This window comes from Schistocerca cancellata, chromosome 9, assembly GCF_023864275.1.
Source record: "Schistocerca cancellata isolate TAMUIC-IGC-003103 chromosome 9, iqSchCanc2.1, whole genome shotgun sequence".
NCBI classification, from domain to species: Eukaryota; Metazoa; Arthropoda; class Insecta; order Orthoptera; family Acrididae; genus Schistocerca; species Schistocerca cancellata.
Genome location: NC_064634.1, coordinates 404,056,831 through 404,128,919, shown reverse-complemented (window position 1 = coordinate 404,128,919; position 72,089 = coordinate 404,056,831). Strand labels below are relative to the sequence as shown.

Sequence of the window (72,089 nt, the reverse complement as noted above, 5' to 3'; positions counted from 1 at the left end):
ATCGTGCATACAAGGTGTAAATGGGCAGTGCATTGGTGGGGCTGCTCTTTGTATTCAGGCGATTCATGTGAAAAGATTTCTGACATGATTATGACCACATCACAGGAATTAACAGACTCTGAATGTGGAATGGTAGTTGGAACTAGACACGAAGTACATCCCATTTCGGAAATCGTTAGGGAATTCAGTATTCCAAGATCCACAGCGTCAAGAGTGTGCCAATAACATCAGCTCTCACCACACGCAACGCAGTGGCTGACAGCCTTAACTTAACGACCAAGAGCAGTGACATTTGCATAGAGTTGTCAGTGCTAACAGGCCAACAGAACTGCATGAAAAAACTGGAGATATCATCGTGGGATGAACTATGAACGTATCAGTTACGCTGAAATTTGGCATTAATGGGCTACGGAAGCAGGTGACCAATAAGAGTGCCTTTGTTAACAACACGACATCGCCTGCAGCGCCTCTCCTGGGCTTGTGACCATATTGGTTAGACTATAGATGACTGGAAAACTGCAACCTGGTCAGATGAGTCCCAAATTCTGTGGTAAGAGCTGATGGTAAGGTTCGAGTGTGGCACAGATCCCACAAAGCCATGGACCTAAGTTGTCAACAAGGCACTGTGCGAGCTGGTGGTGGCTCAATGTTGGTGTGGGTTGTGTTCTCATGAAATGGACTGGATCACCTAGTCCAGCTGAACCAATAATTGGCTGGAAACGGTTATTTCTGGTTTCTTGGAGACCATTTGGAGCCATTCGTGGATTTCATGTTCACAAATAACAATGGAATTTTTATGGATGACCTTGCGCCATGTTACCATGCCACATTTGCTCGTAATTTGTTTGGAGAAGATTTTAGACAATTCGAGTGAACGATTTGCCTGACTAAAATCGCGCAACATGAATCCGATCAAGTATTTATGGAACATAATGGAAAGGTCAGTTTGTACACAAAATCCTGCACTGGCAACACTTTTGCAATTATGAACAGCTACAGAAGTAGCAGGGCTCAATATTTCTGCGGGAGACTTCAAGCGACTTGTTGAATCCACGCCACATGAATGTGGCTGCACTATGCCAGGCAAAAGGAGGTCCAACACGATGTTAAGAGGTATTTTTTGACTTTTGTCATCTCAGTGTATGTAACGAAGCTGTTCAAACTATGTTTCGTCTCGAATATAGTATCTGTTTATTTCTTCATTAGTCTTGTTATGTTTTGCTTTGCCTCTTGCTAATGAGCTAGCCATGGAAGGCCATATCCTCAACACAGGAAAAATAAAAAGTAAGAAAAATGAAGTACTTTTTCCACCAGATGTACTTGGTGGGATCTTCAAAGATTATAAATAAGTGATGTAGGAAGGTAATCTAACAGTATGTTTCACACATTGTTCAAGTGTAAACGATGCCGTTCCTCATTGGGCTGATCACGAAGCTGGTGTTGAGGAAAACGATATACTCTGAAAGGAAGGCAGAATTATTGTAGAAGCAGGGAAATCCGTGTTCCTACAGACAGATACGAAGCTGAGTGTATGCTCGAGCTAGAGCAAGGAAGGCTTAAAGTACGAAAATTCGCATATTTTTCTTTCACAAATCATGTAAGTTGTAGGATTGATTAGTAAGAGAAATTTTGAGCTCAGTGTCAGGAACTATTACAGTTCTGCAGAACGTGACATGCTGTACTTCATCGTCATAGTGTTTTAGATCAAGCACAAAAACAACCAGTTGGCTGACTCTTCCTCGTTCGATCACTTCAAACTACAGTCTGTCTACCTGAAGAATAGAAGAACTGAAATTTTTCGTGAAGAAATGTGGAACACCGACCCACCTTCTAGCATTTAGAAGGCTTACGATGCTTTTCACGAATTCAAACGTATCGCGCAGTTGAGGGGTAACATTAACGTACATCCATTCAGTTTCATTGAAAATAGCCACATCTCCATCATAAACATGTCACATAGCATGAATCTGTTGGCAACACAAAAAACAACAATGAAAGTGTGTGCCATATTCAGTGATAAAATTCCGAAAGATAAACTTGTTTATATAGTCATGTATGGCAAGAAAAAATTGACATATGATGATCAGCATAGAAGCTTGAGTGAAAATATTTAAAATTTCTTTCTCACTTTCCTGTATTTCTACCAGTTTTTGTGTCTGGCCGATAGTAAATGCTATCTAAAGATACATCTACATACTTCAGTTCCACATCACTTTCATATTTGCATAATCTTGATAATAATTTTTGCATTTGCTTATATGTTCATCCCCAGATTTTGAATTTTCATAAAAACAATTAAAATATTAAAATTAATGGCATTTGATATATTTTTTCTTGTTTTGTCACCTGCAGATCGAAGCATAATCGTCAGCATTTTTCGCAGATGGTGATAATTTCTTATGATATTTTCATTAACAGTTCTTGCATTTAACTGTATGTTTGTTCTTAGAGCCCTGCTTGCACAAAGTCTAAATCTCTAAATTTTGGCCACTTTATTCATTAATTTGTTGTTATACTAGATTCAGTTTGTTCATAATTATTCATGGATGTCAATAGTGTTGTGTGTTCATCATTCGAGATAAGTTTTAAAAGTTCCTTGTAATAAGCAGCTGTGACATATTTTCCACATGGGCAAAGCACTCTGCCACCGTTAACATACCTAATTTTGTGATTGTTTCTAGTACATTCTTTTCAAATATGCAAATGCTTATTCTTTGTGTACTTGTATGAATAATGGTCACCAAGTGACTTCTCCACTCTACATTTTTTGCATTCTTTAGTATTAGTTTTCTCCATTTATTTAGAGAAATGTTTCCTATGTAAATGGACCCACAAAGGTTGTTGCAGCTGGTTATGCAAAACCGAGGTGATATAACTTAAAACAACATCATTACATGGCTGAAGGAAGAAAAATTAGAGCACATTTTGAAGAAAAATTTACCGTGGATATACAGGGTGTCTCACCTAACTCTGCCACCTCAAATATCTCTGGAACAATAATAGATATCGAAAAACGCTTTTCACCTGCATGAACGAACGACAAGGGCTTAGGAAACCAAGAAACTGTGAAGCGAAGTTGACATGTGAAACAAACAAAGCGCACAGCTAGATCACATCCTGAGACTCAAGCATGCACCTCACACTGCCAGTAATCGTGATGTGATTGACGTACTACGTCAGTGGAGTGTTAATGTATGGTGTGGAATTGTATGACAACACATCATTGGCCCATATTTCATTGATGGCACTCCTAAAAGGGGATAGTTTATCGCCTTCTTGAGCTGTACCTCTTATAATGTGTCAAATAATGCGGTATCAGAATCATGGATGTCCTGCGCATAATGTTTATTGTTGTGAAATGACAGCTAGAGGCAGAATTAGTAGTAACACACTTGTTTTCACGTTTCTAAACCTCATACGTTCTTAAATATGTGGCTTGTAAAAGATAGCAACGGCATCACAGTTTCTGACGTAATGCGTCGCATGTAGTACTGTGCTCAGGGCAGAGGTTGCCTGCACTGGCGCCTGTATCCTGCCATAAACGTACCAATACCACAACGGCACGCTCTACCTTCAGTGTAAAAGTGTCTCCTAATCTGGTCTGCTGAGCTGCTCTCATACTGTAACCTAATCCACATACGTTGCCACATTAAAACCTGTTTGCTTGTGGCTTGTTACATTTGCTGTCATCTAGTCGATATGCCGGCCTTCAGTAATGAAGAAGAACTTGATATTATTTTAATTTACGGCTAATATCACAGAAATTCAACCGCAGCTGTGACACTGTATGCTGAACGCTACCCAGGTCGCCAGTGTCCGTCATGTCGAACCATTGGCAACATCTGCAAGACACCCTAGGAAACAGGAAGCTGGGCTCCCACAAAACGTCGGCGTACAACGCCAGCGACTGGCAATGGAAACGAAATTGCTGTTCTGGCTGTTGTAGCACACAATCCTCAGGTGGGCGTACGAGAAATTGCACGAGGTGTAGGAATAAGCCACAGTAGTGTGTGCAGAATCTTGCATCTGTATCAGTTTCAACCGTTCCATATCCCACTACACCAAGAACATTACGGGAATGACTTTGAATCCTGCATTGTATTCTGTCGTTTTGCGCTTCAGCAGTTGCAAGGTAATCCAGTATTCCTAAGCAATACGTTGTTTACGGGCGAGGCTTCATTTACAAATCATAGTAATATGAATTTGCGGAGCATGCACTATTGGTCCATGCAAAATCGCCACTGGATTCGCCAAGTTGCTCATCAACGACAGTGGAGTGTCAGTGTTTGGTGCGGTATCATTGCTAACTGTATTGTAGGTCCCTATTTTTACCGTGGAACGTTGAACGGACAGTGATATGTATCACTTCTTCAACACACATTAGCGCTCCTCATGGAGGATCTAGGATTGGAAACTCGTCTATGAATGTTATTCCAACATGATGGATGTCCTGCACACAATGCAAAAGTTGCCAGAGACTTTCTAGATGCGACATTTCCAAATAGGTGGATGGAGTGGGGAGGTACTGTGTGATGGCCAGCATGGTCCCCTGACTTGACGCCATTAGACTTCTTTCTCTGGGGGTGCAGTGATAGAGTGTATCAAGAACCCCCAACGACAGTAGAGGATATGCAACATCGTATTACTGCGGCGTGTGCGGCAATATCTGTAGAAACTCTACAGTCTGTGCAACACTCTCTCGTTACCCATCTGCAAATGTGCATTGATGCAAACGGATGGCATTTTGAACACATGTTTACGTGACAGTTTCATTGGTCAAGATGTGGGTGTATTTTCTATTCTGGATGTAATGCACAACAATACAGTTTCTGTGGGCGACAGGGCCTAGTAAATGTATTTAGCAAAGTGAATTCAAGTGTGTTATCTCTAATTGTAGCACTAGTTGTCATTTCGCTAGAATAAACATACATTTACAATTTGAAAAACGTAATTTTGGGTTGTACGTGTTCATTGTTTATTTTTGTGGATTGTGCATACCTTTCCATTGTGTGAGCCCCTGACACAGGCAGCGTGAGGTACAAGCTTGAGTCTCAGGATGTGCGCTAGCTGTGCACTTCATTTATTTCAAGTGTCGACTTCGCTTCACAATTTCTCAGGATGTAATTGACGTATTGTGATGCAACCAACACCATTATTTTTGTGATCTTTTATGCTATTGATTACATACGAAATAACAGGTGGTGTCCATTTAAAAATACAAAAGTTTGTGTTGAAAATAGCATTTGTTTACATTTTAAAACTTAGCACAGTATTTGGTTTCCTAAGCCTCTGCCGTATGTTCATGCTGGTGTAAAACGTTTTTGAATATCTATTGTTGTTCCAGAGATATGTGAGGTGGCAGAGTTAGGTAGGAGACACTGTATATTAATCACTCATCAGGATAACATTAAATGATATGAAGAACACATTGAATTTTGGGAGGAAGAACATGAGAATTATCTTTGTGGTGGAAAATCTGTCATTGCTTTGGCTGTGTCTTTCCAACTGGAGCAAAATTGTGTAAAATGCAAGAAAAGGTAAAATTTTACAAAATATTGCTGCTTGATCAAGATCTGGGCAAAGAGTGAAAATTATTGTAGAAATTGTTGTTCTTTTTTCCCTTGTGAACCAGGTTTTCCTTCTTTTTCCAAAGAATCACTGTTTTTGGTGAGAATCATGTTTACCCGAAATTTGTCGATTTTTCCTTGATTTTTGCCAGATTTTTGCTTGAATTTGATGAGTCAGGAAAATGTGCACCAGAATCAGCCTTTTACATGCACTATTTTTTTTTTTTTGTAGAATGTGATCTTTAAATTGTGGCTAACTGATGTTCGTTTTCCTTCTTTTGTCTCTTCAGGGTTAGGCGTAGGGCTCTGGGTTTACCATCTCATCCTCAGTCTTCCCACCCTTCTCTTGTCCCTGGTTTATAATCTGCTGCTATTTTAGGAAGTCTTTGTGGTAGTGTATGAAGTACATGTTCTCTCCATTTTTTAATTGGATTGCCTTTTGAATTATTTGTTGTAATTCTAATTGTTCACTAATTACTTTGTTTCTAATTTTGTCTTTCTGAGTGCAGCCTTTCACAGATACTAAAAATTTAATTTCTGATGTTCTGTATCAAACTGTATTGATTTTCATAAATTATAGTATAACATATTGTATTTCTTTAGTAAAATATTTTCAACTTGTTTTGCAGTTTTTGTTCTAACATATATTTTGCCTGCTGGAGATTTGAATGTCACATTATATCACAGTAAGAAAAAAATGTTATTTGAGATGGAAAACAATTATATGAGGGTTTGTCCATATTACTTTTTTATAGGATATAATGGAACTTATCGCCAAAACGACTTCGTTGAAATTAAAGGAAGCTTATACCATTTCAGTATACTACAGAATACTTTATGTAGATTTTTTCTTTTACAAATATTGCACTTTGGTTTGTGTCGTTGTTCTTAACAGTGTGCAATATGAGCCAATCTGTCCTTTCATTCACATTTCTCTGTTATGGAGAACTAGACACAGTACGCCAGAACTAGCCAAACAGCACTCAGTAACCATGAACGCTCCAGCTGTGCTCCTGCCTAGCACTTTGATCGCAGCATCAAGGGACTGAAGGGTGAGGAGGAAGACAAAAAGGCTGCATCGAGATGCAGCTGGAGCAAAGTAGATGCCAAACAGAAAGGTGTGACACTGATGCATCAGGGAACATTGAAGAGTGGGGGGAAGGCAGTAATAGAGCAGAGATGCACAGATGTGAGACTTGCAGGAGAAGAAGAACAGCAGAATTTCTATTTGATGCCAGAATCAAGGGAAGAAGATAACAAAAAAATTTACTTGGAAAAACACTCCTTACCATCAACAGTGCAATCTAACCAAGCAGCATTCAGGCAATAAATTGAAAGGGCTGAATTATTGATAAAATTGTGGACATTTGGAAGTGGTCATTGATGATGATATGGTAGATAATATGATTGTTAGACATTCAAATTATTCACAGCATAAGTTTGCACACCATACTGATTGAACTAAAATACATGCCTTCATAGACCCTTTATACACGGCAGGATATCTTAAAGATGGAAGAATCAATCTTGAACATTTGTGAGACAGAGATGGAGTTGGCATAGAAATTTTTACCCCACAAATCTTCAAGATCGATTCCTTCACCTTCACATGTCTTGCCATGTATAAAAGGCCTATGAAGTAGAGATGGGCAAAACTGTTCTTTTCAGAGATCGGATCAGAACTGTTCACTCCCTGAAATGAGCTAGCTCTTTTTCATGACTCGCCACTCATTCACAATAGAAAATAAATGGAAGGCACATTGCCCTTCAAACTTGGTTTATTCCAGTACTATACCTGTATTTTGATCTTATTTGATCCTATTTTGAAGTAACACAGATAATGAATAAGAATTTTGTATTGTTTATTGAAATTTCCATGATATGACAAAGTTTTTGATTATTGATTTATTTTGCACTATCGTGGTTTTTTGGGTGATCGGAAAATGTTGTAACTTGAGATTTACATTAACAATATATTTGGCTATAATGTATTAAAATTTCATTAACCTCGTACAAATACATAGCAAGCCATATATTTTTAAAGTGAACGTTTCCTTCCGAAGACGCCTAAAATCGCAAAATCCGTACCAGAATAAGAAAAAAAATATATAAATTTGACTGTAAGACTAAAGTGCTGCATATAGCCTTACGCAGAATAAAACAAGGAAAATATTGGTGTATCACATTTTGCGATACGTTTATCGGTTCGCTCGTAATTAAAACGTAAATTCGAGTGTCCATAATAAAAATCCTATCGTAAGAGGAGTCGTCAGGAACCTAATCTGATCAGTTTAAACAAATAAAAATAAAATAAAAAAAATGATGTATACATAACATAATAATGTAATATACACTCCTGGAAATTGAAATAAGAACACCGTGAATGCATTGTCCCAGGAAGGGGAAACTTTATTGACACATTCCTGGGGTCAGATACATCACATGATCACACTGACAGAACCACAGGCACATAGACACAGGCAACAGAGCATGCACAATGTCGGCACTAGTACAGTGTATATCCACCTTTCGCAGCAATGCAGGCTGCTATTCTCCCATGGAGACGATCGTACAGATGCTGGATGTAGTCCTGTGGAACGGCTTGCCATGCCATTTCCACCTGGCGCCTCAGTTGGACCAGCGTTCGTGCTGGACGTGCAGACCGCGTGAGACGACGCTTCATCCAGTCCCAAACATGCTCAATGGGGGACAGATCCGGAGATCTTGTTGGCCAGGGTAGTTGACTAACACCTTCTAGAGCACGTTGGGTGGCGCGGGATACATGCGGACGTGCATTGCCCTGTTGGAACAGCAAGTTCCCTTGCCGGTCTAGGAATGGTAGAACGATGGGTTCGATGACGGTTTGGATGTACCGTGCACTATTCAGTGTCCCCTCGACGATCACCAGTGGTGTACGGCCAGTGTAGGAGATCGCTCCCCACACCATGATGCCGGGTGTTGGCCCTGTGTGCCTCGGTCGTATGCAGTCCTGATTGTGGCGCTCACCTGCACGGCGCCAAACACGCATACGACCATCATTGGCACCAAGGCAGAAGCGACTCTCATCGCTGAAGACGACACGTCTCCATTCGTCCCTCCATTCACGCCTGTCGCGACACCACTGGAGGCGGGCTGCACGATGTTGGGGCGTGAGCGGAAGACGGCCTAACGGTGTGCGGGACCGTAGCCCAGCTTCATGGAGACGGTTGCGAATGGTCCTCGCCGATACCCCAGGAGCAACAGTGTCCCTAATTTACTGGGAAGTGGCAGTGCGGTCCCCTACGGCACTTCGTAGGATCCTACAGTCTTGGCGTGCATCCGTGCGTCGCTGCGGTCCGGTCCCAGGTCGACGGGCACGTGCACCTTCCGCCGACCACTGGTGACAACATCGATGTACTGTGGAGACCTCACGCCCCACGTGTTGAGCAATTCGGAGGTACGTCCACCCGGCCTCCCACATGCCCACTATACGCCCTCGCTCAAAGTCCGTCAACTGCACATATGGTTCACGTCCACGCTGTCGCGGCATGCTACCAGTGTTAAAGACTGCGATGGAGCTCCGTATGCCACGGCAAACTGGCTGACACTGACGGCGGCGGTGCACAAATGCTGCGCAGCTAGCGCCATTCGACGGCCAACACCGTGGTTCCTGGTGTGTCCGCTGTGCCGTGCGTGTGATCATTGCTTGTACAGCCCTCTTGCAGTGTCCGGAGCAAGTATGGTGGGTCTGACACACCGGTGTCAATGTGTTCTTTTTTCCATTTCCAGGAGTGTATATGAGGGTGGTTTGAAAAGTTCTCGGAATCACCACAAGAAGTCAGTGCTAGTGCAATAAGTTGTTCACGTGATTTCATTGGACTGTAGCCTGTAAACATGTGCAACGTCAGTGCTCTTGGAAGAGAGTTGCGGTGGTGATGTGGCTCTGTTGTTGTTCCCGCATAGTGATTTTCGAAAATGGAAAAAAATAGAGATTCGAGCAGTGATTAAGTACTTTGTTATGAAAGGTACGAAAGCCATTCATGACGATTTCCAGAATACACTGGGGGACTCTGCTCCTTCATATTCAACTGTTGCCAAGTGGACAAATGAATTTAAATTTGATCAGGAGAGCTTAGATGATGATCTGCAAGTGGTAGGCCAAGAATGTCACTACTCCAGAAATCATTGCAAAAGTGCACAGAACGGTTATACTTGCCAGATGTAATCTGAAAGTGTATAACACATTTTAACTGAAGAATTAGAAATGAAAAAATTATCTGCACAACACTTGATGCTGGAGAAACGAACAAAATTTTTTGCGCCGGTTTGGTGCACTAATATACCCCAGAGACAAAACAACAGTCAAAGCAGTAGGAAACATGCTGATTCTCCGTCACCAAAGAAAGCAAAGACAATTCCTTCAGTGGTAAAGATCGTGGCATCAGTGTTCTGGGACGCGAAGGGGATTCTGTTTGTAGGTTATTTCCCCACTGGGCAAACAATTACTGGAGAATACTATGCTAACCTCCTGGACAAAGTGCAACAGAAGATATGTGAAAAAAGGCCTGCTTTAGCAAGGAAGAAAATCGTGTCCCATCAAGATAATGTGCACCTGCACACATGTGCCATCGCCATCGCAAAGTTACATGAACTAAGGTATGAATTGTTGCCACACCCATCTTATTCGCCTGATATGGCTCTGTCAGACTTCCATCTCTTTTCAAAACTGGAAATTTTTCTTGGTGGACGAAGATTCACTTCAAATGAGGAATTGATAGCCGGAACTGACAACTATTTTGCAGACCTGGAGGAAACTCGTTTTCGAGATGGGATCAACGCACTGGAACATCGTTAGACCAAGTGCGTTAATCTATAAGGAGACTACATTGAAAAATTTAAAAAAAAGTTTCAGTGATGTAATAACTTTTTTTCTATTCTGTTCCAAGAACTTTTCAGATCAGTCTCATATCACATCATGATCAATTGGACACTTCCATGCGTCCACCATTTTATCAGTATTTTGAGCCTTTCCAGATACACTTGGATGCTGTGCGATTAGACTGTGCTTGGTGGTTTTCCTCTGTTAACTTTAAGGAATTTTTTTCCAAGTGAATGTCTCTATTACCGTCTTTCCTTGCTTCTGATGACATAGAAATTCTGCTTTGGTTTTTTTTTTTCTGAGAGCTCACATGTGTGCTGCTGCTCTACTCTGTTTCTGAGTGTTCCTCCCACTCCTTAATGTTCTCTGATACATCAATGTCACAGTCTTCCTCTTCTAAATCGTAAGAAGTTGCTCGTACTTTATCCTCATCCATACCATCAGACAATATTTGGTGGACTCCTTCTACGTCAGCTGAGCTATTTAAGTCAAAAAATGTTCTTGTAATACCATTCTGAGTCTGTAATGAAAAAAATACTAATAGTTAACTCGTGTTTTGGTAAAATAATTAGAGTAAACGCACATAAATAGAAACAAGAACAAAATTATAGATTCAGCAAATATTCGTACAAATTCGCTGTTATTATATTCGAGAGCGGCACAGGCTTCTGATCATGACGATCTTCAGTTCAAAAGGAAGAAAAATAACAGTAAGTTCGCATGCTACTAAAATAATTATAACCATACCACAATAATACAGTTAAGAACAAAAATATAGACTGGTCAAACATTTTCTGTTGTTATGCCTCAAAGATACAAAAGCCACTGAGAGCAAAAAGATTCACCTAGCAATGGTTGGCACTACACTGTTGTCTGGTGGCACATGGATTAGGAAGATAGGTTGGGGAAGACTACACCCGCTCTGCAGCCACACTTGCGTTATTGTGTATCTCGAGATATGAGGATATTATTCTAGTGTTAAACAGCTCTGTGTGCTGTAATTAATCTAATCTTGTCCTCGTGATTCCTAAGCGAGCAATATGTAGGGTCTTATATTATATTCCCGCAGTGAAATGTAAGTGGTTGTAGTATATTCCTACAGATATTCGGTACATCTGATTCTTGATACTTTGTAAGTATACTTTCTTGGGATGATTTCCATTTATCGTCAAGAATAAGCCAATTCAGTTCTTTCAACATTCCTTCCCACAAGTCAGAGAAACCTGTGACCATGCATACTACCCTTCTCTGTATATGTTGAATATCCCTGTTAGTTCTATTTGATATGGGTCCCATACACTTGAGCAATATTTTAAGATGGGTCATATGAGTGGATTGTAAGAAATTTCCCTTGTAGATTGATAACATTTCCCTAGTATTCCACCAATAAACTTAAGTTTGCTACCTGCTCTCCACATGACTGCGCCTAAGTAATTGTTCTATTTCATCTCCTTACTAAGCATTACACTCAAGTATTTGTATACGTTTACTGATTCCATTGTGAATCACTGATATTATAGTCATAGGATACTACATTTATTCTTTTTGTGAAGTGCAGAATTTTACATTTTTGAATATTTACAGCAAGTTGACAATTTCAGCATCACTTTGAGATCTTATGAAGGTCTGGCAGCAGCTTCATTCACACTGTACTTCATTGTAGTAACTGAACCATCTGGGAAAAATCTGAAGTTAATCTTAATATTGTCTACAACATGAACAGCAAGTGTCCCAAGACACTTCCCTGGAGTACACCCAAAGTCGCTTCTACAGCTGTCGATTACTCTCCGTCCAACGTAACTTGTTGCATATGCCCTACACAAAAATCCTAAACACAGTCACAAATTTCGCTTGATACCCCATATGATTGTACTTTTTATAATAAGTGTAGTTGTGGTACCATGTCAAATGTTTTTCGGAAATCGAGAAAAATTGCAGCTACTTGACAACCTTGACCCATGGCATTCAGTAAGTATGCCATGTGTAAATTCTAACCCTTTTTCCAATGGTCTTTCGTCACAATGATCTTCAAAATTATAATATTCGTTTTCTAATGTGGATAAAATCTGACAATTTAACATTGTTCTAGAATCTAGTTTACATATTCTTTTCACGTTTCTTTAATTTATCGAATGGAACTACAAATAGCTTAAGCAGTTTAGCTAGATGTGCGCTAAAATCTTTTGTTTCATCGCACGTGACTCGAAAATCACGCATGTAATTATTCCACATTTCTTTAACTTGGTGCACGTCACCAGAAGTTCACAAATTTGCTATCAGACTTGCTGCTTTCGCGTCATCCTTTTGTCATTCTGCGTACGATGCCTTTTGTTCACGCAGTGTTGCCTGTGGCACTGCCACATGTTCGCACATAATATCTTCAAGTTCTTATGAAAAAAGCACTGTAGGGATGTTTCATTCTACACAATCATTATGTCCTTCAAGTTTATTAATAATCACTTTATAATCGCCATTTCATGTTCTTATGGAAAGTTTGCCTCTACTATATAACCTTACGGGCATACTTTGAATTTTTCAGTCTTCTTTAATCATGTATTTTCCAATTTCTTATGGCTTGGCACATACCTATAGCAGACGTATTAAGTTTCACCAACAGAGTTCCACTTGGAAACTATTTATTTACAGGGTATGGATTATTCAATAACTAAACGAATTACAAAGAGGTTTTTATATAAAAATTAAGAATATTTTAAAATATCATGGCACAGCAGTTTACTGCAAATCCAGAAACATTTTTCTTGTTATTACAACAGTCATAAATAAAGATATATATAAAAAGTGGCTGGTTGCTATATTTCTACACGTAATTTAATCCACGTAGTTCAACCACCAATATCTTTGATAAGTTAATGTCAAAGTTTTTATATTTCGATGTTAATGGATGTTTCTTATTATAAAAACTTCTTCTAAAATTTTTGCTACACTATATCTTTCTTACAGCTCCGCCTCATTGATGTAGTGGCCCTTAAAGTGTGGTGTTTATGTTATAACTATTTAGTAGCCGTAACTGCAAAATTGTTGTTGCGAAAGAGAATAGTTTTATCTTCGATCTACTTACATATTGTCAGGATTTGGGCGAATGTCCTCAGACGTGTATACCACTTGCATGACATTTGATGCACTATCAAGTAACAAAAAGTTTTCTAGGATCGTATCGATAGATCCCAGAGAATACTGGTCGATCCACAATGTTTACGAAGTACTCTGAAATGTTTCCACCAGGAAATACTCTGCGAATAGGATATGACATGTTGGCAATGATAGAGCGCGCTAAACCAAAGACTGTCAACGCCCTGTATTTGTTTAGGTTGTAACAAGAGTGAGCGTGTGTAAGTGTTGTGATAGTAGTGTTGGTTGATACAAAGTAGTATATTATGTCGAACGAATCAGTGAAAACAGTAAGTCAATCAGTTATAGTGCTTGCATGGCGATAAATTCATTTTTTAGTGGATTTCTGTATACTAATGATTGTATTTCCGTTTTATAGTTCGCAAGTATCGAAACGCCGGGATATGTAGGATTCGCAAATTTGCCAAATCAAGTGCATCGTAAGTCAGTGAAGAAAGGATTTGAATTTACGTTGATGGTGGTAGGTGAATCTGGTTTAGGCAAGTCAACTCTCGTTAACAGTCTGTTTTTGACAGATTTGTATCCAGAACGAATTGTACCAGATGCTGTCGGTGAGTAATTTTCCATCATAAGCAGGAAGGGAGATAGATGACTCCTTTAATGTAAATGTAATACATACATCTTAACTTGATAACACCTTATTTGCGCTTTCAATACCACGAAGAACATATATCTTCCACCAGAAGTTTGTGAAGTTCTGAACTACGGGAGGATTATTAACCGTAACAACCGAAAAAACCAAATCTTTTTTTAAAACTGATTAACACTGTTTTCATTGCAATGAGGGCAACATCAAATGACTTCACTGTCATCAGGTTGAGACCACATTTGAGAGCATGAAACACTTTCCTTAGGGGGATTTATAAAAGCAGTAGTAACAGACAGTATCTCTATTCATTCAAGATATCTGCCATGAAGTACTACAATTTTATAAGTCCATAGAAGAAAATGGTGATTCAGTGGTTTCTTTGGGAACACTGACAGAAACAACTATTGCGCAGTGTGGTTAGTCGCTATCTGACATAGTGCCCTACAAAAAGATAAATAGTGTGCACCACTGAAGTAAAATAAAGTTGTGGTAATTCCCTGATAGGAGTGTGTAGTTGACTTTCATGTATTTTAATCTACCAGTATAATCACAAATGTTAGATAATGAACATGAGTGCCAATTGGGTCCCCTAAATTGCTTTGGTCTTTAGTGAATTGCTCCAGGCTTAGCTGTGATGCATTGGAGGATTTTGTTTTGAACTAATATGATGCTGCAAAACAAATCAAAAAGATGATGTATCCACCAATGTCAGTCGAGTATTGAACCAAAAGTATGAAACTATATAAGCAGAGGGTTCAATATTTAGAAATGTGTTAAGACTGTAGTTACAGCTTTTGTAAGATATTGAACTATATAGGTATGTTGGTATATCATCTATCCATTCATGGTGATAACTGTCATAAAGATATTAGAGGTGCAAATACTGGTCTGCTTATTTCAGTAGTGATAGCTCGAAGTTTCGAGGTTAAATTTTGTAGCTGTTTCTGCCAGTTTTGGTGTTAAAAGACTGGATGCAAGTGCCGTAGTGTGTGCTAAAAGACTCGTAACTTTTTCCTGTCATGTACAGGGGTCGACAGAAGCGTCCGATCCCACGCGTCGGCTTTGACCCGTGACGTAAGGGTGTTGTCGTGTGTGATGTCATGACGGCGCGGAGTTTGGTTTGAGTGTGGCTGTCTCTAGTTCTGTTTTATCTTATTTTATTTACTTTTCTGATCTGTTCTATCTCGTGAGATTTTTTTTTTTTAATTTAAAAACGCTTATTACTTATTTTAATTATCTGTTTCCTCCAATTTCTGTTTTAGTTTATTATATTTATCTTTCTGATCTGTTCGTTCTATCCCGTGAGATTTTTTTTTTTTTTTTAAAGACAAGAAACACTAATCAGTTACTGAAGCATCTTTATCGTCTATGGGTTGCGGGGGTTACGACCCCTGGGGAGGTGGGTGGGTATTCATGCATGGCTGTCTTCACTTACACGTTGTAGCTACGCAAGGCGTCTAAATTTGTTTATATTTAGTTTGCCCCCCCCCACCTAAAACACCCCATTTCCCGCGCTTGTCCCATTAGTGTCATTAGGCTTCTTGTGGAAAGTGTGTGTGTTTGTTTTTGTTTCCGCCATATTTGTGACGTCATGGGTCAAAGCAGACGGGCGGGATCGAACGCTTCCGTATTTCCATGTACAGCAATGTCTTTGTTGCATGCACACTTCAACTTCTGATTTCTGGGTCCCAAGTAGCGCTTAGCTGTAGGCCACAGTGTTTATCGAATGTTTTGTCACTCATTTTTATTTTGATTTCTTCTTTTATGATGTTTTAGAATAAATAATTTAGAAATTACAGATGTCACATCGACTGCAATATGGTGTCTGTGTACTGGAGCTTGCTCTGCTGCTTCTAATTTCTCTGGGTACTGAGAGTGAAAACATCTCTCATTCTCTACACAGTGATGTTCTGTAGTGCATACAGTCTGTCCAACATAAACTTGTCCACAGCCACACAGTATTTTATATACTCCTGGCATTCTGAGGCCTACATGGTCATTCATAGGGCTCACAAGTTGTTGAATAGATGCTGGAGCCCTGAAGTCTGAGTCAGTATTGTGCCTCTTTACGAGCTGGCTAATCTCTCCTGTTACTGAGCCACAGAACGGCAAAAATGTGGGGGCATTCTACTTATGTGTCTTCATAAAGATGGTTTGCAAAATATGGCTGTTGTTGTAGCTGTTTTCTTTGAATTCTCCCCATACATGGCTCAGTTACTTTGGCAGGTTGCAGCATATGAGACAGCTTCACTCAATATGCATGGGTCCTCAGAACAGAACATTTCTGCGGTGGATGGTGGTAGCTGCCAGTGTAGATATGGATGGGATTTTGGTAAACACTGTGGCTGAGATACCCATTTGTTTTACAGCAGACAAGGATCTCGAGGATCAGTAAGGACCATCTGTCTCTCTCTCTCCATTGTGATCTTGAGGGTTGTCATTGATATTGGTGATATGATCCAAGAATTCTCCCAACTTTTCAAGTCCATAAGATCAGACAGTGAATGTGTCATCAGCATAATGATAAAATTAACTATGCTTTGTAGGAGCCTTGTGTAGGGCAATGTCCTCAAAATAGGGTGGCTTTAACAGGAAATACAGAAGTGTCTGATTCCACCTGTCTGCTTTGACACATGATGTCACAAATATGGTGGAAACGACCATACACTAAGACTCCAATATGGCGCCTATGATGTCATTACGTAAACATGACAACAAACATGAAAATACATTGAAAAACCATACACACACATTCCACAAAAAACCTAATGAAACTAACAGGACAAGCGTGGGAAATGGGGGTTTTTGGGTGGGGACAAAGTAAATGTAAACAAATGTAGACACACACCACCATACCAAACCACACAAAATGAGGAGAAAAACCGCCAACACAAAACTCCCGTAAACACAACATCCTCTGGAATCGGACTCTTCCATTGACCTGTATAGTTCAACAGCAACTCCCGATACCGGAACACCCACAACCACACATTGGAAACGAACACTTTCCTTGACCTATATAGCTCAACAGCAATTCCCGATATCAGAACACCCACAGCCACAACCACAAATTGTGATCAAAGAGTTCCCTTCTCCCACATAGGTCAACAGCAACTCCCAATACCAAAAAACCCACAGATATGACCACAACTTGGAATCTAAAACTTCCCTTCAACTACATACCTACAAACCAACATACAATACCAAATCACCAATACAACAAACCACACAACTCAGAACCACCCCACCAGCCACAACACCACACAACAAATACACTAAAAACGAGAAAAATAAAACACACACACACATACACACACCAGTGAAAAAATACACAACCAAAAGAAAGACCCAACCCACCCACACCCCAACCCAACCTCCCCCCAACCCAACCTCCCCCTCACCCCAAACTAAAATACCCATAAACAAAAAACAAATGCAAAATAAAAAATCTCAATCTCACGTTACAACTCAACAAAAATTGCAGCAAAATAGATCCTCCACAACTAAATCACAAACCAACACACTCCCCCTCCCCCTCGCAAACACTACCAACAACTAACCCCCCTCCCTGCGAGCCGCAGCCACCCACCCAAACCACCCTAACTAACCACCTGTACATCTCACTGATAGCCCCCACCCCAAAATAAAAAAAAAATAATAAACCCCTCAGGGACACTCTACCACGAACAGTACTCATTTAAATGAGACTGAAGGTTATAAGAGCACCCCTTCCTCTCCCAAGAACTGACTTAATGGCCGACCACGTCTCCTCTATAGCATTCGTACAAGCCCCCATCTCATAATTTTTAAACTCTAAATATGGGTCACAAGTAAATGATTATACCCCCCTCACACCCAATCCCCTATATGAAGAAAAAGCATCAGAAACTACAGTAGAACTCGGTTCTATAAACTCCTCAATTAACCTCACTAATTCCCTTTTAGTCAGCCCCTTCATAACCCTAAAAACACATTCCGAACACCAACCCCCTGGTACAGCAGCCTCCCACACCCAGAGACCAACCACAGACTTACCCCTCCCATACTTCCTTTTCCCAAACTGTGACTCATCCACCTCCACCACAACCCCAGGCCCACCCAACTCACCCCTGTACTTAATCAACTCAGAACATACTTCACGACAAAACAAAAACCAGTCAAGCACACTCCTCTCACTCACGACAGTCTCATGCGCGCAAAAACTGAGAGAGGATTTATAACAAAAGTAATATGTCAACAACACAATCTCGCACATGCCCAACCTAGACTTCTCGAACCAGGAACCGCAACATATGGAGTGCCATAGGCTATCCCTACGGCACCGCCACATATAACTGTCCCTGGTCCAAGATGGTGGAACTTTTGCCAATGTCATTTTATGCCCACAAACAGTGCACTTCACCACCTCCACAATCAACCCAAACAGCTTCAGAAATTTTATCAACTCCAATGGAGTCGCACCCTTCATAGCATGCAAGCGCACACTATTAATTTTATCCATCATATCCATACCTAACAAGAGCAGCAACAAATTAATTTACTCAAATTAACACACAACCTACAGTGAACAGCACTACAATAACTTTCACACAAAAACACTAAATCGTTAACTCACTGAAACCAATTCCACTCCACACACAGCCAAAACGAGAACCAGCCAGAAGAAGCAGTAACACCAAACTGAACCCAATAGACCACACCACGAAACCCCTAAACACACTACCAGAGGGCACCACAAACAGCAACACGACCTACAAACATGCCGCACTCAGAAACTCCACGCCGTCGTGACATCACACACAACAGCCGTCTTACCTCATGGGTCAACGCCGATGGATGGGATTGGATGCTTTGGTCAACCCCTTTAACAAGAACTAATGGGCTTCCCATCTGATTAAGATATCCTCCATCCCACAAAAAAATATGACAACATTGTCAGAACTTGCTTAAATATATCAACAGAGGTGTCATCAAGTAACTGGGAGAGCAGATCTATAGAATATTTGATGAGAATTCACATGAATAATAGCACTACATCAAAGCTTATGATCATATCTCCTTCTCCAAGATGCAAGCATTTAATTCAGCTGATGAAGTTGGTTGGTTGTATTCATGATGTGGTGCACATAGTGACCAATGTTCAGAATAAGGAGGTTGGCCACATGTTTCGCAAGTCTGTAAGTCAGTAGTCCAATTTTTCTTTCGATGGGCTGTAGGGGTGTTGTTTTCTTGTGAACCTTTGGAAGACCACAAAATGTAGGTGATTGTGGTTCCCAAGAGAAAAGTTTTTTAGTGAGAGTCTCTTCCAGTGAAAACTGCTCGAGAAGTTCCAACATCTTTTTCAACATTCTGGATGTTGGGTCTCTCAATAATTTTTATGTGTCTCTTCCTCCAGCATCAACTGAATCTTTGCATCATAGTTGGCTTGTTCCATAATGATGACTACATTCCCCTTGTCAGCTGGCAGGATTATGACGAGAGGATCATTGCAAAGTTTCTGAAGACCATTAAACCCAGCTCTTGTCACATTTTAGGTTGGCAGCTGGGATTTTGAGAGAAAACGGCTTGTTTCTCAACAAACTTCATGTTCCACACAACTTATTGTGTCAACAAAAGGGATACTCCATAGTTATGGTGTAAAACTGAGTCCATTTCTAAGAGCTGACATGGCACCTGTTTCAATGTTTCTCATTGCGTCCTGTTCTACATTCTGGCACATGCGGTCGCTGCGAAAATTGGCTGAATTTCCCTTTCTGTCTCTCCACGGTTTTGCTCTGTAATGACCTCTTTTTGTGCCACTGTGCCTGCATCATTACAGTCTGAATTCAAAGCGACTCTGTCAGCTGCGGGTGGACAGCCATCAGCCTGCGACCCTTTGTTTCCATCTATTTTCTGGTGTGATGAATCCTCTCTCACAGCAGGGCAAAGCTGGCACCACAAAAAATTCTCCTGGCACCAGCATTGTTGATATGGTGGCTCGTGGCAGCAAAAGGTGGAATCATCATCTCTTCACGCAGTGTAGTAGGAGGGCTAAGGAGATTAATAAATTTGCCTTCTTAACATGCAGCTTCCCTAAATATTTAATGCTGCACCACATTTCATTGCCATGGTGGAAACTAATGGCCTCCCACCTGTGGCTGATGGAGTCACTCTCAGCTTTGGATTGGGAATAGATTGATGCAGCCACAGTAGTACAACAGATATCATTACAGTGTAAAACCACAGAGAGACAGAAAGGGAAATTGGGCCAGCTTTTGCAGTGACAGCATGTAAAACAACAGAGCGCATCATTATCAACATAGCGGTGAGAAATATCAACATGGGTGCCATGTCAGCTCTTAAGAAGGGACTCGCTAATTTTACACCCTAACTATGGAGTAGCCCTTTCGCTGACACAATACATTGTGTGGAACATGCAGTTCGCAAGATGCCCTGCAGATAAAATTTATCAAGAAACAAGCTGCTTTCCCTCGAAATCCAAGCTGCCAGCCTTGAACGTGACTAGAGCTGAGCGCAACGGTCTTCGCAGTTTCCATGATTCTCTCGTCATAGTAAAACCACACTAGATGACAAGGGCAATGCACCGACATCATGGAATGATCTGACTACTATGTGAAGATTCGAATGGTGATAGAGGACGAGACATAACAAAATTATTGATCGACCCACCATCTAGAACACTGAGTAAGTTGTTCGAGCTTCCCAAGCAGCATTCACTGGAAGAGAATGCCATTAAAAATGTTCTCTTTTGGGCATCACAACCATATACATTGTATAGCCTCCCAAAAGTTCACAAGATGAACACAACCCTATTCCCATCGTAAGCACCATTTACCACCAACTTTCAAAGTCATGAAACATGTGGCCAGCCTCCTTACTCCAGACATTTGTCTCTGTGTGCACCACATCAAGAATATGACAGATTTCATCAGTTGAATTAAATGCTTGTGTCATGCAGGTTCCCATCTAAGATTGTATAGATCTGCTCTCTCAGTTACTTGACGAGATGGTTGTGAATTTATTTAAGCACACACAACAGCATCATATATTTTTGTATGGTGGAGAAAATCTGAACCATATGGACGGTGTTGCAATGGGAATCTCAGGAGCTCCTGTTATAACCAACCTGTTTATGAAGTACTTTGGGGACAGTGCCCTGGACATAGCTCCTGCGAAGCCTAGTTGCCTTTATCATTATGTTTACAACACAATCATTGGGTAAAGGGCTCGAATAGGCCAGGGACATACTTGTCATGAAGGAATGTTGTCAGCACTTGCCATGAGGTATGATGCGAACAAAGGACGGTATTCCAGCTCTTTGTGTTATGCAGCCAATGAGAGAGCAGCAGGCAGATGACATGTTTTAAAAATAGTACATTCGGAATTAACAAGGATTATAGATTTTTGTGAATCGCAGCTGTTTAAATCATGCTAGTATCTGCAGACCAAGGACAGCATTGCAGCCAGTGATATATTCGAAAAAGCAGTGAAATGAAGCTTCCTGGCAAATTAAAACTGTGTGGTGGACAAAGACTCGAACTCAGGACCATTGCCTTTTGCAGGCAAGTGCTCTGCTGTCTGAGCTTCTTAAGCACGACTCATGACCTGTCTTCACAGCTTCAATTCTGCCAATACTTCATTTCTTACCTTCCAAATGCCACAGAAGCTCTTTTGTGCACAAGAGCTTCTGTGAAGTTTGGAAGGTAGGGGACGAGGTACTGACAGAATTGAAGCTGTGAGGACAGGTCCTGAGTCGTGCTGGGGTTGCTCAGTTGGTAGAGCACTTGCCCATGAAAGACAAAGGTCCTGAGTTCGAATCTCAGTCCGGCACACAGTTTTGATCTGCCAGGAAGTTTCATATCAGCGCACACTCTGCTGCACAGTGAAATTCTCATTCTGGAAATAGTGAAATATTTCTGTGGTGTGTGTTGCTACACAGACGATCTGCACGAGCACACTGAATAAGTGGATCTTAGTTTATTAATGTACCAAACATGTGACTCTGCTATTGATAAACATTAATCCACCTACCTTTCTCCATGACTGAATTAAAATGTTGGTCCACTTACTCAAAGTGACAGCTTTTGCTTTGCTTCCAGATGATTCCATCCATACAAACCCTTGACCCTTTAAGAGTCATCTCAACACCACATTTGGTACTTTATGTCTCTGCAATTAATCTATGAGAGATGCACCAGCGGACGACATCACCGTGCCGAACTAAATCACTTAAATCAGTCCACTTTATAGCACTTGCTGCCATAATAACAAAATATTTCTCTTGAAACTCGCTGATACAGCAAACAGGCCAATGGTTTCAATTTTGGCACTAGAAATACGTTGCCTTTGTTCTCACCTCTCATTGTTTGTCAAAGAATTGACCCATTCAATATGGTAAACTGACACATTACCAACTTATGAATTGTAGGTAAGCACCATCGTGGCTACTGCTGGCCTTGATCTAGACTTTAGACCATTTGTTTTCTTGTCTCATGGACTTGAAAATTCAGGAGAATTTTTGGACCACTTCTGATGGTGCCTTACCATTCCTTGACATCCTTGCCCACCAAAAACACAAATGGAAATCTCAGCCACAGTGTTTATCAAAGACCCACCCACATGGAATGATATCAGCGTGCTAACAGCCATGACCATCCATCACAGAAACGTTCTGTTCTGAGGACCAGGATGCATCAAACGGAAGCAGCCTCAGATGCTGAAAACATGTCAAAGAAACGGAGCCACATACAGTAAGTGTTCAAAGTAAACAGCTACAGCCATTCCTGAAGACACATAAGCACAATGCACCCGAGGAGGCACGAAGCGGCTTCTTTTTTTGCCGTTTTGTGGCTCAGTAACAGGAAGGATTAGCTGGGTCATGTATGGACTCAATGTTCAGGACTCCAGCAACAATTTGACAGCTAGCAAGGCCTGTAAATGACAATGTAGGCCTCAGAATGTCAGGGGTATGTAAAATACTGTGTGTGCATTTGGACATTTGTAGGTCAGACAGACTGTGTTTACTATTGAACAGCACTTTGTTGATTACGAGGGACTTTTTTTGCCTTTGGTACCCTGAGAAATCGATAGCAGAGCATGCTCTAGAAAACAAACATTGTATTACACTCAATGAGACGTCTGTTACTTTGCGGACTAACAGTTTCTGAATAGTGTCATAAAAGAAGGCATTGAGATAAAAGATTGTGACAATGCCCTCAATAAAGACAGTGGCCTGCAGTTACCGGTAAGAATAGCTTGGAACTCTGCTGTTGGAAGGTTAAAGTAGGAGTGCAACAGAAATGGTGCCACATATGGTGCTGGAGTGAGCACCAACGGCATCAAAGGAGGCAGCGCAGCCGTGTAAGGACAGCAGCAGCAAGCAGAAGACAGTCACCACTTGAGAATGGCCGAGGAGTACTCAACTGAAAGCTCATAGATCTTAAACAACTTAACAAAGCTGGAATCTCAAGACAATTTTATCAGTATATATCACCTTAAAACCATGCATTCACAGATCATCATCTCAGTTAACATATTCACACAGAAAGACTGTGTGCTGGACTGGCATATGTGATACACTACTATATTAAGATGAGAAGCTGTGCTAGTAAAACCTGTTAGTGTATACATTTCCTTCTTATTTACATATTCCTCCTTTGACCACCCAGCACAATAGTATAGGACGTATAAGATACATTACAGATATAATATATTCAGGTAAATATATAAAACATATGCTAGCTTGCATTGGATAAGGCAGGGACGGAGTAAGAAATTGGCCATGACCTTTGCTCTGGAATCATCCCAGTATTCATCTTAGCAATTTGGGGAACTATGGAAAACTTAGGTAAGGGTGGTCAGATAAGAGTTTGAGCCCCAAACTCCCAAATTTTGATCCAGTAGATTAACACTGTGCCATCTCACTTGGTATACAGTTTGGTGGGAAAGCATAAATAGAACCAGAGTACTGCCAAGGAAGTGTGATAGGACCACCATTTTTACATATAAACCACCATTTTTACATATAAATGATATAGCAGAAAGTGTCAGATGCTGTTTAGGACTGTTTATAGACTTTTCAGTTGTCTGTAACAAAGTAGCAACACTAGAAGACAGTATCAATTTGCAGAATGAACTGCAGACAATTGATGAATGGTGCAGGCTCTGGCATTTGACCCTGAACATAAATAAATGGAATATTGTGCCTACATAGGAAAAGAAGCCACTACTATCTAAGAATAACTATACAGAGTGACCTTAAGTGTAATGACCATGTAAAGCAAATAGTAAGAAAAGCAGACGCCAGACTGAGATTCATAGAAAGAATCTTAAGGAAATGGGCCTCATCCACAGAGAAAGAGGATTACAAGGTGATTATTCAACTGGTTATTAAGTACTATTGATCAGTATGGGATCCTTACCAGGGAGGACTGATGAGAGAGAGAGAGAGAGAGAGAGAGAGAGAGAGAGAGAGAGAGAGAGAGAGGGGAGATCCAATGAAGAAGAGCAATGTGTTTCATCACGGGGTCACTTAGTGCATGAGCGTTTCTGAGGTAATCAACAAATTCCATTGGCAGACATTACGTGAGAGGCGTTATGCATCATGGAGAGGTTTGCTATTAAAATTTCAAGAGTGCACTGCCCGTGAAGAATTGGACGACATATTATTCTCCCTAGATACTTTTTGTGTAATGACCTCAATAAGAAAATTCGAGAAATTAGAACCAATACACAGGCTTACTGACAGTCACTGTTCCCTGTGCCATCGTGATGTAGGAGGTTAGGGGGATCAGTTAGTGATGCCAGTTTTACCTTCCGCCACATATCATTGGGTGGCTTGCAGGGTACAATGAAGATGTGGAACCACATGTATTTACTTGACAATTAGCTTACATCAAGCACAAGAAGCATGTAATAGAGAAGGAATTAACATATTTCATCAAAAAAATATAAGAGGTGTTAGAGATAAAGTTAGTGAACTGCTTATAGATATTGAGTCTGACATTATTGTTATATCGGAGCACCACTTAAATAATTTGACAGTTCAGAGGCTTCCTTTACCAGGATACAGATTAGCTGGTTGTATTTCAAGTATTTCTTTGCGGAGTGGGTAGGGAAAACCCATGTACATAAAAAACAGTATTCCATTTGAGTTCGTAGATGTATCACGGCACTGCACTGAGCAGGTATTTGAATGTTGTGCAGGGGCAGTTGAATTTGGTGAAACTAAACTTCTAATTGTTGTTGTTTATAGGTCCTTTAGCTTTGACTTCAGAGCATTTCTGCTCAAGCTATAGAGGGTTTGTTTCACTTTACAAGAAGTACCAAAAATTAGTTATATGTGGTGACTTCAATATTAATTTTGTATATGATTATGCAAGAAAAAGGATGTTGGTTGATCTCCTAAGCTCATATGACCCGATGCAGACTGTATTTTTTTCAACCAAGAGGCAGGGGAACAGTAGCACAGCCATAGACAATATTTTTATTCTTTCTTCATTACTAGCTGGGTATTCTGTTAGTAAAAGGGTGAATGACCTTTCAGACCTTGATGCACAAATTTTAACACTAAAAGGCTTTTGTACTCAAACAAATGTTACACATAATTACAAACTATGTAGGAAAGTTAATCCAACAGCAATAGAGAGTTTTTTAAACCTTGTCAAGGAATGAGAGTGGCAGGATGTTTATAGTGCTGATAACATAGATGACAAATATAATGCTTTCCTTAACACATTTCTCATGCTCTTTGAGAGTTGTTTTCCATTAGAATGTACTAAATGGGGTACTAACAGTAAAATGCAGCCTGAGTTGCTGACTACTGGGATAAGGATATCATGTAGGACAAAACGGGAATTATATCAAAATGTTAGAAATAGTCACAATCAAGCTGCTGTAGCCCATTGCAAATAGTGTTGTAACGTGCTTAAAAATGTTATTAGGAAGGCAAAGAGTATGTTGTACACAAATAGAATAGCTAATTCACAGGATAAATTTAAAACCATATGGTCAATAGTGAAGGGAGTGTCTGGTCAGCAGCACAAGGTTGATGATATAAAGTCAGTTTGTAGTAAAAATATTTCTGTTTCTGATAAGTCAGATATATGTACAGTATGTAAGAATCATTTTCTGAGCATTACTGGTGAATTAAATAAAAATTTTGTTTCTACAGGGAATCACATAACAATGTTGAAAAATGGCTTTCCGAGATTGATGTCGGAAATGCTCGTATGTGATACAGACAAGGGGGGGACTGAGTCAGTAATTAAATCACTCAAGACTAAGGACTCTCATGGATATGATGGACTGCCTAGCAGAATATTAAAGTACTGTGCTGCACATTTTAGTGCTGTACTTAGCCATATTTGTAATTTTTCCTTTAAAAATGGTCAGTTTCCTGGGCAATTTAAGTACTCACTAGTAAAGCCACTTTATAAAAAGGGATAATGTAGACAGTATTAGACCTGAAAAGACTAAATGCTGCCATTTTGACTATTCGAATGGTGTCTTAAGTAAATGATCTTACAACACGAAAATTAGTCTACTTTGCATATATTCATTTGCTTATGTCATATGGTCTTATATTTTGGGGTAACTCTTCTCATTCTCATAGGATATTTTTGGCTGAGAAACGGGCAGTAAGTGGTCTAAGCTCGCGAACCTCTTGTCGACCCCTGTTCACTAGTCTGGATATTCTGACATTGGCCTCTCAGTATATATATTCTTAAACATAAGTGCCACACTGACAACGCACAGCTGACCAAGACCGCCATGGTAAAGCACTGCATCTCACATGGACATGACATGAACTACGATGGCACAAAGGTGTTACAGCAATCAAACACCTTCTGGGGCTGTATCCTCAAAGAGTCAGTGGAGATGCGGCTGGATGACAAACTTTATAAATAAAGACAGTGGTTTCCAGTCAAGCAATGCTTGGGATCCAGCTTTGAGTATGATTAAAGCACAACAACAGTCTACATGGAAATCCGCTACTGTCAGGACACCTGAAGAAGAAGAAGAAGAAGAAGAAGAAGAAGAAGCATTGTCACCATGACAGCAGAGTTCTGCAAGCAGCCATGGCCGCGGAAGGACTGTGGCCCATGATCTATCGCAAGGCGCCGCACTTCCCCCACCACCCAGCCCTGTCCTTCCCCCACCATTGGCCACAGACCATTTGGAAGCACCCAGACGGAGGCTGTGGGAAAGGGGTGGAGATTAAAGTCAGCATCCATCAGAGATCAATCAGACTCCAAGAACACCTGAAGATGGCAAGAAGTCCGCTTGTTGAAATATCGTGCCTTTTGGATGACGCTACCCAGCTGAATACCTGAGAAATTTTCAAGATTTCTGTATGCCTGGAAGACCTCAGATTACACATATATATTCTTTACTGTCGTTTTTAACAGTATCAGTTTATTCCCAAAAATTAGCAACTTTCACTCGGTTAATACTAGGCAGAAATCCAATGTGCATTTGGATTGCACTCCCTTAACTCTTGTGCAGAAAGGTGTGCAGTATACGGCTGCATCCATTTGCAATAAGCTGCCACAAGAATTAAAAAATCGCAGCAGTAATCCTCGCACTTTCAAGTTGAAACTGAAGAGTTTCTTCATGGGCCACCCCTTCTACTCTGTTGAGGAGTTCCTTGAAAAATCAAGCCGATTCCTATGTTATATTGTAGATTGCTTTTACTTAAGCTTATGGCTTGACATTTTTTGGATTGATAAACATTTTATTTCATCTGTTATTACTTCTGTGTTATAATTTCGTGTACTGACATGTTCCATGTCTTTCAAGATTTGCTACTCAGTTTGGTCCTCCAGAACTAGATGTGTAAATAAATAGATAAACAATAACATTATTAGGACAAGAAACCTTGTTGTATTACACTTCTGAAAAATACACAGGAACACTTGCCAGTTCTACTTCCTCCACTGTTATTCTTGTAACAGATTTCCTTCACTGAGGTCGTTGACTGCACTGCATCTGAAACAGAGGAAACAGGAAACCAACAGCAGAAATGTTCGTGTGCAAAGACACACACAGCAAAGTTGGTAACCTGTTAATGGATTAAAAATATACAGAATAATAAATGAAGGCTTGATGTTTCTGGAAGTTAATATATTTTCTTGCATTGTAGAAACATTTCTCAGGAAGTGCGTTTGTTCCTTTTCAGTGCAGAAAGAGGTTATTAACTATATCTGTGTGAATCATGTAGTGATTATTTGAAAAAACTGAATATCATAAATGTCGTGTCTTTGGCATCTACGTTAGTATTTTGTTGATAGGTAAATGCATGTTATTTATTTATTTATTCACATAGGAATCATCTTACGGTGATGTAATATTTGTTGTCATTACAAAGTGAAAATAAATAGCATAAAATATACTTAGTATATTTTTATGAGAATAGGGTAGGTGGTTGGCCATGGCCTTGCTGGAGGAACCATCATAGCATTTGCCTGAAATGATTTGGGAGAACAAATAAAAATGGCTGAACAGAGCAAACTCTATGCTTCCAAATGTGAGGTCAGTGTCTTGAGAATTGCGGTACCTTATATGTACCTAATGTGCAGTATTCATGAGTACAACACATGAAGCATACAGCCAATACTCATAGTTTGGTGAGCGTTCATGGTAGTTAAAAAGTACCTCCCTATTAACTGAAGTGTTCAAACTGTTACCTTTCAGCAAAACGTACACTTTGGGACGTGTTGCAGATCAAACTATCACCATATCCTACATTCCAAAAACTAACATAATGCAAAAGAAGTATTGACAGCATTCTCTTTCTGTTTGTGCATGTATATCATCACATGCCACAGTGTTACTACCTCAGCAACAAAGCTGACATCTAGTATTGCTAAGTTCATGTGAACTGTATTTTTGGCGATGTCCACTTCAGTAATTTACCTAGTTTATTTATTTGTTCATCCTTAGACTGTTTGGTGCAACAGTATCAGATGTGTCAGGTACATTACAGAAATGATATATACATAACTAAAACATAAACAAAGTAGGATACGATCTAAAACTGCCTACACAGTAGCGAAGGAGAACTTGTCAGTTGGCGTTGTGAAATACAGTGTTACCCAGAAAAGTTGTGATGAACTCCAAGGCATTGTGGAGGATCTCGTGAGGAACAAATCGGGGGTATGAACCTGTGTCTGGTAGCAACATCCAACAATGCTACATAACGTTAAAGTTATAGACACCAGTGCCTGCCATTAGACCATTCCTATGGAAGCAAACATGATTTTGTATGTTGACAGGCCGTAAGCAGAATGTTTTGCAATGTTATTTCTTATTCAGTGATGTGCAACTGATTGCCATGATCTACAGCGGAGAAGATGGTGCTAGCTGTTGCGTAGATAGGCCTTGTCCCTTATGACTACAGTGTTCCGTTGCCTTGGTGGGTGATGATGAAAACAAGAATTTACATCTGCAGTTTATTTTTATCATGTGTAAAAAGAAACATTGGAAATTTTATAGGGTTCGAGGAGAAAGAAAACTTGTGGATGGAAACCTGTGTCTGAAACAGACATCCACCGAGCTAACAGAGCATCGCATTCATACAAGAGAAGACTTTTTTATGGAGCCGCTAGCTCCACTTCTCCACTTGCCATGGTGACCATCAGTCGTGATCACTGAAAAATGAACAACACTGTGAAATGTTCAGCCTATGTTCTGTCAGTGTACAAAATCATATTTTCTGCTGAAGGGGTGGCCTAATAGCATGTGCCAATGCCTATAACTTCAGCGTTCTGTAGCATTGTTGGATGATGTTTCTACACATGGGTTCGTATCCTTGATTTGTTCTTCCAGAAACCCTCTACACCCCCTCGAAGCCTGTCAAAACATTTCTGAGACATCCTGTATATAAATACAAAGCCACAGAAGGGTGGGGGTTGGGGGGAGGGATAAATGAGAGTAGCGTGCTGTGAATGGTAGGTACAGTCTGTATATATCACTGGGATCTGTATTTGACACTAGAATTTCTACTTATTATTGTTACTGTTTATTGATGAGTATAAGATTGTATGTAATTTGCAATGAGGGAGAATTAATAAACAGCTGTACAATATTTTGTGGTTTTATTATTGGGGAGGTGAATTTAATCTTCAGTTGCGCCTTATGGCTACATATTTAATATGTGCCTCAAAACTTCATGTAACTGGTAACAGTAAAAATTCTCCGTAAGTCAGTGATTTATTTTGGTTTGGCTATTTTTTCATCTTTTCCTTATGAGTACATTGCTGTTGCATCCATCCATGTGCAAGATTTTAAAACTTATGATTATTCAATACAGTGTGCTCTTAGAAATGTACAGGGTGATTATGATTAAAGTTAAACTTTCAAACCTTTGTAGAAATAACACCGCTGGTCAGAATAATGTCAAATTGTAACGGAATATTATCGGAGAGGGGAGAAAACAATGTCAGAAGAAAAATAAATAGTTACAAAATGTAGCAATAGATGGTGCTGTAAGCACCATAATTTAATAATGGTTGAGTACAAATGGAAAATGAAAGATACAACAATGCCAAAGGTGTACGTTTGACGTTAAACGAATTGTACTAGACAGTGTGTGTGGATATACAGGCATGATACTGTTAGTCACATTAAGCCCATCCACCATGGCAAGGCCACATCACATTGGATAAGAAAAATCAGTTTTTAATTGTCCTGAGGCCAAAAACCGAATAGAAGCATCACCCACATTGGTTTTTAATTGTCCTGAGGCAAAAAAACCCACAAAAATCATCAGTCACATCAGTTTTTAACTGGCCTGAGCCCAAAAACTGCATAAAAAGCATCAATCAAAATCAAATCAGATTATTAATTTATGTGCGACTGGTGCAAAACATGTTCAATATGCTGTCCACCATTTCTGCAATAAGTTGAAATCGAGAAACAACATGTTCCACAACTGACCAAAGTGTTTCTGAGCTCACATTCAGAATGTGTTGCGCAATGCATGCCTTTAATGCAGCTAAGTTTGCAATCAGAACACTGAATAGAACATCTTTCAGATAGCCTCACAGCCAGAAGTTACAGGGATTAAGATCAAGTGATCGGTACAGCCATGCTGTGGGGAGACGGCAGCTGATAATTCTAGCATTTCTGAAATGGCGCTTCAGCAGCTGCTTAACTGGATTTGCAATGTACGGAGGTGCGCCTTCTTGCATAAAAATGATCACATCCACGCTGTTGGAGAGCTGGAGTGATGTGGTTGTGCAAAAGACACTCATAGCGCTTACTAGTGATGGTACAGGTAACAGAACCGGAAGCACCCGCCTCTTCGGAAAAATATGGCCCTACAATAAATGATGCCATAAATCCGCACTACAGAGTGACCTTTCCAGGATGAAGTGGTACTGGTTGATTTGCATGTGGATTTTCCATTGCCCATATTCAACAGTTCTTTATATTGACATATCCTGTCATACGGAAGTGGGCATCATCTGTCCTCAAAATCTTCCACGGCCAATCATTGTCCACTTACATGCGAGCAAGAAATTCTAAAGCAGAGGTCTCTCTTGCTGGCAGGTCAACAGGAAGAAATTCATGCACATGGGTAATTTTGAATGGATAACAAAGGAGGATGCTGTGTAGGATTTTATGCATTGTGCTCACGGTTATGTCCAATGTTCGGGCAATTCTCTGTGCACTACACGTTTGCACACCACCACTCGTTTCCTCTTGCATTGCTGTGGCCACTGCTTCAACTGACGTTAAATCAATTCGTTTCCTCCCTATAACAGATTGCACACCAAAAGAACCTGTCTTTTCGAATTGCTGAATCATTTTCTCCAGACTCACGGCAGTCATCGGACCAACACCTTTTTTCAAACCCTTCAGTGTCCTGAACTTCTGCAGAGTGACGTGTGCACAGTCATCATTCTTGTAATACAGCTTTACAAGCAGAGAGGGATCCTGCATTGAGACAGTCGTGGGCAATGTCGTAGACGTGAAAGGAAGAAAAGCCGTGTACCCAGCGTGTTTATACCAACTTCTATGGGTAGTGTGCATGACAGGTGGTTTTATTTATATATTTCAACACATACAGTGCCATCTATTGATCAATTTTCACATAATTTTTTTTTTCTTCTGCCGTGTGTTTTCCCTGTTCTCCGACAATATTCTGTCACAATTTGGCGTCATTCTGACCAGTGGTGTTATTTCTACAGTGTTTACAAAGTTTAACTTTAATTATAATCACCCTGTAGTGCAAATTAAAGTATTATATCAAAAATGTAAGTCAATACTTTGTTGCAGTCATTATACATGACATCCTACATTGGAATAGTGACAAGATTGTAAAGAATTCAATACATTAAGTTGTGGCTCCTGCAAAAGTCATGTAATATTTTATTTCTCCTGGTATATTAGTTTTATCTGACAATAATGGCTGCATGTGGAGGTGTTTCGAAGTTGAAAGTATTCTGTTCTGTTCTGTTGTAGTTTTAGATGGTACATTATCAGTAGGTGAATGTCATCACGTGCAGATTAAAGACAAAGTTATTGTAACAAATAGTGTTTCAAACATTAGCAGATTCCTGACTGACCTTAATGTTTAACTAATATGTGTGTTTTAATCTTTGCCCGAGTTTTGAAGGCAATGAATCTCATTGAAATTTTTACGAAGCCAGGTGATGCATCAGTTACGACATCGCACTTAATCTTGGGAGTAGGACTCTTCAGATCCCCATCCAGCTATATTGGTTTAGGATTTCTTTGGTTTCCTGAAACTGTGTAAAGCAAGTGCTGTAATAATTCTTTTGGAAAGGATTCTGCCAAATTCCTTCTCCAGTAAGAGCTTGTGCACCATCTGTAATGACCTCCTTGTGATTAGGATGTTAAACCATAATCTTTTTCCTTCCTCATTACACTTAATACAATACTAAAACAGCTTTGTCAAACGCAATTTGATGAAAACTGTTCAATATTGCAGAAAAAACACACCAGACTGTGAAGCTAGATGCATCAACAGTGGAAATAGAAGAGAGAGGTGTGAAGCTCCGGCTTACTGTTGTTGATACACCAGGATACGGAGATGCAATTGATAATACAGATTGGTAATGCTAAAATTTATGTCAGATCTTTCTGCTTGCCATTTGTATCAATATTTTATTACTTCATGCATTTTATTTTCTCAGCTTTTTTTATTTATTTTTACACAAGTTGTGTTTAACATGAAATTGGGAACTTTCAGGACATTCTTCTTAAATTTCTTACAAAACAGTGATCATTTCATATAATTAAAAATTAATTTCAACTTTCTTGCTAACCACAATATTCTTGCTTGAACTTCTTTTTTCCTTCTGTAGTCTATTTTCATAGTAGCAGAGAAATGTCAAATCATTAATTACATAGTACTGCATTATAGAAGGTTTTAGTTTCGATGCTTCCTCATTAGCTGAAGAGATATTCTACCTCTACTGTTGGAAATATATTTATTTTTTATTTTTCAGTTTCCATGAAATAATCAAATATATTGATGACCAGTTTGAGAGATTTCTTAGGGATGAAAGTGGTTTGAATCGCAGAAATATAGTGGACAACAGGATACATTGTTGTTTTTATTTCATATCTCCATTTGGTCATGGGTAAGCAAAATAAAAAGTAACTGTGATCATAAAACTATTATTGTAAGCTTGTGTGTTTTTAGTATACTTTTTTAGCTACAGATAAGCATTCTTATACTGCAAAAATCATATGTAGTTTCAGTTTCCTTTTGTGAGGTTTATTCTGGAAATTTTCTTCGCATCTCACAAAAGTAGTCTCCATATTTTATGCAATAGTCCACTTACTTGAGGAACTTGGATAATGCTTGGGTAGGTTATTGTCGTGCTTATTTAAGTGTGGCAGTGGTGACTATTTGCAATTATGAAAGTGTATGTCATTCTTACAATGATGAACATCAGTTTTGATTTACTGTAATTAGAGTTGCATTGGAAAAAATGTTGTATACTGTTATATGTTTATTTCAACGATTTCGTCTGTTACAGATTGAAGCCTCTAGATATAGAATTTATGAAGCAACTACACAATAAAGTCAATATAGTGCCTGTTATTGCGAAAGCTGATGTATTGACAAAGAAGGAAGTTTCACGTTTGAAAAAGAGGGTAAGTGTGATTAGTAATTTCTTTCAGAACATGTCTGAATTTTTCAATCTGCTTCAAAGTCGCGTGATCGATGCATGGTTCTTAGGTTCACATAACAATACACTACATCTACATCTACTTGATGACTCTGCTATTCACAATAAAATGCCTGGCAGAGGGTTCAGTGAACCACCTTCAAGCTGTCTCTCTACCATTGCACTCTCGAACTGCGAAGGGGAAAAGCAAGCGCTTAAATTTTTCTGTGCGAGCCCATATTTCTCGTATTTTACCATGATGATCATTTCTCCCTATGTATGTGGATGCCAACAGAATGTTTTCGCAATCAGAGGCGGAAACTGGTGATTGAAATTTCATGCGAAGATCCTGTCGCAATGAAAAACGCCTTTGTTTTAATGATCGCCACTCCAGTTCACATATCATGTCTGTGACACTGTCCCTCCTATTTCGCAATAGTACAAAACAAGTTGCCCTTCTTTGTACTTTTTTGATGTCATCCATCAGTCCCACCCAATGCGGATCCCACACCGCACAGCAATACTCCAGAACAGGGCGGACAAGCGTGGTGTAAGCAGTCTCTGTAGAAGACCTGTTGCACCTTCTAAGTGTTCTGCCAGTGAATCACAGTCTTTGGTTGTCTCTACCCACAGCATTATCTATATGATCCTTCCAATTTAGATTATTTGTCAATTGTAATCCCTAGGTATTTAGTTGAATTTACAGCCTTCAGATTAAGTGTGACTTATTGTGTAATCAAAATTTAGCATATTTCTTTTAGTACTCATTTGAATAACTTCACACTTTTCTTTATTCATGGTCAATTGCCACTTTTTGCACCATACAGATATCCTATCTAAATCATTTTGCAATTCACTTTGGTAATCTGATGACTTTACAAGTCAGTAAATGACAGCATCATCTGCAAACAATCTAAGACGGCTACTCAGTATGTCTCCTATGTCGTTAATATAGATCAGGAACAATAGAGGGCCTATAACCTACCTTTGGGAATGCCAGATATTTCTTCTGTTTTACTCGATGACTTTCCGTGTATTTACTATGAACTGTGACATTTCTGATAGGAAATCATGAATCCAGTCACACAGCTGAGGTGATATTCCATAGGCACACAGTTTGGTTAAAAGACGCTTATGATGAACGGTGTTGAAAGCTTTCTGGAAATCTAAAAATATGGAATCAATCTGACATCCCCTGTTGATAGCACTCATTACTTTATGAGTATAAAGAGCTAGTTGTAGTTTGCAAGAACAATATTTTCTGAATCCATGCTAACTATGTGTCGATAAATCGTTTTCTTTGAGGTACTTCATAATTTTTGAATACAGCATATGTTCCAAAACCCTACTGCAAATTGACATTAGTGGTATAGGCCTGTAATTCAGCGGATTACTTCTACTTCCCTTTTTGGGTACTGGTGTGACTTGAACAATTTTCCAGCCTTTACGTATGGATCTTTCTGTGAGCAGGCAGTTGTATATAATTGTTAAATATAGAGCTATTGTATCAGCATACTCGAGAGGAACCTGACTGGTATACAATCTGGACCGGAGGCCTTGCCTCTATTAAGTGATTTAAGCTGCTTTTCTACACCGAGGATATCTACTTCTGTGTTTCTCATCTTGCCAGTTGTTCTTGATTGGAATTCAGGAATATTTACTTCATCTTCTTTTGTGAAGAGTTTTGGCAAACCGTGTTTAATAACTGTCATCATTGACTTCACTGTTGTTATCACACAGTGAAGGTATTGATTGTGTCTTGGCACTGGTGTGCTTTATGTTAACCAGAATCTCTTTGGGTTTTCTGCCAGATTTCGAGACAGAATTTCGTTGTGGAAATTATTAAAAGCATCTCGCATTGAAGTATGCGCTATATTTTGAACTTCAGCAAAACTAGGTTTCAAGACTTCAGTTTTTTACTGTTTAATTACTGTGCACCCAAGTGGACTTACCTGCAGTGACACCTTGGAAAGAGGGGATGTGGAATGGAAAGGCCGGAAGGATTATGGCAATTGGGGCCACGGTGGGAATGGGGGGCAAGAGAGAGGGGAGAGATGATGTGTAGCTCTTAGTGTTGGTAACAGTATGATTTTGGAATGGGGTGGGTGGGTGGGGCGGGGGCCTGAGAGAGAGAGAGAGAGAGAGAGAGAGAGAGAGAGAGAGAGAGAGAGAGAGGACTACCATGTGTAGATGTGGCAAGAGGGGATGGATGGAGAGTGGAAATTAACAGGAGCAAAAAGCAAGTGGGTAATGGAATAAGAAGAGAAAGGAGACTAACAGGGGTTTAGACCAGAGGTATTTTGGCAACTGAATAATGGTAGAAGCACAGTTATCATCTACATAGTTCAGAATGAAGATTTGGAGGGAGAGTATATCCAAATGGTATAGGTACTGAATAATCTGTTAAAGTCACTGATGTGCAGCCAAGTTCAGTAACTTGGAGGCTGACTGCATTGTTGGCCATTGTTTGGCCGTGCCCATTCATACCAGTTGACAACATATTGTCACAATAATATTGAAATGTTGCATGATTGTTACAGAAAAGCTCATACATGGCATGGCTGCTTTCGCGCCTGGAGTTAATTGTGAAAAGGCGGGAAATGCCTGTGACTGGACTGCAGTTGGAAGAGATTGGTGGGTGTATAGGACAGGTCTTAAACTTTCATTGTTAACTGGAAAATAACTAGGTGACAGGGCAACGTACATTCACAAGATTTCATGCAAACGTGACGTCATTTTGATGTCCCACACAGTTATCAAAGACCACAGGAACTGCTGTCAACTTTCATTAATGTTCGGTGCGGGTGCACGGGAGACACCATATTGGTTTTCATAAATGCATATCGTAACTTGCATATCATTAAAATATGCCATTTCAAGATAATGGCACTCTACATATTACAAAATTGTTAAGGCTTTTGTGGCCACTAGTTGACAAACTGGCTATTGGCTTCTGTCTCGGGTTCTTCTGTTGACATTATGTGGGGCAGGTGGAGAAATCAATATTGGCAGAGCATGCACTGTGTGAGACCAACCACGTAGTAAAATTAGCCAACATGGAAGATCTGGCTGTAGAGAAGCACTGTCACACCTGCATGTTCAGAGAGGCTATAGAAATACAAAAGCGCGGGAATAGCTTCAATAAGAAAGAAGAAAGCATAAGGTAAATGGATCCTGACTTCCCATGCTGCAGTGAATGACTGTCGCAGGTAACAAGAGGAGAACCGAACTGGAAATGGCCTCAGAGAAGCCCTTGGACATTGGCACACCAGGTACATATAGTCTGCAGCCGTGAGCTCAGCTCCAGTTCACCACCAGCAATGGAGCGTGAAGCTTTGACAATGTCAGCCACTCATGCTGGCAGAACTTCAGTAAAATCATCAAACGAACGTCAGCCGAAGAACCTGAGACAAAAGCCACTAGGCAGTTTGTCGACTCTACATATTGATTAAACTATGTTGTTCTTAGTGTGATTTGTTATAATTAAACGTTATATAATGATGTATCAACAGTGAGCTTTAAACTACTGTAAAAAGGCTGAATGTTCTCTAGTTCATTGTGGAGACATAGTTATGTGCATGGATTTGTGAACTGTTATGGAGACATCTAGCTGATTCACGTCATGCCAGATCCAATTTATTTTCTGGGATTTGTTAATTTCATAAAAGTATGTTATGTAATATTTGATGTTATGTACATGTAAGAGTGCTCAGAAGAGAGTTGTCATTGTCAATAATTTACAAATTGAGCATGAAACACGCAAATATGAATAAGTATTCATAACACATTGATCATGTGGTAAAACAAACTAGTACTCAGTATAAAAAAACATTGAAAAAAATTACAAATTTGCAAAAGAATTAAAAGGTAAGTCCCAGCCGTCTATAAAGTATAAAAGATAATTTGCGAGCTAATTCTTTTAGGACACTTCATTGCCAAACAAGTGTCTTCAATTAAAGTCAATCTTTAACCACTAATATTACATTTTTTGTCATTTTATTTCAAGAAATATTACCAATACCGATGGGTTTTCAAGAGATCCTCAGTGTGATGGGACCGAGTGAGGTGGCGCAGCGGTTAGCACACTGGACTCGCATTTGGGAGAACGATGGTTTGATCCCGCGTCTGGCTCTCCTCATTTAGATTTCCGTGATTTCCCTAAATCACTTCTGGCAAATGCCGGGATGATTCCTTTGAAAGGGTACGGCCGACTTCCTTCCCCATCCTTCCCAAATATGATGAGACCGATGACATGGTAATTTGGTCTCCTCCCGCAATTCAACCCAACTCAGTGTGATGGTGTTTTGAAACAGCATTTATACATAGGACATAAGATAAATAAGCTGCTGCTTCAATTCATGTGGTAGAATGGCTGCCCATCATTTCTGATTACAGATCAACTCCAGAAACAAGTGTTTGTAGAATGAAATTTTCACTCTGCAGCGGAGTGTGCGCTGATATGAAACTTCCTGGCAGATTAAAACTATGTGCTGGACCGAGACTCGAACTCGGGACCTTTGCCTTTCGCGGGCAAGTGCTCTACCAACTGAGCTACCCAAGCACGACTCACGCCTCGTCCTCACAGCTTTACTTCTGCCCGTACCTCGTCTCCTACCTTCCAAACTTTACAGAAGCAGGTTCGCAGGAGAGCTTCTGTAAAGTTTGGAAGGTAGGAGACGAGGTACGGGCAGAAGTAAAGCTGTGAGGACGAGGCGTGAGTCGTGCTTGGGTAGCTCAGTTGGTAGAGCACTTGCCCGCAAAAGGCAAAGGTCCCGAGTTCGAGGCTTGGTCCGGCACACAGTTTTAATCTGACAGGAAGTTTCAAGTGTTCGTAGTTTATAAAAAGTAAAATTATTTTGTTGGGACACATTAATGAAAACTGTTGAATAAATATGTCATTGGGTTAAATGCTGGATGGCTTCAGCTGCTTCGTATTAGGAAAAATAGTTTGTACATCTTTTTCAGTAAGTTTAAGAGTTAATTCTTGTCAACACTTTATCTCCCTTATTCAGAACAAAGTCCACATGAAGGCAGAACTTTACACATTTATAAACAATGTAACTTAGAGGTTAAGTATCCTGTAGTAAAGAAACAGCTTAACCTCCGGTTCTTGCTACTTGCGGTGAATGTTATTGTTTTGAATGTGATATATTCTCACATGTTGTGAAATGTGAATCAAATGATCGTAAGTCGATAGACAGCTCCTTTTGTCTTCGATTCAGCATGTGATGTCAAAATGACATCGAATTTGCATGAAGTTTTGTGAACTGTAGGTTTCCCTACGGGGCAGTATTGGGAGTATGGGTGGAAAGGGATGGAGTAATATATAGCATAGATGGATAGGGAAGAGATAGGAAGAAACACTCCGTGAAAGGAAAACTGCAAACAGTTGTTCGTAGGTGCAGGTCAGTGAAGATAGATTGCCCTTTAATGGGAGTATCGCAACCAGCCACGTTGGGACTGCCGGAAAGGAAGCCACTGGAGTTGACAGCTTGAGAAAAGGCAAAAGGAGTTTAATAAGGATATAGAGAAAATCCTTATGTTGTAATATTTTCTGTGTTGTTATGCAACCACTGTATCATCTAAATCAAAGAGAAATCCCTGCAGGCACAAAAGATATGGGATGTCCCAAACTTTTATGTTGTCAGTAATGTTTTTAAAACAGAGAGAATAATCAATGTGTATCTATAAATGACAAGAAAATGGATGGCCTAAGGCGACTTTACCATTCCTACCAAGAGAAGAGGTCATCCAGTGCTTGTACACTGTCACATTCAGTTGGCAAACATGGGCAAAGAATGAAACTTGTGTGGGATTACATAATATTGAGAAAGCCCATATGTTCACTACATACAATTTAACATAATGTCAAGAAAACATATCGTGATCGTCCAGCGTGCATTGAGACTCTTCCCTCTACGTTCATTTTAACAAAAAACGGCAAGAAAACCAGAATTTTAGCATAATTTTAAGACTTGGAATTCTTTTTCTATCTTCTGAAAAGTTGTTTTGGACAGGTGGGTATTGTCAGTATTGCCATTCAATCTGTGTCACATTTTTCAGATGGATGTGTAGTTTTTTGGAGACACTGGAGGTAATGGACTTCAGCAATATGTTTTTAATAGTGTGTTCTGTAAGTGCGAATGTCGAATGGCTGGTAGACACTTTTAGCCACATGTCACCTTACATCATGACCATAATGGTACAGAAGAATAATGAGGTCAGGATTGGTTTTAAGATCATGAATAGCTACTCATTCCATAGATAGGATTTTAGTTTCTATGGATAGGAATTTTGGGATAGAGAGTGAAGCCTGGTGGGAAGTGAGAAATTCCTAGGTAGTTTAAAAATGTTTGCACTGCAAATGACCGAGGTGTAATTCATCTAATGTACACCAACCTGGTATCTCGTACTGCAGTCCAGTCACATACATTTCCTGTCCAATTAAAGGTAGAGACATGTGAAAGCAATCACATTATTTATAGCTGTTCTGCAGTGGTCTGCTTGAATGTATTGCAACCAGGCTAACTATAGAAAAGAGAACCCAATCTAAGAGCGTAAACATTTAACGTCAACTCAACCAGTTGATGCTGATATATTCATAATTTTCAGACGCTGCCCCCACACTCACCCACCAGTGTGGTGCAATTGTGTATTGTGCATGGTAAATGCACAAGTATCATGAACAGAAAGTGATGTGGTGTGTCTGCTAGTCATTGTACGTGAACTAGATGGGAGCCTCTGAAATTATCAAGTAACATACAAAACTTAAAAAGTTTCTTTGAAAGATGTCCTGAAGCATTGTTCTTAATGAATGTTATGTGTTCTTGTGATAAAAAGTTGGCAGTCGAAGAAGACTCAGAATGAGCACATCTACGGTATACTTTGTTAATAAATAATTTACTTGAAGAGGTTAAACAAATGTTTGAGTGGAAGTATTATTGTTAGTGACTGTTAAGTGTAGAAGGTGAGGAGGTGCTCTGGTGGAGAATGGTGGGACGGGGTGAGGGTGAGTAAAAAGCCACTTAATGGCGGTAGAAGCCCTTTATTACTTTCAAACAATTTATATTAGTAGCTCAAGCCTGCATCTGATGGCCACTGCACAGCAGCCATCGAATCACAGACCTAGTTGTTGAATCGTTATTGTGAAGATGCTTGCAGCATCTACACCCAGCACCGACCATGTGTGGCATGACTTTGTGTGATAAGCAATTTCGGCTGGTGGCTGAACAGCATTAGGAGCTGATACAGCAGACTGATACGGTCAGGCCAAATGCGGTACAGGTTGGTGGCATCTGATGTTAGCAGACACCCTGTGTCTCAGTGCTGAGGTTGGACCTCCTGGCAGGTGGTCATGCTAGGATGCCAGTGCAATAGTAGCACAGTAGCGACATCTCATAACCGGACACTGTGATGGATGCCAATGTGATGACTTGACTATTCAGTGGCCTGCATGCGTAGATGGCCAAAGTTTACACATGTCAAAGCAGGTTTGTTGTGGTGTTGCTGCTGCAGATGTTGTGTATGTCAAGTGGCAAAGTGTTCTGGATTTCGGTAATTAGACAGGCACAGACTGATTGATGGGCAGTGGCGCTCAGTGGGTGCCACGTTGTAATGCTCTGCCTTTGTATTGTGGCAAGTGTCCTTTTTATGGCACCAAACTGTCATGTTTAGACTTGCATAGTTAAACAAGAAAAGATACTTATATGTTGAGGAAAATTAAATTCAATGTGGAATGTGAAGATTGTATGTAAAAGTTAAGAAAATAATCACAAAAGAAGAGAATAGTAAATTCAAAGTTCATAGTAATACAGGAAAATTTTTGAAGAATTGATTCCCTCACACCAGTTTCAGATACTACTGAACGTCTCGCAACCAACAAATTCATTTGCTGTGCCATTTTGGGTTCCACGCTTCTCTTGTATTCAGCACTATGTCTCTAAATTACACAGGTGGAAACCATCCTTTCAATTATATCTCCATGTCACAGTGCTGTCACCCTAAAACTACATTAATTTTGTTCTTCAGCCCTTATCCTCTCTTTCCTTTGCTGCCATAATCTTTCCTGGATGTCATGTGTGCGTCTTCTGTGCCTGCACATGTGTGTGAATGGTGTGTGTGTGTGTGTGTGTGTGTGTGTGTGTGTGTGTGTGTGTGTGTCTTAGTGGTGAAAGCTGTGGTCACAAGCTTTATGTACATGTCTTTTAATTGTGCCTGTCTGCAACTTAACGTGTCTTCTTTACAGCAAGTAGCAGTCTATCTTTTCCTACATTATATGAACTACACTGAGGTATTAAAAGTTATGGGATACCTCCTAATATTGTCAGACCTCCTTTTTCCCTCTGTAGTGCAGCAGCTCGACATGTCATGGACTCACCAAGTCATTGGAAGTCCCCTCCAGAAATATTGAGCCATACTGCCTCTGTAGCCATCCGTAATTACGAAAGTGTTGCTGGTGCAGGATTTATTCCCAAATTGACCTTTCGATTATGTCCCATAAATGTTAGATGGGTTACATGTTGGCTAGTCTGGGTGGCCAAACTATTCCCTAAAATTGTGGCTCAGTGACATTACTTCATTGTTTGGGAACATAAAGTCCATGAATGAATGGCTGCAGATGGTCTCCAAAGAGCCGAACGTAACCATTTCGAGTCAGTGATTGGTTCATTTGGATCAGAGGACCTAGTGTATTCCATGTAACCAGCCCACACCATTATGGAGCCACCACCAGCTTTCACAGTGCTTCGTTGGCAACTTGGGTCCGTGGCTTCATGGGATCTGCGTCACACTTGAACCCTACCATCAGCTCTTACCAAATGAGATTGGGGCTCATCTGACAAGACCCTGGTTTTCCAGTCATCTAGGTGCAACCGATATGCTTATGAGCCCAGGAGAGGCGCTGCAGGTGATGTCGTGCTGTTGGTGAAGGCACTAGTGTCGGTTGTCTGCTATGGTATCCCATAACATCAAATTTTTCTGCACTGTCCTAATGCATGCATGTGTCATATATCTCACATTGATTTCTCTGCTTATTTCACACAATGTTGCTTCTCTGTTAGCACTGACAACTCTATGAAAATGCTGCTGCTCTCGGTCATTAAGTGAAGACCGTTGGCCACTGCATTGTCTGTGGTGAGAGGCAATGCCTGGAATTCGGTATTCTCGGCAGACTCTTGACACTCTGGATCTCAGAACATGGAATTCCCTAATGATTTCCTAAATGGAATGTTCCATGCATCTAGCTCCATCTACCACTCCATGTTCAGAGTCTTAATTCCAGTCATGTGGCCATAGTCATGTCAGAAACCATGTCACATGGATCACCAGGGTGCAAATGACAACTCCACTGATGCACTGCTCTTCTATACCTTGTGTACATCATACTACCACCATTTGCACATGTGCTTATCACTATCCTATGACCTCCGTAACATCAGTGTATATTAATAGCTTCATAAACTTTCCTCAGTATTTTATCAAAGTTTTGTTCGCATGATCTTGTAGCAGATTGTACAGTGCTAATACCTTTCATTTTCGCAGGTACTGGAAGAAATTGAAAGCAACGGCATCAAAATTTATCCACTGCCTGATTGTGATAGTGATGAAGATGAAGATTACAAAGAGCAGGTATTACTGAAGCCATAAGCAGTTTTTTTTATTCACGTAATCAATGTATGTACACACTTTACTACCATGTGCACCCTATTATCCTAAAGTCAACATATCAGTAAAGGAGGAAAATGATAGATCATTTTAAGGTTGCATTATGCTGCCCCCTCAATACTTGCCCCTGGCTGGGACGTCGTGCTGATGATGAAATAAGTACACAGAGTCTTACCTCTGCATTTAACTTGCACCATCACTGCTCGCTACGATCGTTGCCGGGTGAGGATATCGAGCTGTTTTGTGTTTCGAGCAGTAACCATTACCATCCATCCTGAAACTTGAGCCGTGATTAACTGCTTCAAATTCACTGTAGCAAGCTCCTTGTTTTGCGGTTTCCCACATATCGTACTATTTCTACAGCTCCATCTGCATCCATACTCTCCAAACTTCTGTGAAGTTTGAGGTAGAGGGTACTTTTCCATTGTACCATTTATTCTTAAAGTTTCTTCCCCTTCCATTCATGTATGGAGTGCGGGAAAAATGACTTCTCAGATGCCTCTGTGCATGCTGTAATTAGATTATTCTTCTCTTCACAATCACTGCAAGTGTGATACGTAGGTAGCTGTCATACAATCCTAGATTCCTCACTGAATACTAATACTTGAAACCTGCCAACTGTAGTTCTTCTGCATTTCTGTGAGTGTCTCTTGTGGATCAATCAAATATGTGACCAATGATGCTGCCCCCTGTTATATACTTCCATTGTCTGCAGATAGTCTTATTTTGAATGGATCCCACACACTTGAGCACTGTTCTTATAGAAAACTGCTTCTTCTTTGTAATGGATAGTATTAAGTGTAATAATTTTTGGTAATTAGTCCCTCTGTTTCAACTAATTTATAATTTTTTCATCAGAATATCTACATGAAAATGTGCAAGTGGCACATGCAGTACATGAAATAAATGTGGATAAAAACTGACAAAATATTGCCTCAGAGTGAGTAGCCCTACAAATTGCTTTCATCAGAAATTACATTAATTATTTTGGATCAGACCATCATATCTTAAACAATTCTGGTACAATAATATTTAAAGTAAACTGGAAAATATGTTGTGACATTTGTAACTGTCTCAAAAAATGCTGTTTAGTTTTTGAGTTGTTATTAGACCTGATGAAAGTATCTGCAGTGTGGATGGTCTACAATCAAAGGATGCATCCACACCGATTTTTATTTTTACTGTCATTAACGCCATTTCTGGCATGGATCAACCACCATTATTGTCACTCGATGATGCAGAGAACATAGTTTTTGCTTCACACCCCGCAAATAATCCATTCATAATACAGAAGTAAAACAAAACATAGTACTATAGGTAGAGACATGCCGAATAAAACACGTTTGAGTAAAGGCTGTTAGTAGCACCAAAGTCAGTCAAGTCATTCATAGATGAGACATAAACTGAAATTGAGGATGACAAAGCAGAAGCAAAATGCTTTACTCTTGTTTTCAAATGTATTGATTGGTATTGTCCCAATTTAATTTTCATGCCACTGAAAAGATGAGCAAAATGGATATTAGTGCCAGTGGTGTTGAGAAACAGCTGAAATTGTTAAAATTGACCTAAGTCCCATGGTCCAGTGGAGCCTTGATCAGATTCTATACCCAGTTTGTGGCTGCGTTAGCCCCTCTGTTAACTATAGTCTACAGCTCGTGGTCTAGTGGGCAGCATTGCTGCCTCTGGATCGCGGGGTCCTGGGTTCGATTCCTAGTCAGGTTGTCGATTTTCTCCTCGGGGACTGGGTGTTTGCGTTGTCCTCATCATTTCATCATCATTTATGAGTGGCGAGATTGGACTGAGCAAAGATTGGAAATTTGTACAGGTGCTGATAACCGCGCACTTGAGTGCCTCAAAAACCAGTCATCATCATCATCTCTTAACTATAAGCTGTTGTAGATCCCTGAATAAAAAATGATGTCCAGTAGTTGGAAGAAAGCATAGATCACACCTGTCTACAAGAAGGATTACAGAAGTGATCCACAGAAGTACCGTCCAGTATCCCTGACATTCATTTGTTGTAGAATCTTAGAATGTATTTAGAGCTCAAACATAATGAGATATCTTTTAGAGAATGACATCCTCCGTGCCATCCAGCATGGATTTGTAACCATTGACTATGTGAAACCCCACTTCCTCTTTTCTCACACGACATACAGAAAGCTATGAAGCAAGGGAGTCAGTTTGATGCAGTATTTGAAACATCCTACCAGATTAAAACTGTGTGCTGGACCAGCACTTTTAAACCATACAAAAATAGACTCAAGTCTCATTAGTCTTAGATACATTCCGTGTCCTTATAACTAAAGGCATACTTGAACCGAAATATGGTGTTCCAATGTCCGTATTAAAAATCTTCTGATGCCTAAATGTCCAATAAGCACTAATGTCATGGGCATTCAAAGATTCAAGACCAAGCTTATTGTTAATGTTACAACTACTAGAGGCATGGCAGGTGCGTGGGGGTCCCTGCATGCAGACGGCTCAACGTTGTGCAGTAAATCATCTCTGCAAGTCTTGGCTTATGATTTGTTGCGCAACTCTGAGCCATACTGGATGTAGTAACCCTTGTGTGTCTGCGGTGCCCCTGGTTTTACTAGGCACTGCGCACACTATTGCTGACCGACTGAAAGTTCCTTATAATACATTGTAAAATCAGCTACAATTTTTTCATTTGCACATAAGGATGACAATTGCTGAACTATAAGAAAAAAAGTAAATTAGTTACAGACTATGGTGTGCACACTCTTTATTCAACGTGTAAATGTTACTACAGATGTTCGGATCTTGGTTATGACATTTTTGATATGCCTGCTATCATCGATGATGATGTGGTGCAGACAAATAGCACAATTGTGCATGACCCGTTAAAGTTTTGGAACATCAGTGCTGTTGATGATGTCCTGAATGGGTCAGCAATGGTTTTGAGGTTATTGCTTTAGACCTTGTCTTTAATATAGCCCCACAAAAAGGAATCACATGTGTTCAGATCTGGAGAATATGGCTGCCAATTGAGGGCCGTGCTAGTGGCCTCTGGGTGCCCCAAAGCCAGAATGTGGTCCCCAAAGTGCTCCTTCCCTGCTTTGATGAGGTCGAGCTCTGTCTTGAATGAACCACATCTTGTCAAAATCAGGGTCACTTTGGGTAATGGGGATGAAATCATCTTCCAAAACCTTCACATACCTTTCGGTAGTCATCATGCTATCGAGGAATATTGCACCGATTATTCTGTGACTGGACATTGCACACCACACAGTCACCTGTTGAGGGTGAATAGACTTCTCAATCGTGAAATGCAAATTCTCAGTTCCCCAAGTGCACCAATTTTACTTATCGATCGATGCATCCAAATGAAAGTGGACTTTGTCACTAAACCAAACAGCACAGCACATACTAATTCCCATTATGCACAGTCAATTGTGTAATTTGAACTTCCTAACGCAAACCATTCAGAAGTTATGACGGTTTTATTTCGTATAGTTCAGTAATTGGCACTCTGTACAACAGAATCTTTAAACTATACAAAAACAGACTCTGTCTCAATAGCCTTAAGTACATTCCAAGTCCTTGTAACTAAAGGCATACTTAAACTGAGATATGATGTTTCGATGTCCCTATTAAAAACTTCTGATATCTGAAATGTCTGATAAGCAATAATGTCAGGGCATTGAAAGATTCAAGGCCAAGCTTGTTTTTAACGCTACCATAACATACAATTGTGGCTATTGTCCACCCCAACCATGATAGGCAGTATTCTTCTTTGTAAACGTAAGGTTCAAAAGACCTCCAACAAAAACAGACGGCCTGCGAAGAACAGGTTGAGCACCTAATTGGCTCTGTGTAGTAATTGATATATTTTGAACAGACTTGTAAACATACCACAGAAATGCCTTCTCCACCTATAATAACACGGCATCGTGTGATTCGTCTGATGCATTGCAGTTATAAGGATTTGGGAGGTGTGTAAGGCTAATGAGACAGTCTTTTTTTGTATGGTTTAAAGGTGCTGGTGTATGTGCAAATGTAAAAATTGTGGCTTATTTTACAATGTATTATAAAAATTGAGATAAAGAGCCTTGCCCTAATTTAGAAAAAAGATACTATACATTGATCTGGTAAAAGCCAAGAAATGATTGTTCTTGGTGTTGCAGCTCTCGGGGGAACTCTGGGATGCTCTATGTGTGAGGCAGCTCTGGATATTTCTGTGAGTTGTGGCTCATGATTTCTTGTGTAACACTGAGCCTTACCTTTCACGGGTAATTGCTCTACTGACTGATCGACCCAAGAAAGACTCACAACTCGCTCTCACAGCTTCACTTCTGCCAGCACCTCAAGATTAGATTAATTGCAGCACATACAGGCATTCTTCTCACAATCCATATTTTGATGTGACGGGAAAAAACTGTAATAACTGATACAGTGTGATGTGCTATTCATTTCACATTGGTTTGCAGCTCATGGATGTAGATGTAAATTATTCTTATTTCTGGTGTTGATTCCATGAACTGAGCTGTTGACTTGAAAAAGAGATATATTTTAATAAAAAATTCATTAAAGAATAAATATATTGGAAAGCAGTAGTTAGTTATTTTAGTTGCATAAGCAGGCCTCTGCAGAATATTCTTGATTTCACACCACAGATAATAATTCTTTTTACACATATTTGGGCTCAGAAAACTTTACCTTGGCTTGATTAATTACCCCCAAAAAATAGCCCCATATGACATTATAGAATGAAAGTAAGCATTGTATGCTATCTGTTTGTATCACCAATGCCTGGCTACATTCAGATTGTAAATATAGATTTTTTTAGGCACTTCAGCATTTCTGTGATACACACCTCCCTGTTGAATTTATTATTGAGCTGTAATCTCAAGCATTTAACATTGTCAACTTATTTTATCTATTTGTCATCATATTTTAGACATATACAGGTGGGAAACCTCTGAAAAGTTATAAACTGCATGTAGTGTATTTTTTCAATGTTTAGTGACAAAGAATTGGCTAGGGACCATTTGGTGTTGTTGTTGTTGTTCTTTATTTTCTTTTTTTCCAACTGATTATATGAATCAAGAATACTATTCCAGGTGTGAAGAATCAGAATTTCCTACTACTCCAGGTCTTTCAAAGCAGCCCACTTGTGCTCTGAACTAAGTTCACATTTGTTTCTCTTCAGTATTTCTATATCACAAGAAGGCATTCAAATTCCATGCTCCACAATTCTCTGCTTTTTGAATCTAGCTGTTGCTTTTCGGAGTTGCAGTGTCAATGTTAGAGAGAGAATAATTTAATTATGTTACAGTAGTAGTATTAGTAGCAGTAAGAGGTTGATGTATATATTTTTTTTTGTTTAACAATTATTATTTATAAATCCCATTACTGTATGCATTGACTTGTTATTGCAATAATTTTTGCAATTTCTGATGTCACTTTGCTATTTCTGAATTCCTGGAATCTGTTGGGAAAAGATTGTCATATTTAAAAGTGTTGTTTTGGAATGGCAAATGTTGGTATTAGAATATTTTTGTAATGGTATTTAAACAGGCTTTGAAAGTGAATTAAAATTTTTCTTCAGAATAAAGACCAAAATGATATAATTAGTTCTCAATGAAACAACTTCATCTAACATCAACAAATTATCACCTTTTCCCTGCTAATTAAGTCATTATATCTACCACGAAATAAAATTTTTGGATGCACTGATGGTTCAGTAGTTCTGAATAGTGATCATCCTCCTCAAGAAGAAATGCTTTAATTTCTGTTCTTGTGTACTCACTCTCCATTTCAACAAAAAAATTCTGTAATTTGGCAGTCATTAAGAGCTTTATCACTGAGTGTGCATTCTAGCATTTGATATTTTGTAGCAATCACTCTCAACTGGAGAAAGATGCGTATGTGGTTTATGAGCCACAGTTTTCTGACTACTAGTGTAAAGTCGTCATTATAAAGGACAGTAACTGGTTGTAAATGCATGGCAGAATACATTGATGACTGAAGACTTCTGTGTTCAAAGTTTTCAGTCACAGTTTCTGACAAATTAAGTGTTTGAGACCAAGATCAGTTGGTTTGTATGTCAGACATCTCTCCCTCTTCCCCTCACTCTCCCCCTCCCCCTCTCTTTCCCCCTCACTCTCCCTCTCCCCCTCCACCCATGTGTTGGGAGGGAGGGTGAGATGATGGTGCAGAGGCACGCCTGTTCAGTGTGTGCGTGTGGGGGGGGGGGGAGGGGGGATGGTGGTGCAGACACAAACCACCTGTTCATTATGTCATCTAGAATGCATAGTGCTTTTTACTGATGAATTCTGGTTCTGGTTGTTGTAGGATTCTAGTCACACATGAATTTGTAAAGAAAAGACATTGTGGTGGATACCATATAGCAATTAGTAACTGGAGGAGTATTGTTAATGATCATAAGTACAGGTATGGGTTACTGCAACCACATGTGTCTTTTCAAAAGTGCAGTTGGTCCAGACTTTCTCTTGATGAACATCCTAATTGAGTTGAGTTAATAGATTAACTTCAGAGACTCACCACATGGATTGACCACAATCTTCCAGGATTTTACACATTTCTTTCTCAGGAAAAGCTTACTGTTAATACAAGTCTTGGGCCACTTCTTAGATAGTCTATTGCCCTTGCCAAGAATGTGTAATACTTATTCACTGTTTTTGATATTGCTGTAAATTTTGATTTCTTTTTTTTTCATTCACTAGCTGCAATTTGCAAAACAGTGCCAGAATTATTAAATTATGTTTATGAAAATGTCACATGTGTGTATGCTGACCTACAGAACTCATCTTTTGACAGTTAGAATTTTTTTAATTTGAATACTTGTCCTCGATCAGTGCTAACATTGATAAATATTTTATAATGATAACTAATATATATTATTTTCCGTCAGGTCCGGCAGTTGAAAGAAGCAGTTCCTTTTGCTGTATGTGGTGCAAATACACTTCTGGAGGTGAGAGGACGAAAGGTGCGAGGCCGTCTCTATCCTTGGGGGGTGGTGGAAGTGGAGAATCCAGACCATTGTGACTTTATCAAGCTGCGCACAATGCTTATGTAGGTCTTTCTATTTAATTTCTCTTATAGTCTCACACTTCATTTGATTGTGTGATTTATGAAGATTGTAACATTATTAAGTATAAGGAGATGTGAACTGTGTGGCTAGTTTGTGTATTAACGACAGACACACTATTTGCTATAATGAGGCGAAGAACTGATATCTCTCTCACACACACACACACACACACACACACACACACACACACACACACTGCATATCTAGGAATTTATTGGAAAAAGGAGACTGGAAGAGACAGAGTAAAAAGTGAAAGCAAATTATAAAGAAAAGGAAAAAAGCTGTTCATGAGGTTTGAGAAGAGATCATATATAAAAAATACTAATGTGATGGATAGCCAGCTGTATGGTAAAAGCTAAATGCGGTAGTAAAAGAGAAGAAAAGGGAAGGAAGAAGTTTGTACTGTAATGTTTCAAGTGTATTTGGGAATAGACTGTTCAGTGCTGCTGTAAGAGTTAGTTGATATATGAGATTAGTTGTGTTCATTTACTCCAATTAAACTTTGTGACTGACAGTTTGCAGTGGAGAGGTGCAGTGTTGCTGGCATGCAGCCAGCCATGCCTCACAGGGCACTGCTTGTAACATGCAAAACAGGCAACACAGTGAGCATATGGCACTCAAGCAAAAACTACAATTGGATGGTGGCTGGCACCTTCCACTCAACTCACTGAAACTTCAGTCACAAAATAATTTTAGTCAGAGTGTAGCAACACAAAATTCTTTGCATAACTCTCAGGATAGTGGGTAAATGCCATTTGCAGGGTGTCCAACCTAACTCGTGCATCTGCAAAAACCATGGTAAGTTTTATTTGACAAGGAATGGGTCAAATAAACATTATTTGGCTGTAAAAGCCATAACTGGTCATGCTAATGAAAACTGCTTGAATGACATATTCTAAAAAAAGAAAGATCAGTGTCATTTTTAAATACAAGATGTGATTAAAAAGTAATTTCGTGGGGCTTATCATTAGATTTTCAGTTTTTTATGTTTTTGGTTCACACTTTCCTGATGTATGTTTGCATTTTGGCTGTTCTGAATATTTAGTTCATTATTGACATTCGAAAAGATTTGTGTGTCTTCAGGTGCTCGGCAAATTTTTGCTTTCAAAAAAGATGGATCAAAGAATTTGCATTAAATCCAGCAGTGTGTTCTAAAAATTGTCTGTGACTTTTGGAGAATGCACTGAGTAAGAAAAGAGTTTGAGTGGTGTAAATGTTTCAAAGAGGATCGAGAAGACAGTGAATTTGATGACTGCTCTGAACACCCTAGCACATCAATTATTGATTACTGTATGGAAGAAGTAGTGAGAGTTGTTCTGGAAAGTCACTGAATCAGCATCAGAAAGGTTGCTGACAATGTTGGCATATCCTTTCTCTCATGCTGCGCAAATTTTTCGGACTTTTGGGCATGAAACGTGTAGCAGCAGTGTTTGTTCCAAAATTGTTAAATTTCGACCAAAATGATGTCACATAGATATTGCTCAGGAATATTTGAATAAAGTCAACAATGATCCAGAACTTCTAAAGAAAGTTATAACAGGTAACGAAACATGGGTATAGTGGGATGACATCAAAACCAAGGCCTAGTCATGCCAATGAAAACTGCCTGAAGACCCAAGACCGAAAAAAAAAAATTGACAATTTTGATCTCTTGAAAGTTCTTCTGACTGGTTCCTTCGGTTACAGTGGGGTAGTGCATCACAAGTTCCTGCCTTATGGTCATATGAGCAATAAGGAATTCTACCTGGGAGATACACACCGTTTGAGTGAAGAAAATGAGCAGAATTATGGTAAAACCACTTGTGGAAATTGCATCATGATAATGTTCCTGCTCACACCTCAATGCTTGGTCACGATTTTTTGGCAGAAATCAAAACTGTTATGTTGCGTCAACCACCGTATTTGCCAGGCATATCCCCGTTTTGACTTCTTTCTATTCCCAAGGCTAAAGAGGACCATAAAAGGACATAGTTTTGTCACCATTGATGGGATACAAACAGAATCACTGAAGGAGCTCAACACTGTAATGAAAAGTAAGTTCCAGAAGTGCTTTCAAGATTGGAAAAAGAGTGGGATTACTTCGAAGGGGACAAATTTGATGTTGATGAATAAGGAAAGATTCGTTAAGAAAAACAGAAATTCTAATTACTTTTAGATCACACCTCGTATTCACTGAGTGACAGGTGATTTCAGCCAGTTCCAGACATGTATAATGTGACTACCTTTAAGTGTGATTAAATGTAGAAACTAGTTTCTAGTCTTTTTACAACTTAAGTGATATTTCTCAGCTCAGAAAGAGTTTTACTGTGTAAATTAAGAATAGTGAGCTTCTTTTTTGTGTATTTTATTAGCTGCTCAAAGTGAAGTTATCTGATTTGATACAATTTTGAAATCATTTTATCATAACATTCCATTATGATTATGTCACATACTTTAAGAATACTTTCTCACATATTTTCTTGGGTTATTGGGGGATGGCAGTAAACAATGTACTTAAGTAGAAATCATTCAGTCAAAGAGCTCTGCTTGATAAATCCATTTGTTTGGATACTTTCTTTTCTGGACAGCACTGTTGGATGTGTAAGATGTGATGGACAGCCATCATTTTGATACTGAATACTTTGTCAACAGTGCAGTGGAATATGTTCCTGCAATTCTAGTAGTGTGCAGCTGAGGCTTCCATCAGTGAAATATAGACTAGTAATTTTATTTTTCCAAGTATCACACAAAACAACTACGCAACAGCTACCTGTCACAACTGTTTCACATTTTCTTCTGCCCCATAATGCATGTTGTATGTGTTCCTGCCTCCCCAATTTGTAAAAGTGGGATAGTAATTTTACTGACCTACCAATCGTGTTCATCGATAGCCTCCTTCTTCTTAAAACTCTATATGTTGATTGTAAAACTCTTTGCAGACAATGATGTTGGAATAGATTTTTCACATTTACACATGTGCATTACTGTTGTCCATCACAATTATAATCACTGATATATTACTCCCCCTGTTTTTACAAACAAAATTACAGTGAGACTGTTGAAAGAAACAATTAATAATTTTCGTTGAATTATTACATTACTTCCAACTGATTTCCTTTTACGATAACGTGAATGTTGGACATTCTAGTACTTTCCGCCATGGAAGTTGAACACATGCCAGAACAAATGAATGTGGTCAGCCCATAGAGGGCTCTGCCTCCGCGTCCGCTATTCCGATCAGCGGCTCTTGCGCAGCGAGGGCACCACCGCTACACCACGTGCAGACAGCGGCCAATAGCCGCTCCCTCCGGTTTCTTATATAGGGACCCGCTCTGCCCTAGCCCAGTCAGTCTGGTACTCGCTCTGGATTTCGTTTCTATCTCGGCGGTACTGCGTTCTGGTCATTGCTCGTTGTTGACATTTGCCTGGCTCTGGTTCCGAGTGGATTTACTGTTGGTGTTTGGTGTTGTGGTTTCCACAAGCCTCCGTTGTTTATCTCTTCCTTGTTGTGTCGGTCGTGGTCGGTTGTTGTCAGTTGTCGTTGGCCTGTCGTCCGACTCGTCCTGTGTTTACCCGGTGGTGCGTGCTCTGCCGCCGGCGGCTTCCCTGCCTGGCGGCTCCAATTCGCAGCCCAAGGCGTTCCCACAGTTGGTTTTAGTTACTACAGACACCAACCAGATGTGGCTTTGTGCAGCGAGACCTATTTAGATGCATGTAGCATAGTTATCATAAAATGTTAAAATGCAATGTCCTTCCATTTTAGATAGTAACTTAAGACATACATATGCTGTAGGCAGAGAAATTATTTTAATGAACCATTGGCTCAATGTCCTTAAAATGGTACAAATGGTGGTGCTATTTTATAGTGTGAAAGTATTGGCGCATACGAAAATTTACCAAAGCTTACCAAGAAACTCAAAATTCTCTAATTGGAATATTTCATAAACTTAACATGTTATTTGAAGAGACTGCCTCGTTTCCTGAATCAGCAAAATTTGGGCTACAATACTATGACAATGAATTTTTGAAAGGATTACCCTGTCAAATTGAAAAACTCTGGAATACTTATGATGATAAAAGTTTTAATTGGGATAACTTTTGAAATGTATAGTTTCCAGAAAAGATAACATGGTCTTTACAAAGATGGGAATGGGGTCTTTTAAGTAAGTTATGTCAGTCCAAAAACATGATGATTAGTAAGGTCGAATTTTAGCAGTGCATGTGGTCTCCATGAATTCTTTAACTAAAATACCTTTCTTTTATGTTTGATGATGTTATTTTTATATACTTTTGTATAATTAATTTTGGCAGTGTTTTGACCGCAAAAGGTCCAGTGATGCTATATGTTTACAGTGAAATAGTGTTTTGCGGAAATTTGGTGAGTACATTTGATTATCAGAGAAGGTATTTTTTGGTTTTATGTAAATAATATTCTATTGATTTGTGTTCATTGTGCTAATTTACATTTTTTATGATATTAATAAAATTTTCCTTGTATTTTTGATATTTAAAATCTGTTTGCTCATAATTTTTCTGTATGATCATAAATTTCCATTTCCCCAAAATATCCAGAAGACAAACTTAATCAAAAACAGATTTTAAACACAAAGAATAAGTGGAAAATTTAATTGGCACTATAAAAGAAAAGAGAGTAAATTATCATGACACAAAACAATAGAATTTTTCTGCGTAAAACCCAAATAATCTATCTCTGAAAATAAACGTACTGACTTTCCACAAAATATAATTTCCATTGTAAACATATAGCATTTCTGGAGTTGTCAAAGCTGTCAAAAACAATTTTACTGAAGAAAGTCCAGGATGGAATGTAACAATATTATGAGAAGGAAAGTTGCCGCTCACAATACAGGGCAAATGCTGGGTCGCAGATAGGCACAACAAAAAGACTCTCAATTATAGCTTTTGGCTGTTAAGGTCTTCGTCAACAATAGACAGACATACACACATGCGCACACACTCACACAAACGCAACTCACACACACACTACTGCAGTTAATTCCAAGATTCTTTTTGTTGTGCCTACCTGCAACTCAGCATCTCCGCAATGTTGTTACAATTTTACTGAGGTAACACAAATAAAACTAAATAAAAATAACATGATCATAACATAAAACAATTGATACCTACACTGGAAGGTGCAGTATATGCCACAGTATAATCCAGTATTGTCCGTTGTGGTGGGGCCATCATGTATCCATTTGGTGGTAGCCCACTGACAACACAGGGGTCGCACTGCTGATGCCTGAGCTGTAAACTCCCCATGTATGCCAAGGAGATGCCTGTCTTCCTGGGGTGTTGGGACTCCTGGCAACAGCCATCATGCCAGTTGGCCTTTGCTGTGGCTGGGCGGCGCCCGTGAGGAGAGCCCCTGATCGGAGTGGGTGGCATCAGCGCAGATGACTCACAATGAAGCGGACTATGGCATCTCTTGCTGGTGACTGTACGGCACCACTAATCTCTAAGAAGGGCAAGATAGAATACAATGCCAACAGGTATGACCCTAAATCGTTTCCCTCCCTTGTTACACCATGGGAGGAACGTAGGGCTACAGAATGGTGAGAGCCATATTCGCCTCGGTTTTTAATCTGTGGAAGAACTGATGGGGACTCTTTTGTACCTACAAAGCCTCCATTTTTTGTTGAACACCTTGAGGATAAGTTTGGAGAAGTGACAGCGTTGTCCAAGATGCGAAATGGTGCAGTCTTGATTCAGACAGCATCGCCAGCCCAATCCTGAGTGTTACTCACCTGTGACAAGCTGGGTGATATTCCTGTTTCCATCACTCCCCATAAAAGCCTCAACATGGTCCAGGAAATAATTTATCATTGCAGTCTGATGACGAGCTCTGTGCCAATTTAGAACGGTGGGGTGTTCATTTCATCCGGCACATTTACGGGGGACCCAAAGACAACAGGGTTGCTACCAGTGCCTTCATCTTGGGCTTTGAGGGTGATTCGTTGCCTGAAAAGGTCAAGGTGATGGTTTACCACTGTGATGTTAAACCGTACGTCCCTCCCTCTATGCGGTGCTTTAACTGCAGGAAGTTCGGCCACGTCTTCCCACTGCACTTCCAGCACCACATGTCAGAACTGTGGACGTCTACTGCACCCAGATACTCTGTGCGCCACCTCCCACTTGCATCAGCTGTGGAGAGCACCACTCTCCCTGCTCGCCAGACTGCCCAGTACTCCAAAAGGAGTGGAAAATCATGGAGTACAAGACCCTGGACCGGTTGACTTACACAGAGGCTAAACATACTTTCAAAAGATTACACTCTATTCGGTTGTTGTCGACATATGCTGCAGCTACATTACTATCGCCGTCCCAAGTCCCAGTGGCTACTCACTCTGTGCCAAGAACAGTAGGCCCTCTGGGCCACCAGAATACATCCACCCCCTTGGTGGTAGGGGGCAAATCTTCCTCCGTTGCTCCCAAAGCACCTACTTCAGGAGCAACGCCCCCCCCCCCCCCCCCCCCGCCAAACGCAAGTGACATCGGTGCCCTCTCCCCTACTGGAGAAGCAACAGCCTCCTCTCGTGCAGAAGGGGTCTCGTGGGGCCCTCTTTCCCAAGGTCTCCACTAATGCCACTGAGGACACCCGCCAGTGGCTCAACCTGAGGCATAATCTGCCTTCTTGCATGCTTAATGTCTTCCCAGCCTCACGATAACATCATCCTCCAGTGGAATTGCGGCTGTTTTTCCACCACCTGGCTGAGCTACGGCAATTGTTAAGCTTTATACCTGCTTTCTGCATTGATCTCCAGGAAGCCTTGTTCCCGGCAATGCGGACCCCTGCCCTCCGCGGCTATAAGGGATATTACAGGAACCGTAGTGACTATAATAGTATGTCAGGTGGAGTTTGCATCTATGTCCTGAACTCAGTATGCAGTGAACCTGTGCCCATTCAAACCCCTCTTGAAACTGTGGCTGTCAGGACAAGGACAACGCAGGAAATAACTGTCTACAATGTATATCTTCCTCCAGATGGTGCAGTATCCCTGAACACATTGGTTGCACTGATTGAGCAACTCCTTAAACCTTTTGGCAGATTTTAATGTGCATAAACCCTTGTGGGGTGGCACAGTTCTTACTGGCCACGGCAAAGATGTTGAAAATTTACTGTCTCAACTTGACCTCTGCTTCTCAAACACAAGTGGCCCCACACATTTCAGCGTGGCACATGGCACATATTTGGCCATTGATCTCCGGTTTGCAGTCCTGGCCTCCCATCTATCCACTGGAGAGCACATGACGACCTGTGGGGTCTGACTACAAGCGACATCTCCTCGTGGTCTTCAACAGGATCTAGTGCGATGGCATCTTTCTATTGCAATGGTGGGAGAGCACCATCATTCTGGTGCTCAGACCCAGTCATAACCCACTTAATGTGGACAGCTACCAGCCCATCAGCCTTGTAGCTTTGTAATCTGCTGGAACGTATGGTGAATCATCAGTTGGGTTGGGTCCTGGAGTCACATGGCCTACTGGCTGCATGTCAGGTCGGCTTCCACCAGGATCGCTCTATCACTGATAATCTTGTGTCCCTCGAGTCTGCCATCCAATCAGCCTTTTCCAGATGCCAACATCTGGTTGCTGTCTTTTTTGTCTTACGTAAAGCATATGACATGGCCTGGGGACATCATATCCCTGTCACATTGTATGCGTGGGGTCTCTGGGGCCCACTCCCAATTTTCATCCAAAACTTACTGTTCCTCCGTACTTTCCGTGTCCAAGCCGGTGCCTCCCCTAGTTCCCTTCGTATTCAGGAGCTTTTAGGATGAGTCTGGTGACCAGCATCATGGTGGATGCCAGAGTCCCTCCATTGAAGGTTAGGCGTGCACAACTGCTCGCGAGTTACGTTGCACACATTAGTAGTTCTCTTGTGCATCCGAATTACTGTCTCCTTTCCGAACCGCGGCCCAGGTGAGGGCGTACCGTTGCGGTTTGCGTCCAGTCCCTTCTGTCTGAACTGGAGTCCTTCCCGTTACCACCTCTCCTCAAGGGCCATGCACGTACACGTCCATGGTGTACACCTAGGCTGCAGATTCTTCTGGACCTTTCGCATGGCCCTAAGGACTTCGTTAACCCTGCGGCTCTCCGCTATCCTTTCCTCTCGATTCCCGACATGTACCAGAGCCATGAAGTGGTTTACACTGACATCTCAATGGCTGATGGTCGCATAGGCTTTGCGTATGTTCATGGAGGACATATTGAACAGAACTCTTTGACAGATGGCTGCAATGTTTCCACTGCAGAGCTGGCGGCCATATGTTGTGCTCTTGAGCACATCGGCTCATGCCCTGGTGACTCATTTCTCCTGTGTACTGACTTCTTGAGCAGCCTACAAGCTATCAACCAGTGCTACCCTCACCATCCTTTGGTAGCATCCATTCAGGAGTCCATCATGCGCTGGAACGGTCCGATCATTCAGTGGTGTTTTTGTGGACCCCAGGACACGTTGGAATCCCAGGCAATGAAGTTTCCAAGAGGCTGACTAAACAGGCTATGCGGAAACTGCTTCTGGAGATGGACATCTCTGAAACTGACCTGCGTTGTCTCATGCCACAGGGCTTTTTGGCTTTGGGAGATGGAATGGCATAACAGAATGTACAACAAACTGCATGTCATTAAGGAGACTACGAATGTGTGGCAGTTTTCCATGCAGTCCTCTCGCAGGGAATCAGTTGCCCTCTGCTGGCTCCACATTGACCATATGTGGCTAATGCATGGTTACCTCCTCTGTCACGAGAACCCAACTCGGTGTTGCTGTGGCTCACAAATGACGGTCGTCCACCTTTTGCTGGACTGCCCACTTTTAGCCGCTCTGCGGTGGACTTTTAACTTTCCCAGCACCCTACCTTCGGTGTTGGGCGACAATGCCTCAACAGTAGGTTTAGTCTTACATTTTATGCATGAGGATGGGTTTTATAATTTGATCCTTTGTTCATCTGTATCCTCCACCCTAGTGCTTTTAGGGTGGAGGTTTTAATGTATTGCAGAGTGACTGGCTTCTCCTCATTATTCTCATGGTCAGGCAGACATGGTAATCTGCTCCCTTGCTTTGATCTCTTGTACATGTTTCTTGCATCTCTCTGTGTGTTTCTTGTCTGATTTTGTCCATTTTAATGTTTGTTGCCCCTCTGTCATTCTTGTGGTTTTCTCCTTTTTTCCAGCTGTGTTTTGTATGTCTCGATTATTTTACTCCTGCCCTTGTGGAGTTATTTTAATCGGAATGAGGGACCGATGACCTAGCAGTTTGGTCCCTCACCCCCTCTTTTAAACAAACAAACCAACCAACCAACCAACACAGTTGGGAGGTAAAGTGTTGCTAGACAGCTCAGTCCAGGATTTGTCATGGCCACCAACAGCAATACTGTGAGGCCTAAAAGAATTTCCTTTCCAAGTTTAATCTCATTTAATTTTCATTGTATCATACTAGTTTGGATTTGTTTGAAGGGAACAAATATGTAATGCTGATTTAAAAACTTATTGCGACCATCATATTTTTTCGAATATGCTAATCTAGTGAATTTCAGTAGTGTAAGCAGGCTTTAGAAACCAAAGAAACCACTTACTAGTCACATCAAAATTATTGACATAACTCTTGCAGATGTCAGAGTTGCATGCTTCCCTTCATTTTAAGTATTCGTTAATCCACAAGATTAAAATATCTGATACCAATTGAGGGGCCTGTGCATTAGGAAGATTTTCATCGAAGAGGGTCATGTGAAAAGAGAATGAAAAATGTAGACATGTGTAGTGTAACAAAAACGACAAATTTTGTTACAGAAGTTTGTTGGATAACATAACACTTATCCAGACATAAAGAAGCATTTTTGGTACTTTAGGCCAGAGCTTGAAAATCTTTTAGCCATTCATAAACAAGTGCTGCTCCACTGTGACATGTAATTTGAACCTTCTTCTTTCATTGTTCTTTCCTTTATATTTACCACATCATATAATCTTCTTATTTTTTGCCTTTTCACCATTATTTCTCTTTTATTGTTTTTCTGTTGGTGCCAGTTCATCAGCATCTGTGGTACCTTTTGACTCTGTTCTTATGAGTGTCATTTAAATTTTGGCTTTACCAGTGCCGTGTAATTGGTTGTAAACAGTTAGGTGTCAAATTTTTTGGAGTTAGTTGTGTGCATCTTTCATGAAAATGAAATTTTCTTATTCAAAGTTAAAATTAAAAATAAAATAACCAACCATCTACACTTGAAGTACAAAGGAGGAGGAGGAGGAGGAGGAGGAGGAGGACGACCACCATTCAGTCTATTCACTATTCAGGGTGATTCTCTCTGTCTCTTTCTCTCGTGTCTCATCTGCAGTTCGTTTTGCAGGGTTTCAATTTGTATTGTGCTAAAAATTTCCAACTGAGAAAATCTGATAATTGATGTAAGTTCTGAGCTTCTAAAGCTTTTGGGGGCATTGCCAGTTTAGAGATCTTAAGGAAAAATGGCGGGATTACTTATGGAATATTAACAATTTCATTTGTTTGCAGAACCCACATGCAGGACTTGCAGGAAGTGACACAGGAAGTACACTACGAAAATTACAGATCTGAGCGACTTGCTAAAGGAGCTTCGGTGCCGAAAAGGCAAACGTAAGTGTTTTATAGTTTCTGTTATGTTGAAACTGGAAGTATTCAATAAGTGATATCTAAGGCATGAGAAGTGTTATTGATAAAAAATAAATTTCTTGGTTTTGAGTCTGGTTAGCAGGCCATTAATTGTCTGGATAAACAAAAATGTGTTCTCTATTAATCAGTTTGGTGAAGCACAAAAAATTAACACTTTGAAACCAGAATAATAAAATTACATATGGACATTGTATTGAACAATACACTGCGGTGATAAGGCATAGGAGAACTCTTAATATTGTGTCTGACCTCCTTTTGCCTGGTGTAGTGCAGCAACTATTGCGGCATGGACTCAACAGCTCTATTAAGTTTCCTGCATAAATATTGAGCCATGCTGCCATAATTGTGAAAGTGTGGCTGGCGCAGGATTTTGTGCATGAACTGATCTTTCGATTACGTTCCATGAATATTTGATGAGGTTTATGTCGGGTGAGCCAAGTGGCCAAATCATTCATTTGAATTGTCCAGAACGTTCTTCAGACCAGTTGTGAACAATAGTGGCCCAGTGACATGGCACATTGTTATCCGTAAAAATTCCACCATTGTTTGGGAACAAGAAGTTTATGAATGGCTGCAAGTAGTCTCCAAGGAGCCGAAAATAACCATTTCCAGTCAATGATTGCTTCAGTTGGACCAGAGGACCCAGTAAACATAGCCCATGCCATTGTGGAGTCACCACTGGCTTGCACTGTGTCTTCTTGACTGTTTGAGCCCATGGCTTCGTGGGGTCTGTGCCACACTCTGACCCTACTATCAGTTTTTACCAACTGGAATTGGGACTCATCTGACTAGGCCATGGTTTTCCAGTCAGAATGGTCATGAGCTCAGGACAGGCACTGCAGGTGATGTCATGCTATTAGCAAAGGCACTCATTTCAGTCATCTGCTGCCCCAAATTTATCCGCTCTTTCCTGATGGTTATGTTTGGCATATATCCCACATTGATTTCTCCAGTTATTTCACACACAGTTGCTTGTCTGTTTAGCACTGACAACTCAGTGAAAATGCCACTGCTCTCAGTCATTAAGTGAAGTCTGTTGGCCACTGCGTTGTCTGAGGTGAAACGTAACACCTGATATTTGGTCCTCTTGACACTGGATCTCAGAATATTGAATTCTTTAGCGTTTTTTGAAATGGAATATCCCATGCATATAGCCCTAACTACCATTCTGCATTCAAAGTCTGGTAATTCCTTTCATGTGGCCATAATGTCATCGGAAATATTTTCGTATGCATGATTAAATTTTCGTAACTCAGAAGGAACAAAAGAAACTGCTCCGTCAGACGTGCATCAGTTATGCTGCAAACAATAAATATAATGAATTGGGTGCATGGCCATTCATAAATATGCATTTATTTGCCTCTAAATAGAAGCTCAGTGCTAGTCTCAAGGTTTGTCATTTAGAATTTGTATGTATTGTTTTCAAAACAGAGAAAAATATCACCGTAAGTGTTTATCCTGTAAAGAATATTCAGTCGTCACAACTATTCCAGGCCATTGAAACCTTACTCATAGTGACAAATTTCTTGTTTTGAAAGCTGCATTCTAACAACAAAATACACAAGGGCATTCAAAAAGTTTTGCACAGTCGTCTCTATTTTTTTTATTTTTGCAGGAGGAGAATGAAATTTTTTGTGAACATACTTGGAACATTTAGCTACAAATTGAGCCTACTCAATGTAGCCTTCATCAGCTATGATGCATCTGGCCCAATGGTAAAATTCTTGGGATTGACTTTTACACCATTGCTTGACACAGGAAATAGGTCTTTCTCACTATCAAATGTTCTACCGTGCAGGTGGGCCTTCAGACGACCAAAGAGGTAAAAATGAAATGGAGCCAAGTCCGGACTGTAGGGAGGATGAGGAACGATTTTTCCAACCCATTCTCTTGATTTTCTCCTGCGTTATAAGGGCTGTATGGGGTTTCTCATTGTCATGGTGTAGTCTGATGAGCTCACCCTGAAGCTGTGGTCTGTGAGTCTTGATGGCACATTGCAGCTTGTCCAATGACAAACAGTAACGGTCCCAGTTAATTGTGTTGTCAGGTTTAAAAAAATCAATGAAAATGACACCACACTGATCCCAGAAGAAGGAGGCCATCACCTTTCAGGCTGCTGTTCGTGAAAGTCTTTGTTTCTTCTTCCGAGGGGAACCCAGATGATGCCACTCTGTGGATTGGGTTTTCCTCTCAGGTTCAGACAAAAACAACTATGTTCCATCCTGGGTAATGACGCTGTCAAAACACTGTGTCCATTCTTCAGTAAAGGTCTTCATGAGACCCTCGCACACATTCTTCCTCATCATTTTCATTTCTCTTGTCAATAATCTAGGCACCCAAGATGCACAGATTTTTCTGTAACCTAGTGACTGTATCAGTGATACCACACAACCCAATGACAAAAGAATCACTTCAGCAAGCTGTCGTATTATCACACAATCTGTCATTTTGGATGATTTGATCAAGGTCTCCTTATTCACGTCACTCACTGCCGTCGATGGTCTACTGCATCGTGGATTGTCAAGTAGAGAGAAATCACAGTCTTTAAACCTCTGCAACCACTGCTGCTGGATACTGATGCGATCCACTGTGTCCTTCCCATAAACAGGGAGCAACTGTGAATCGATGTGGCAGAGTCATCGCCGGTCTTGAAAAGCAACTCCATCACTGACCGTTGTCGCAACCTGACATCTGCTTCACAGTCCATTATGGCTCACCTGTAAATTAAAGAAAATACTTTTATATACCAACTTATAGCTAAATGTTCCAAGTATCTTCACAAAAAATTTCATTCTCCTCCTGCAAAAAATAAAAAAAAAATTGGAGACAATTGTGCAAAACTTTTTAAACACCCTTTATAAGTGATTTATATTTGTTTAAAATCAGTGTGTCCTTGTATATTTGTTTAAAATCAGTGTGTCCTTGCATGAAATCGGTGTGTGTGTGTGTGTGTGTGTGTGTGTGTGTGTGTGTGTGTGGAGGGGGAGAGGGGGCCACACTTGGCAGGTAATTATGATATAGTATTGAAGACAATTTTATAGGACTTGCAAGGACTGTATTTCTACGGTACTGAACACCATCTCAAACAGTACTGAGTTGGATGAGGGGATAGAATAAGTGGAGATGATTCCAAGTGGTGGTTTGCAACCCACTTCAGCAAAGAAGGAAGATGTGTTGCTGACTGAAACCTTATAGGAGTGTCCTTATTTTATTTCTCTGGAGTTCCAAGAGCATTTGGTAATGACTGAAGGAAGCTACATTGTCCTTTTGAAAAGCATCTTCAAAAGACGGGACTGCAAAATATACCACCACATGCTTTTGTCTTTAATGAAAAGTGGAGACACATAATATTCAATGATGAATACCCGTTTTGAATAGAAAAAGAAGTCATGACAAGTTGTATGCATACAAACTTAGAGGGGGTTAGTTTCACCTTTATTCAGTATGTATACATTTGTTTCAGGTTGATATGGAGATTGTCATGAGGGTTTGAAATACTTCATTGATTTGATTGTGGCCTTACTGCCATTCAGGATCTTTTGTAGCAGGTAATCTCCAGTGTTAACCTTTGTGATGGTACGATGTCCAACAGGTATGATTCCAAGATCATTATTGCCAGTAAATGTGTAATGGCTAGGTTTACTGGGAGCTGTAAAACCAGACTCCTCTGTTAGCCTGCAAAGGATCTCATCTTGAATAGCATAGAGAACATAAGAGCCAGTGTGAGGAAGCTGATAAGATGGGACTTGCAATTATCTCCTACCGACACTCTAGGACTGTGTGTTCCACATTTGGAAGACATTAGCACAAAGAAGGGTCTTGCTCTGGACTAGTGTTGCTTAAACCTGATATTAAATGCTAGCCTGCTCTCCAAACCAGTCTGTGTACATCTGTAGTCTGCCTATAGTCTGCTAACCAGTGTGAAGTGCGTGGAAGAAAGCATTGTATCACATGTCTTTTCTATATAAATGCTTCTTTGTTCACTGTAATGAGTCTAATCTCTTAATTGTTTTTGCAGTCTCCACTGGAGCAATATATAGGTAGCCATACTATATTTCTAGATTCCTCAATTAAAGCTGGTTCTTCAAACTTTGTAAGTAGGCTTTTGTGGCATAATTTACGTATCTGTTGAATTGTTGGTCATGTAACTAGAAATGAAGAGCATTGAGTGATAAACTTCAGATTTTCAGATCTAAATTAAAAGAAAATTACCAAGTAACCCCCATTAATACTATTTACTGTTGGTGTTGATACCATTTCTCTCGTGATGGTATGAATAACGCTCATAACTCACATCAATGATCCAATGAAAATCCACATGCCTTTGTGGATAAATATTTTCAGTAACACTTCTCTGTATATGTACAATCTGGTATGATAGACAGTCACTGGATTTGGCCTGTTGTGTTACTGCATTGTCTTACAGGGCCCAGTTATCTAGCCCCCTGAGAATGAGCTTCCAAAATTATTCGAAGAGGTTTGTTGGGCTAGAAGGATAGGTACGTTCTCCCAGCATGATGGATCTCCTGCACATTCGAGTCATCAGGTAGCACCATATCTCCCCATGTAGATGGATCAACAAAAATCATCATATTTCTTGCCTGCATAGGTCTCAGGACATCACCTCTTCAGATTTTTGCCTGAGGGCATGGTTTGAAAGGTGAAGTCTACAAATTAAAAGTAAGCAAAGTACAGGAATTGATCATTTGAATAATGACTAATGCATTTCTCATAAAAGAATGCCAAGATGACCTCAGAAAAACTACTCTCGAGAGTTTGAAAGTGCATTGAAGTTGGAGGTGTGATTTATGGAAAACAGCTTCAAACTTAATCATTCTTATTTTTTAATGAGATTATGTTGGGCATTGGTTGTACATTTATTAACAACATCCACCATTGAAAATTCAATCTTTCAAGTGCACAGGTGCGGAAAACACAGCATCCTATGCATCAGATTATTATTATCCATGTGACAGAGGTTGACACAAGCCATAGAAGCTCCTGTCATTTTTATACTTCTTATTAACACTGGCTACTGCATGTTCTGAGCACCAGTAACCACTTGAATATGACCAACATATCTGAGTTGCTATAGTCGATATCATTAATAAATGGACGGTCAACGTAAGTCATTTAAAAATTCTGGGACACTGTGAGTCCAGAACAAGTATTACTGTGTTAATTATTTGCCTTTATGTAGCACCACCTGTGAATATTTGTATGGGTTACAGTCTAAAATCTGTATCTTGATAAGCAATAAAAACTGGACACATTTCGTATGGAACTATTTGTTCAAATTGGTCTGTAGTAACACCACCTAAAATATTTACTATTGTTCCTGAAATAACCTGTAAATAAAACTGGAAACAGTGTAGTTCAAATATTAATGCTGATCTTGCTTGTGACCTGAGCTTAGCACACTTTCAAGTCTTGAGAGTAACACCCTGTAGTATAAAATGGGAGATCTGTAGAAGACCACAATTAAATGTACTTTGCTTAAAAATTGAAATAATCCTACACAGCCCTAAAACAATTAGTTAATTGCACTGTTTTTACATCCAGCTTAAATATTAATGATGAGATTATAATCTCAAAAAGCATTCTCTGAATGGTCCACTATCCACAACCTGGAAAGTTCATGTTTTGCTGCTTCTAAATGTGTCTGAAGAATACTGATTCTCTTTTATTCCCCTAACCGTTTACTCAGATTACCCACTCTGCATTTCAAGAGAAGGGCCTCACTAGTTTCTTCATTATTTTTGTGCATCAATAAATAAAAACTCGTATCATACCCCTCTGCTAACGGACCTCCATTAGTTCCTACAACCATCACTAGTGGTCAGTTTGTCTCTGCACAGACTTAAAGATAAATAAATAAACAAAAAAGTAGAGAAATTAGTTATAGCTCCTGAAGTAAATTAAGCAGACTTATGAATCAGTTATTGTGCAAAGACACAATAAATGCTAATGCTACAACATTTAACTGCAAATACAAAAATATTTTGTTGCTTACACCTAATAAATGTAAGGTGAATAAGCACTTGCATTTTCAACTATCCACAAACAAAATACAATGTTCCGGTACCAATATAATAGCACATTTGTGTACAAAACTAAAGGAGGAAAGTAACTTTCGCATAATGTGTCACTGCCGTGTATGGCAGCTCAATGAAACGTGGACCATACATAGAAAAAAACTGCTACAGTGTAGTACAGAAGGTGACTGAAAGAATTGTGAAATGAGATGAACAGAAATTAGACCCTTATTTAAAGACAGTAATTACACTGAAGCCACTGCAATTTATGATGGTTGTCTATGGCATCCATTCTTTCACCAGCACTGGATGATCGTTAGTACTTGTGTGCTGCAATACGTCTCCCCAACACATTCCACAGCTTCTCAATGGGATTTAATTCAGGGGAATGGGCAGGCTAGTCCAATCATTCAATATACTCTTGTTCCAAGAGCCCCTCTACCTGCACAGTTTGATGCGACCGAACAATGTAATCCATGAAAATGCACTACTGAAATGACACACATGGGGAAGGAGTACAGTGTCACAATAACATTTTTACCAGTGAGTGTACTGTGTTCAGAGATTTGGAGGTTAATGCACCCATGCCCAATTATGTCTGCTCACACCTTAGCACCTGCACCACCAGAACAGTTATGTTCGACAGTGTTATTGGGTGCATTATGTGTTCCCACCTCTCACCATGTGACAGTACATCATTAAGTTTTGCACACAAGTGTGTGTGTTATTTAAAGCTTTGTTGGGACCTTTTTTATGGTTTTACTTGTACATAAATGGATACCTATTAAAACATTGGGCTCCATAGTGGTTAAGAGGAAGAATGAGGATGACATTCCTCTTTACAGCTACATCATTTTCCTGTGTTTTGCCAAAAGAGGCATATTGTTCAGTATTTATCCAAATGAGAGTGTTAAAAACGGCCCTATAAAGATCTCTTGCTGAAATGATGTATTGAGCTATCACTCAGGATGAGTTCTGTGGGTGACAACATGCACAAGACTGCAGAGACAAGTGAGCTGATATTTCATAACAAGGGAACTCTCAGAGTTGTTTTGTTCTAAGTATCACACATAGACATCCTCTCCTACACAAAACTGACTATCAATAAATCACTATTTTGCACATGCAGTGAAACTTGTCATAATATCCTAGAGATGTTTCAGAACTTTTAATTGCTGACCACCTTTGCTTTTAACCCCCCCCCCCTCGCCTCTCTCTCTCTCTCTCTCTCTCTCTCTCTCTCACTCACTCACTCACACACACACACACACACACACACACACACACACACACACACACACGCACCACAACTACTACTGCTACTACTACAGGATTCATATTGATTTATCCTTTTCTTGAGAACACCTGCATACCCTCTGCATATTGTATTATCTTCTTTTACCAAAGAAGAAAGGAACATTAGAATTAGAGAGCTTTTCATTTGTCTTTTCTGTTTAGAATATTTAGAATCTGCGTTTAATTACTCTCGTGCCCAGTTCGCATTTATCTGTGTGTGTATTGCCCAATGTCTCCACTGTACAGTGAGTTGGTTATTGACTCGCATTGTTGAATTCTACATTACTATGTGTGTCTTTTTTTCTGGGTAGGGTGTTGCCAGAGGAGAAAGTTGGTGCAGGTGAGAAGGATCGTATCCTGCAAGAGAAAGAAGCAGAACTTCGACGAATGCAAGAGATGTTAGCCAAAATGCAAGCACAAATGCAGCAGCAACAGCCTTAGTAATGTCATGTGTGGTGGTTTTTTTTTCCATTTTATTTAATGAGTAATGTGAAGAGTTATTAAGTCAGTTTCATTACATTGATTTAATTTTTCGAAATTATTATGAAATTATGTTGCATAAGAATATAAAGGATAACCATTGTTGATGTAGGAACATCTGCATACAAATTGTTGGAAACATTCTTTTTATTGGATTGGTGGCTGCATCCATAGCCAGTACCTTCAGTAGGTACAGGAAAGAAATGCCTTTGCTGTGAATGTACTTACTTCAGTTAGAAATGTCACAGATTGAACTGTAATTTTAGGAATGAATATGTACTGTTTGAATGTTGCTAGTAAATTATGTTCCATGCTGATATTGCTTATACAGGAAACATAGTAATTGTGGATAAATGCCTCCATTGTCTAACAGTATTACTTTCCCTTGACTGTGCAAGTGATCTCTGTTGAATTTGACACACCAGACCGTCTGATTACTCTACTCTTTCCCACAAAGGCAATGAACAGAAATTTACAATGTACACAGTGAACAAAAATGTTTTGGCAGGAGTGTCACTATGATCCTTACAATAATTTGCACTTGATGCAGCATAATAAGGTTTAATCACTAACATTATTACATGTCTGATAAAGGCACTGTTTCCAAACATTTTATAGTGCAAATATGTGTCAGAGAACACCCACAACAGTTAGACAAAATGTGAAAGAAAATAATTTATTATTAACAAGAACAACTTAACTGTGCATGCATTAGAATTTAAAACAAAATTCTAGTAAATATTCCTGGCACAGTTGTATCTTTGAAATAATACTTTATTTTTCTCTTATATTCAAAACAACCGTATCGGAATTTATTTTATTATTAGTTATACAAAACAGTATAATGGCAGTTAGATGAGGTATATCTGCTTGCTCTTCTGTCAGTCAGTATAATTTTTTTTACCATAAAGTGGCACATTCCATAGCATAATGGATATTGTTTTGTACAGAGCAGTCATACAGATTTGTTACCTCATCTAAAATGTGCTGCACTTTATTAGTAGCTCCTTCCTGGTGTGTTAAATGTCTATTCATTATACTGTAATCAGAATTTTGTAGTTTGAAATATATGTCCTCCTCTGAATTCTTTTTCAAATAAGATGAAGTACTCTTTGTCCTAAGCTGATTGTCTCTTCATGCTGAAATGTTTACATTACTCTTGTGCTAATTGATATTAAGGCCAGCCAATGATCTGATTCTTTGTCCTCGCATTATTTATGTGACATAACAATGTCATATTTCATGTTCATTATAAGACCAGTTTTTTCCCCTAGTCTATGATCAAAAAGAACTTATTATTACTTGTTATGTTTCAATGCATATTAGTGAGGAAGCATAATGAATGGTTAGTGGAATGAGACTGGTTTTCCTTCTCATTTTTCACAATCATAACATTTGTACTTAGATATTTTGTTCCTGATGACTAATGACTGTTAATAGTTTTGACATGGATAACTTCACATTTTTTTGTGATAGGAGTTAGTTGTAATTGCTTTAATATTATAAATTAGAAAATGTGTGAGTGTAACAGTTTTATAAATCTGAAGATTTTATTATTTTTTGTTCTGATTCCCTAAGCAGTATGTGTAAATATTGTGGTACTGATATAAAGCAGAAATAAATTACCATGTGAGAAAGTATTTAAACAAGAAGAAATCCCTTTTTTAATAAACATTGTGCCTAAAAAAAATACAACTATTTAACTTTTAATGTGTCTGATATGTTCATCTGCAGAACAGTCACTTTAATGTGGTTATTTATTTTCTATTGCCTCTGCTGTTTTTGCACTAGATAAACTTTCATACTCCCAGACTGCATTTGCAAATTATATGCACAATATTTTGTATAAGATGTTGGTTTTTTTATGTAGCTATAGCAGTATATTCAGTTAAATTGTAATGTGCCATGTCATATTCTTTTAAAACATTGTACATTTTATAATTATCAACAGAAAATGTGAAAAAATTGTGAGTTATTGGAGATAGGCAGAACAAATGTATGAAGAATTTGAAAGTGTGTCTGTAAACTATATTACTCACTATTTTTTAATATTTAGAAACATATTTGTGATGTATGAACCAGATGTTTATTAGTCACTAAGATGACTGTATGTATGTTCCAGTGATGGGATAAAGTATTTTTATGAAAACTAATAGATAATATCTCCCAGTCACTGCTAAAAAAAATAATAAACAAATAAATAAATTTAATTTCAGAAAGATTTTAAGCAATTAATTTTCTGCAAAATTTATATCCTGTTCATTTTGCATGTTTTTAAGTATTTATTCTATAATTTGTATAAGCTGTGCTCTTATAATCATCAGGAAATACAAATGCACATGCGTGAAGGACAAGAGGAGCAGAGAGGCAGAAGTAAATGAATCATCATTTTCAGTATAACCTTTGGGAATGTGGAGTACATCATAAATATGAGAAAGCAATTAAAAAAGTTTCAGTTCTATCTCTATATGCACAATGTAACATGGTACCTAATGGGAAGTTAAGGAATCTATGGAACTTTCATTACTCAGTGCTGTTATGTATTGTTTCCGCCTGCTGCCAACCTGGGTTAGGAAACAAT

The 72,089-nt window shown here is 39.7% G+C and overlaps 1 protein-coding gene across 1 annotated transcript; it reads left to right on the top strand.

Annotated features, from left to right (window-relative positions):
* The first annotated feature begins 13,623 nt into the window (after window positions 1–13,623).
* Window positions 13,624–71,729, top strand: LOC126100733 (septin-1). The gene is made up of 9 exons (XM_049911353.1): window positions 13,624–13,844; window positions 13,934–14,126; window positions 33,123–33,246; window positions 33,643–33,777; window positions 34,180–34,297; window positions 43,852–43,938; window positions 50,876–51,036; window positions 61,560–61,661; window positions 69,340–71,729. The coding sequence occupies exons 1-9, from the start codon at window positions 13,821–13,823 to the stop codon at window positions 69,467–69,469; spliced, it is 1,074 nt and encodes a 357-aa protein (XP_049767310.1). The 5' UTR covers window positions 13,624–13,820; the 3' UTR covers window positions 69,470–71,729.
* Window positions 71,730–72,089: the final 360 nt, after the last annotated feature.

Excerpts from the sequence above, each read along its gene's own strand:
- LOC126100733 (XM_049911353.1), top strand. The coding sequence starts at position 13,821 with ATGTCGAACGAATCAGTGAAAACA. Across the intron at positions 51,037-61,559 it reads AAGCTGCGCACAATGCTTAT|AACCCACATGCAGGACTTGC; the intron begins GTAGGTCTTTCT and ends ATTTGTTTGCAG. Across the intron at positions 61,662-69,339 it reads TCGGTGCCGAAAAGGCAAAC|GGTGTTGCCAGAGGAGAAAG; the intron begins GTAAGTGTTTTA and ends TTTTCTGGGTAG.